This window comes from Nicotiana sylvestris, chromosome 1 (genome assembly GCF_000393655.2).
Source record: "Nicotiana sylvestris chromosome 1, ASM39365v2, whole genome shotgun sequence".
Lineage (NCBI taxonomy): Eukaryota > Viridiplantae > Streptophyta > Magnoliopsida > Solanales > Solanaceae > Nicotiana > Nicotiana sylvestris.
Window position 1 is genome coordinate 147479340 of NC_091057.1, and position 72089 is coordinate 147551428.

The window sequence follows — 72089 nt, forward strand, 5'->3', positions numbered from 1 at the left end:
TGAGGCTTATCCGTTTCTCCCTCTAACTTCTAGGTGGATTCTCCGGCGTGGGAACTACCGAGGGACCGATGCTCATCATAATCTCCCCCTTATCAGGGATGTCTAGATATGCTGGTGGACGGACAGATAGATATGTACCTACGCTTACTTGTTTAAATTGAGTTGTGTTGCGCATACTCACTTTTATGTTATTATTTGGCAGCTCATCTGGACGCCATACAACGACGAGTTGGTAGCTCAACTGCCCTTTTATTGCTCAGTCGATTGAATGCTTTGGAGCAACTTCGTCCCGATGATCTTCTTCGATATGGTTGAGTATCATGCCATAGAGCGTGTGCTTCGCCAGTTTCACCGTCCCCAGCCTATACCTAGGGATCCAGGATGGGTGGCTATACACTATCAGCGGGATGACCGTGCCAGGATGGACGATATATATATATGGGATGGTTGGAGCAGCAGGTCCTTGTCACCTCCTTTTTACATACCCGAGAGGGTACAAGGAGTTTTTTCCAATTAAAGGACAATCGAAAGGGGATTTATTTGTTTATTTCAGAGTCACCACTTGGGAGATAGGGTGTCCCAAGTCACCAATTTTAATCCAGAATCGAGGAAAAGAATGACTCCATATTACAGTCTGCGTACCAGAAATTCGGATAAGGAATTATGTTAACCCGGGAGAAGGTGTTAGGCATTCCCGAGTTCCGTGGTTCTAGCACGGTCTCTCAACTGTTATATTCGGCTTGATTATCTGATTTAATACAAATATGAACTTATGTGCAAATTTTAACTTTTTACCGCTTTCATAATTATTATTATTATTTTTTACAAGGAATTGCAACGTTGTGAAAATGTATCTCGAACCGCGTTACAATCAATGTACCCGTGGTCGTCGACACACTTTGACTCCGTTGAGATTTGGATTTGGGTCACATCAATGTGCACCCGAGTTTAAGAAAATTAAATTATTAAAGGCGCGCCTAAAGCGACTAGCGTATCATCTACTTTGGGTAGGGCCGTGGAATTTTGCTAAACGGTCCATCCCGAAGTCTAAGCAATTTAAAACAAGTATTTACTGAGCGCCCCACAATTTTGTATTTTTATTTGGCGAGGCTCATCTTATTCTTATTTTTAAGGATAAACCTATAGTGACTACATTTCTTCTATTAAGTTTGTCTCTAAAAATAAAAGAAAATTTCTCAATTAATTACGTGCTAAAAAAAAACATAACTTATTAGTTATTATTTTACGGCTAATGTGAATGGAAAATTGCGATCGAGTTTGTACAAAGAAAAATTGATATCATTCTATATTCTATAATTCAATAATACTGGAACATGAGATTGACACACCATAATATCAAAACAAATTAACTAGTATTTGATTAATTTAAACTAACATTATTAGATGAAGAAGTTATACATATGCAACCCCATTACTCATTAATTAGTCAACTACATTTTTATACAAAGAAAGAAAAAATTCTATTCAAACACGAATCTAAACAGGAGGAATTCAACAGGAACAAAGCCTGATTAATATTTCATTTCTCTTCAAGCCGAGAGTATACAAACGTGTACCTGGAAATGGCAGTACAAGAACAAAAGAAGGAGGAGTCAGCAGCAGTAATAACACAGCAACAGCAGATTCAGCAACAAAATCCCACAGCAAATAACATCAACAAAACCCAGCAATAACCAGTGTAACAATGGTCAGAACCAAACTGAAAAATCCCGGAAAGCCTGACTGAAAAATTCAATAGCACTAAACGCAATCCACAGAAAGCAGTAACAAAGTTCTGATTTCAGTAGTAAAGAAAAGGACCTCACTTTCAATTTTTAGCTCTCAAAGACTGACTTTTAATTCTGAAAAATTAGCTTATTTCTCACTTTAAAGTTCTGAAAATTTTTCTTCTCTCAAAATTCCAGTCCCAATCCCTTTTTTTTCCAGTCCCCTTCTCTATATCAACTCCCCTTATTTATAGGCTAGAACTAAACATTATTTATTCAAAGCTTTTCACTTTCAGCCTGTATATTCCCTCTCATGTGCATCTATACACTTTTATCATTAATCTCATGCTTATTTTCTGATTTTCCACCCTTAAAGATACCAGACATGGTGTATTCTGCACTACTAATTCCCTTTTCATTAAATAATTCATTAATTATACACTGAATATTAACTGGCAGGCTACTAACACTAATCATTTTAAATCTTTTAACACCCAAAAATACCCCTGAAAAATCCCCTATTATTATTGCCTTGCCCTCACTCTTAGAAATATGTATTTAAATCTCTCGGATTTACAACTACACCAAATCACTACACAGCTACAACCAATCCTTAAGTCAAATTCACACAAAATGATTCAAGCATCAAAACATAACAACGAAGTGATTCATGCTGTATTCGTCCAAACAAAGCAGTCATAAACTAACTATTCGACGAAGTTGTTCAAATCGAATGTAGCTTATAACGCACACTCAAACAAACAGAAGAAAAATCTTCACCAAATAAAAAGGTCTTGAAGAAGAAGGAGAACTAATGAACAAAACAAGATTACAAAATAACACTTTAAACAAAGAATCAATAATCCGAAAAATAGAATAATAATAAAAAAAAACAAGATTAGGAACAACATTTAAAACCAAAGCCATAACAGAAAATAAATAAAAATGAACTAAATAATCTTGAAAGAAAATCCTAAAACTTGAACGGAGTGTTTGTGGACATTGAAAAAGGACGAAGCAACAACTGGACGTTTGGACTATGGCGGATTAAATGGAGGGACGAGGGTGGTGATCGTGAGGGGGACAGCAGCGGCAGCAGCTGGACTCGATGTTGCCATGGTCGACGGGGCAGCAGCAGCGTCAGGTCGCGAGGAGCAGCGGCAACGTCAGGTCGTAAGGAGCAGCAGCAGCAGCACTGCTCGCTGCATGGTGGCGACGCGATGGGGAGCAGCTGCGATGACAGTGGTCGTGAGGAGCAGCTGGAGGTGGTCGACGTCGTTTCTTCTTCTTCAAAAATGAAGAAGAAGATGAATAGTTGCAAAACTGTTCTTTCTTTTCCTTTGGTCCGTGCATGTGTATCCCTCTTTTCTTTTCTTTTGTTTTCAAACGTAGGTCCCCTTCCCCTTTCTTAAAATATTGTTGGCTTTTAAAATTCTTTCAATCTCACGTTCTGTCCCCCCTTTCCCTTTTTAACAACCTTTTGCTTTGAAAATTCAATCCCCTTCACGTGTTGTCCCCCTTTTTCCTTTAAACAATTTTCAGCCTTTTCAATTTTTAATTCCCTCCCTCATGCCATGCTTTGTCCATATATCAAAGGACATGGACCCCACGTATGTAGGGGTCCAAGACTTGTGTCCCCCATGCGCGGTGGGATTCGGATTATTATGGGTCAGGTCCGAAAATTAGGCCTAAAAACGGGTAGTTTAAACCCAAATATTATTCTTTGCACGGACCCGAGAATAAAAACACGATGTTATTCATTTAGTCCTATGTAAGCAAAATACTACCAAATAAGACTATTTAAAACAAAACTATTTCTTTCTTTTTTTTATAATTTTCGAAATTATACAACGATAAAAATATAAAGTACTATTTCTATATTTTTTAAGTTTAAAATGGCTACAAAATATTAATAAAACTATATTTTTTATAAATTTCGAAATTATATAAAGTATAAAAATAAGGTACTTTTTTTGTATTTTTTTTCAAGTTTATGAGAAATACATAAGCTAAAATTTACATATATATTTTTTGTAATTTTTCTTTTGCGACAAAATAAGGTTAAATAGTCAAAATAACTATATTAGACTCAATTCAAATATTAACGTTTTGTAGCCCTCTTTTTTTTCTTTTTTTTTCTTTTTGATAAAACTAAAATTCTAAATTGAGCTACAAACTAAATTAACTCCAAAAATACTAATTAAACTCCTAACAAAAATTATCATACACAATTAAATACCAATTAAAACAAAATTGCATAATTTGACATTAAATGCTAACAATGCAAAATATTCCTATTTTTGTGACTTTCATTTTTTTTTTGTTAGACAAACTTAATTACTAACAATTGTAGAATTAAATCCTACATGCAAAATGCGACATATTTTTGTATTTTTTATTAATTTAACAAATAAACATGCACAAACAAATCCAAATAATTATCCAAAAATGTCACAAAAATTCTAAAAATTGCACACCAAGGAAAATCATTTTATTTTGAATTTTTGGGAGTAATTCTTTCAAAGGGCAAAAATCACGTGCTTACAGCTGCCCCTCTTTGCCCGAAGACACGAAGGGTTTTCGTGCAAAGATAAAGTGAGCGATTTTTGCCCATCCGAGTACTCCGTGTGAAGCATTTTTTTTTTGATGAAAAAGATTTAACTGAACCTTTGCTTCAAAGGTTTCCTACATATCCCTGGCCAAAGGGGAATCAGGTTAATGTAGTTCGGGAAGTTTTGGTAGCTGGGACTACCGGGGAACTGTGGTTCTGCTGTTACTGCTGTTGTATACTGTTACCACTGCCTTACTGATCTCCTTATTACACCGTATCCAAAAGAAAACAAGAAAATTAGAAGCTAGGCTAGCCTATGGATCACAAGATCTTATCTATTTTCAACTTGTCTTTGCTGTCTTGCTTTCTTGTCGGATTGTGTTTCTTCCGCCGCTTCTTTCTTCCGAAAACCTGGGGATGGCATTGACCTTTTGCTTTTCTGAATCCCAGTCCTCACTATCTTGTTCGGTCCGCTGGGATATGGCTCCCTCCACTAAACTTTCAGAGGTTTTTCTGGGGATACGGCTTTTCTTCATCAAATTTGTTATGCTGGGCATAATTTAATGTTCACAGGCCGCTTCTTTCAAGACTCGTCTTTTCTTTCTTTTGACTCATGCGCTTGAACTTGTGTTGGGACCTGTTGTTGCAACCTTCTGCTTTCCGGTGCTGGGGATTTTTATTGTTTCCTGCTGGGGATTCCTGTTGTAGTTACCTTCCGATGGGTTACTGATTTCAAGATCTACAGTATAAGACTCAAAAGTATTCCTCTCATTATACAGGTGGATGCCTGAATGCAAAAATATGAAATGTATGCCCGCATTATACTGGTGGGCGACCTAGAACAGAAATGAAAAGACAGAAAATGTATTCCCGCATTATACTGGTGGGCGACCTAGAACAAAAATGTATTCCCGCATTATACTGGTGGGCGACCAAGAACAAAAATGAAAAGACAGAAATGTATTCCCGCATTATACTGGTGGGCGACCTAGAACATGAAATGAAAAGACAGAAATGTATTCCCGCATTATACTGGTGGGCGACCTAGAACATGAAATGAAAAGACAGAAATGTATTCCCGCATTATACTGGTGGGCGACCTAGAACATGAAATGAAAAGACAGAAATGTATTCCCGCATTATACTGGTGGGCGACCTAGAACATGAAATGAAAAGACAGAAATGTATTCCCGCAATATACTGGTGGGCGACCTAGAACAGAAAGTATTCCCGCATTTTACTGGTGGGCGACCTAGAACATGAATGTATTCCCACATTTTACTGGTGGGCGACCTAGAACAGAAATGAAAGGACAGAAATGTATGCCTCTGTTATATGGGCGGGCTCCCAACTTCAATACTAACTTAGGAGGAAATGTCTCTCCTATGGGTAAAACTAAACTTAGGAGGAAATATCTCTCCTGTGGGTAAAATAAACTTTAGGAGGAAATGCATCTCCTATGGGTAATAAAAAAACAAACTTAGGAGGAAATGCATCTCCTATGGGTAAAAAAACAAACTTAGGAGGAAATGCATCTCCTATGAGTAAAAAAACAAACTTAGGACATATCCTGTTCGAGGGCGGATGAACCCGACATATCCTGTTCGAGGGCGGATGAACCCGACATATCCTGTTCGAGGGCGGATGAACCCGACATATCCTGTTCGAGGGCGGATGAACCCGACATATCCTGTTCGAGGGCGGATGAACCCGACATATCCTGTTCGAGGGCGGATGAACCCGACATATCCTGTTCGAGGGCGGATGAACCCGACATATCCTGTTCGAGGGCGGATGAACCCGACATATCCTGTTCGAGGGCGGATGAACCCGACATATCCTGTTCGAGGGCGGATGAACCCGACATATCCTGTTCGAGGGCGGATGAACCCGACATATCCTGTTCGAGGGCGGATGAACCCGACATATCCTGTTCGAGGGCGGATGAACCCGACATATCCTGTTCGAGGGCGGATGAACCCGACATATCCTGTTCGAGGGCGGATGAACCCGACATATCCTGTTCGAGGGCGGATGAACCCGAAATATCCTATTCGAGGGCGGATGAACCCGAAATATCCTATTCGAGGGCGGATGAACCCGAAATATCCTATTCGAGGGCGGATGAACCCGAAATATCCTATTCGAGGGCGGATGAACCCGAAATATCCTATTCGAGGGCGGATGAACCCAAAATATCCTATTCGAGGGCGGATGAACCCAAAATATCCTATTCGAGGGCGGATGAACCCAAAATATCCTATTCGAGGGCGGATGAACCCAAAATATCCTATTCGAGGGCGGATGAACCCAAAATATCCTATTCGAGGGCGGATGAACCCAAAATATCCTACTCGAGGGCGGATGAACCCAAAATATCCTACTCGAGGGCGGATGAACCCAAAATATCCTATTCGAGGGCGGATGAACCCAAAATATCCTATTCGAGGGCGGATGAACCCAAAATATCCTATTCGAGGGCGGATGAACCCATCTTCAAGAACTTGGAATTGTCTTACCTCCGACTGTTTTTCTTAGAATCATGTTGTCTTGCTATCTCTTAAGACTTGAATTGATTTCCTCATTCCTCCGAGAAAATTTTCGACAAATGGCAGAAAATTTTCTGCCCCAGTTTTGGTGTTTTTCCTTGTGGCATGTTTTTTCGCTATTAACAAGATTTCCTTTTCCTGCTTCAAATCAAAGAAAATTTGTTAGTTTTAACACATGGTGAGTGGTCGTGCCACTCCTGCTGGGGATGGTTTTTTTCCTTTCTCTCTTCCCCGCTTTGTGCTTCATTACGCTATCAAAACTTGCTGGGGATTATTTTGCTGGGAATGAATTTTCCTTTTTTTTTCCCACTCTGTGTTGTCCGACCCTCTTGGAACTTGGTCGAAAATCTGTCGGGGATGCTCCTACATCTTGATGATCTGTTGGGGACCCTCCTGGAATTAGATCCACAATTTTCTCAACTGTTGTTTTCCTGTTTTTCTCCAACTTCCCTTGGAAATTTAGTCCCCTTGGGATCTAGACCCATTCAACATTTGGTCTTGCGACCAACTTCTTTTCGCTTTATCGCCTTATCTTTGGCCTGTCCTATTCGCATTTTGCTTTGCATCATTTTGGCAACTGGTAGTAAGCTCTGAAAATCCTTTTCAAAAACAAACTGCCGGGGAGGTAAAGTCTTTAAACCAAAAAAAATAAAAAAGTGATGATTTCAAAAATAGAAAAACAAAAGAAATTTTCCTGAACAAATGCTTGGGAAAAGGAAAGAAGAGAACTTATCTGAATGATATAACCGATCCCAACGATCATGTCGCGCATTCCGAATTAATCAACCCAGTCTATTTGTATCAATCAACCTTTCGGACGGCCTCATGTTGCTGGGGATAAACAGGCACTCAACTCTTTGCCAAATGCGGATTCTTTCCGCCAATCTTGTCTTCTCACCTCATAGTGCCATTCGAGGGGTTTTCGTTAATAAGACTTCCTCGTTTTATCTTTCTCATCTTTCGTCGCCTTATGGTGCCTGTGAAGGTTTTCACCAATAAGACTCTCTCATTTTATTTCCCAGCTGGGGATTGGGGTGCTGCCGATATGACTCTCTCTGCTGAGGGATTCTTTCGGCTATCAATTCATTTCCAGCTTATGATCTTCTTCTTTGCTGGGGATCAAAGTGTTATTCCCGACTTCCATTTGCATTGATTTAGCACTTCTCGGATACTGATCGGGAGGTCTTTTTTGGACATCAATATGATTTTTTGTGTATGGTTAAAAGAAAAGGGGTAACAAGAGGTTCAAAATAATTTTGATGGGTAAAACATTACAACTCTCGGAATCAACTTCTGCCCCAGTTTTTCTTGCTTGGGGATTTTTGTTTTTTGTTACACTATGACCGAGCCGTGAGGCGCCTACATATCCTTCTTTGAGGAATCAGGTCCAACGTAGTTCCCATTTCCTTTGTTTTTTTTTATCATTTTTTTTTGTGACTTTTCTTTTGTTCTTATTATCATTACTTTTTTCTTCTCTTTTTCTTTCATTTTCATTACTGATTCCAAAAGAGGGGTATGAAAGAATAAATAAGGCTCAAAAGGGGAAGCAAAGGTTAAAGTGTTTGGATAGAAGAAAGAATTGCCTCCGTCATTTCATTCTCTGATAAATGCTAAATACAAACAAACAACAATTACAATCATACATAATATCTCTTAACTGCGTCAGAATTGATAGCCATGTCGACGCATTTCCCTTAGATATTTGTTGATCACAAAGCGTCATTGGGCTTGATCTGTTTAGATTGCGATAATCAACACACTGGCACCGCATTAGCCAACCAATCAGGATATCGAGCGACCCGAATAACCTTAGCATTCAGCTGTTTGGTTACTTCTTCCTTGATCTTCACACTCACGTCGGTTTTGAACTTCTTCAATTTTGCTTGACGGGGGGAAATGCCGGGTCAGTGGGCAATTTTTGAACCACTAGATTGGTGCTTCAACCTGGCATGTCGTCGTATGACCATGCAAAATGTTTTGAATTCAGTAAGTGCTTTGATTAGTTCTTCCCTGGTGTTTGGTTCCATATGGACGCTTATCTTAGCTTCCCTGATGTCATCCGCATCCCCTAGATTGACGGCTTCCGTGTCATTTGAGTTGGGCTCTTTTTTCAAATTGGCTCAACTCTCTGTTAATTTCTTCGAAGGCTTCATCCTTATCGTATTTCCACTTATCATCACAATCTTGTACTATAAGTTCGAAATCAGATTGATTTTTTAGACTAGGTTGAAGATCCGTCGTGCATGCCATGTCATTAGAGCCAGTATAAAGAGAACTGTTCAGAAGAGGAAAATAAGAAGAAAAAAAAAATTAAAACAAAATAAGGAATGAGAAAAAAAACTTTCACTTTATTAAAATACGGGATAACAAGGTTTCACACTTCGGCGAGCACAAGAAAAAAAATCTGGATTACAACCCTGGAATAATCCAGACAACAAGAAAGAAAATCAGAGTCCACTACCAAGACTCCCTTCGTATAAGAAGAGGAGTAGCCATTCAATTGTTGATTTTTGCTTTCAGCCCCACAAACTGCACATCTGCCTCATTGGACCCCTTTCCAACACCATAACTGGCTTGTCATCCACCTTTTCCAACTATACCACCGCTTTTCCACTGGTTAACTTTTCTTTTGAACCGACACGGATCATCATCATTGTTTGTGAGGGTTTCTTTAGCTCCCCTCCTTCGTGCACTAGCTCAATCATGTGGGTTTTGTGGTGTGCCGGCAACGGGTTCTGATTGATGTTGGGTGCCTCTGGTGTCTGAACCTCAATCTTGTTGGTGTCAATAAGATTCTGTACTGCATGTTTCAACTTCCAACACTTCTCGGTATCATGTCCGGGAGCCCCCGAACAATACTTACAGCTTACCGAGTGGTCCATATTTTTGGGAAGGGGATTTGGCAATCTGGGCTCAACAAACCTAACTGCCTTAATTTGTGGAACACGACAGTATAGGTTTCCCCCAACTCAGTGAATGTTCTTTGTATTCTTTCATTTCTGAAAGCCTGATTTCCCCGGAAACCTGCCCCTGGAGGGTTCTTGTAGGCTCTTGGCGGTGGATAGGTGTTTTTCGGTGGTGTATGTGTGTTCTGGGGAGCCGGCACGCGCCATTGCGGGCGAACCGGAGGTCGAGTGTATGTTTGGGCTTGGTGCACGGAGAAGTGTGGTTCTTGAGGTGGATATTGGTGCTGAGGTGGGCTGTATGGGTAGTTTGGTCTGTGGGGTCTGGGTTGGTTGTAGTATGGTTTACCAGACCTGGACCAACTGCTTGCCTCAATCGTGGAAATTTCTTCTTTCTTCCTCCTTCCCAGGGCACCTCCCGTGTCGCTCTGAATAGCCTGGGTCGTTGCCTTGAGCGCTGAGTAATTCAGGATTTTGTCATACCTCAGACCCTCCTCTATCATGACCCCTATATTTACTACTTCATTGAAGGATTTCCCAACCGTCGTCACCAAGTGACCAAAGTAAGTTGGATCCAGTGTCTGCAAGAAGTAGTCCACCATTTCTCCCTCTCTCATGGGAGGATCAACTCTGGCCTCTTGCTCTCTCCAGCGGAACCCGAACTCGCTAAAACTTTCCCCGGGCTTCTTCCCGGTCCTCAGCAATGTGAGACGGTCAGGGACTATCTCGAGATTGTATTGAAAGTGACATGCGAAAGCCTGTGCCAGATCATCCCAAGTGTACCATCTGCTGGAATCCTGCCTGGTATACCATTCTAGTGCCGATCCGCTCAGACTTTGGCCGAAATAAGCTATCAGCAGCTCATCTTTGCCGCCTGCCCCTCTTATTTTGCTACAGAAACCCCGCAAATGTGTCATGGGGTCACCGTGCCCTTCATATAAATCAAACTTAGGCATCTTGAACCCAGCCGGGAGTTGGACGTCCGGGAAAGGGCATAGATCCTTGTAGGCCACGCTGACCTGGTTGCCCAATCCGTGCAGGTTTCTGAAGGACTGCTCCAAGCTTTTGAACTTCTTCATTACCTCATCTTGTTCTGGGACTTTAACCGGCTTTTCAATCTCTGCTGGTACCTCCAAGTGTGGATTGTAAGTATGGGGTTCTGGTGCACGGAATGTGGGCTCAGGGGGATAGTATTGCGTTTCGTGAGCCTGAAACAACGGCTCGCTGGAGGATCTTTGCAGCGTGGCTGGCGGAGGTGCCCCGAAGATGGGGGCGATTGGCGGAGGAGGGTTTTGTTTGGGTGGTGTAGCTTGGGGATTATAGGAAGTTTCCCCTTGGTAGTATTGGGCAATGGGGAAGCTTGTTGAAGGGTCGGGTGAAGGGTATTCTGGTGTGTGTCCCGGTGGGGAAGTAGGAGTGACGAGTGGTTCGGGCCCCTTTTGCGCCTTGGCCATGGCTAGCTGCATTTCATGCATTTCCAATTTCATTTTTTCTATATTGGCCATCGCCTCCTTCAGCATCTGATGTGTCGTCCTTTCCGACTCAACACTATTTTCTGAGCCAGTCATGCTTTCTGGTATAATCCCTTTTGATCTTGTTTGATAATGGTATGGTGCCAGTACGCTTTAACAACTAACTGTTTGGAATTTGGACAAACAACAAACTTGTTAGCGTTAGAGTTTTAACAGATATTGCAATTGCATGTTGGGGAATGCAATATTCTTAGGCAGTTAACCATTTCTAACATTTTTTTTTACCGCGTGCATCCTCCCGGCTGTTTTTTATTCGTGCCTTTTGAAGTGTTTCGGAAACCCTCCATTCCACCCCCTTTTTATTTATTCTTTGTGCCTTTTTTATTTATTCACTTTCTTTTTCTTTTCTGTTTCTTTTTTGTTGTGGTCGAATCTTATGGAGATTGCCTACGTATCATGACCCCGCATGAATCAGACCTTGCGTAGTTCGGTTAATAAAAGATAAACAATAATAAACATTTTTTTCACAATTTTCATATTAAAACAAATTGGGTTTCAAAGGTTTGAAGATGACCTACAAACTCGAAAATCAAACAACCCACATATTCTAATAAAAAGATTTATAAACTCCAAAAACAAATGGCCAGTTTCCTTTTCTCCATTTGACAAATGCAACCGAACGGTTATTTTTTGCAAATGTGTCCCCTTCCAAATTTCACATGAGTTTGAGGCCGGGGAGGATTATTTTATGACACTTTTACAAACTTGTCCATTCTTTTACGAAAATAACCTTTCGACAACTGAAAGATACTCTAAGGCTATTTCGGCAAGAACGGTTTAAGACGCGACCGAAGCTGGCTCGGCTTATTATGACAAAAATTCAAACGGTATTCACCTGACCGCCGACTCTTTGTTTTTTTTCTTTTCAAATTATAATAAAAACCTGGTATTGCAAACACGGCCCTTCAGCGCCTCGGGGACGAAGATTTATAGGGCTGTGTGGGTCAACTAGACCAAAAATCCTAAACATGACCCAAAAGTGGCTGTTTATGCAAAGTCAGCCTTCCGGCGTTCCTTTCGGGAACATTCGGCTATTTATGACATAACAACATCACCTGACTTATTTATGACTCTTTTTATCGTTTTTCAAATTAGAAAACTCAATATTGCAAACACGGCCTTTCAACGTCTCGGGGACGAAGATTGGGGGGTTGGACCCGATGAGGGTTGCCTATGTATCTCACATCCGGCGAGAATCAAACCCGCGTAGTTCGGGCAGATCATGAATAAGTAAATGAACTAACATTTTTTTTTAATTGGAATTTGTGAAAGAACTGCTTCAAAAGAAGAAAGGAAGTATTTTTTGATTGATTTTCTTTTTGAAAGAAAGACTTGTAAGAATTCCTTTTCTTTTGATTTGAACTTTGAGAATTGCAAAAGTAAAAGGAAGATATTTTTTGTCTGAATTTTCATTTGTTTTCTCTTATTCTAAAGAAGAAAGAAAATATTTTTTTTGGAATTTTACCTTTAATAAAAGAAATACTTCTAAAAAAAATAGTTTTTTGAATTTTGAATTTTCTTTTCAATTTTGAAAGAAGAATCAAAATATTTTCGGATTTTTTTTAAAAGAAAATATTTTTATTTTTATTTTTATATATATATTTTTTATATTTTAAAAAAAACAATTAAAAAGACTTTCTAAAGAAATCAATAATGGAAAATAAAGATATATATATATCTATTTTTTGCAAGACATATCTTTTTGGAATTTTACTTTGATTTTTCTTGGTAAGACAAATACTCTTTGCAACAAATAAAGATATATATATATATATATATTTTGGAAGTAAAGAAAAATACTTTTTGGATTTTATATATATATATATATATATAATAATAATAATAAAATCACGTTCAACGCACGACTCGTTTTACTTTTTATTGGCATTTTCATTTAAAAAAAAACTATTTTAAAAATAAGACTCTTTTTCATGGCAAGACAAACTATTTTTTTTCTATTTTTTTTTTTTTTGAAAAACAAGACAGAACAACGACCTTTTTTTCCCTTCTATTTTTCCTTTGTTTTTAATAAAATAAACTAATAAGACATTTTTTTTCATTTTTCTCAAATTTCGGCAGAGTTTTGACAGTATTTGGGTATTGGTTTTTTTTCAAAAATAAACAATCAATTCCCTAACCGCTATTTCTTTTTTTTTCAATTTCAAAATATTATTCCTGATATTCACAAGTCAGTCAACACACAAGTCCGAATCAAATAAATGCGCAAGTAGTAGCAAGTAAGATGCATCATGATGGTCATTTTCATTTTTTGGTACACCTGTCCTAGACAGACTCAACCCCTGTGTTGAGCCTCCAAAGTCAAATGCACGTGATGCAAACAAACGTTCCTACTAGGGATCCGGCATGAAGCTGAGTTATTCTAGGTTCATAACTTGGGTATTTGTTCTAGACTGTGTACCCGAGCGGACAACTCGAGTCGAGGAGGGGGCTACGTACCGGGGACCCGCGGGGTCGTCCGGCTTTGTAACTTGTCCGACCTCTTTCTTATTTCAAGGTATGACACTAACAGAATAGGGAGTCTCGACCAGCGAGCTTCTCCCCGGAGGTAAGAGCAGAAGGGTTTTGGCACAGTTTATATACAGTTCAAATAATATCAAAGCGGTAAAAGCATCATTTAGCACATCAGGTATGTATCATGTAACAAAATCAGATAAAACCAAATATAACAATTCATCTAAGCTCGAATTTCTAACCCTGAACCAGTGGTTCTGGGTCAAATCCCCAGCGGAGTCGCCAGAGCTGTCACACCTCCTTTTTACATACCCGAGAGGGTACAAGGAGTTTTTTCCAATTAAAGGACAATCGAAAGGGGATTTATTTGTTTATTTCAGAGTCGCCACTTGGGAGATTTAGGGTGTCCCAAGTCACCAATTTTAATCCCGAATCGAGGAAAAGAATGACTCCATATTACAGTCTGCGTACCAGAAATTCGGATAAGGAATTCTGTTAACCCGGGAGAAGGTGTTAGGCATTCCCGAGTTCCGTGGTTCTAGCACGGTCGCTCAACTGTTATATTCGGCTTGATTATCTGATTTTATACAAGTGTGAACTTATGTGCAAAATTTAACTTTTAACCGCTTTTATCATTTACTGTTTTTATCAAGAATTGCAACGTTGTGAAAATGTATCTCGAACCGCGTTACAATCAATGTACCCGTGGTCGTCGACACACTTTGACTCCGTTGAGATTTGGATTTGGGTCACATCAATGTGCACCCGAGTTTAAGGAAATTAAATTATTAAAGGCGCGCCTAAAGCGACTAGCGTATTTATTTTGGGTAGGACCGTGGAATTTTACTAAACGGTCCATCCCGAAGTCTAAACAATTTTTAAAGCAAATATTTACTGAGGGCCCCGCAATTTGTATTTTATTTGGCGAGGCTCATCTTATTCTTATTTTTAAGGATAAACCTATAGTGACTACATTTCTTCTATTAAGTTTGTCTCTAAAAATAAAAGAAAATTTCTCAATTAATTACGTGCTAAAAAAAAACATAACTTATTAGTTATTATTTTACGGCTAATGTGAATGGAAAATTGCGATCGAGTTTGTACAAAGAAAAATTGATATCATTCTATATTCTATAATTCAATAATACTGGAACATGAGATTGACACACCATAATATCAAAACAAATTAACTAGTATTTGATTAATTTAAACTAACATTATTAGATGAAGAAGTTATACATATGCAACCCCATTACTCATTAATTAGTCAACTACATTTTTATACAAAGAAAGAAAAAATTCTATTCAAACACGAATCTAAACAGGAGGAATTCAACAGGAACAAAGCCTGATTAATATTTCATTTCTCTTCAAGCCGAGAGTATACAAACGTGTACCTGGAAATGGCAGTACAAGAACAAAAGAAGGAGGAGTCAGCAGCAGTAATAACACAGCAACAGCAGATTCAGCAACAAAATCCCACAGCAAATAACATCAACAAAACCCAGCAATAACCAGTGTAACAATGGTCAGAACCAAACTGAAAAATCCCGGAAAGCCTGACTGAAAAATTCAATAGCACTAAACGCAATCCACAGAAAGCAGTAACAAAGTTCTGATTTCAGTAGTAAAGAAAAGGACCTCACTTTCAATTTTTAGCTCTCAAAGACTGACTTTTAATTCTGAAAAATTAGCTTATTTCTCACTTTAAAGTTCTGAAAATTTTTCTTCTCTCAAAATTCCAGTCCCAATCCCTTTTTTTTTTTCAGTCCCCTTCTCTATATCAACTCCCCTTATTTATAGGCTAGAACTAAACATTATTTATTCAAAGCTTTTCACTTTCAGCCTGTATATTCCCTCTCATGTGCATCTATACACTTTTATCATTAATCTCATGCTTATTTTCTGATTTTCCACCCTTAAAGATACCAGACATGGTGTATTCTGCACTACTAATTCCCTTTTCATTAAATAATTCATTAATTATACACTGAATATTAACTGGCAGGCTACTAACACTAATCATTTTAAATCTTTTAACACCCAAAAATACCCCTGAAAAATCCCCTATTATTATTGCCTTGCCCTCACTCTTAGAAATATGTATTTAAATCTCTCGGATTTACAACTACACCAATTCACTACACAGCTACAACCAATCCTTAAGTCAAATTCACACAAAATGATTCAAGCATCAAAACATAACAACGAAGTGATTCATGCTGTATTCGTCCAAACAAAACAGTCATAAACTAACTATTCGACGAAGTTGTTCAAATCGAATGTAGCTTATAACGCACACTCAAACAAACAGAAGAAAAATCTTCACCAAATAAAAAGGTCTTGAAGAAGAAGGAGAACTAATGAACAAAACAAGATTACAAAATAACACTTTAAATAAAGAATCAATAATCCGAAAAATAGAATAATAAAAAAAACAAGATTAGGAACAACATTTAAAACCAAAGCCATAACAGAAAATAAATAAAAATGAACTAAATAATCTTGAAAGAAAATCCTAAAACTTGAACGGAGTGTTTGTGGACATTGAAAAAGGACGAAGCAACAGCTGGACGTTTGGACTATGGCGGATTAAATGGAGGGACGAGGGTGGTGATCGTGAGGGGGGCAGCAGCGGCAGCAGCTGGACTCGCTGTTGCCATGGTCGACGGGGCAGCAGCAGCGTCAGGTCGCGAGGAGCAGCGGCAACGTCAGGTCGTAAGGAGCAGCAGCAGCAGCACTGCTCGCTGCATGGTGGCGACGCGATGGGGAGCAGCTGCGATGACAGTGGTCGTGAGGAGCAGCTGGAGGTGGTCGACGTCGTTTCTTCTTCTTCAAAAATGAAGAAGAAGATGAATAGTTGCAAAACTGTTCTTTCTTTTCCTTTGGTCCGTGCATGTGTATCCCTCTTTTCTTTTCTTTTGTTTTCAAACGTAGGTCCCCTTCCCCTTTCTTAAAATATTGTTGGCTTTTAAAATTCTTTCAATCTCACGTTCTGTCCCCCCTTTCCCTTTTTAACAACCTTTTGCTTTGAAAATTCAATCCCCTTCACGTGTTGTCCCCCTTTTTCCTTTAAACAATTTTCAGCCTTTTCAATTTTTAATTCCCTTCCCCATGCCATGCTTTGTCCATATATCAAAGGACATGGACCCCACGTATGTAGGGGTCCAAGACTTGTGTCCCCCATGCGCGGTGGGATTCGGATTATTATGGGTCAGGTCCGAAAATTAGGCCTAAAAACGGGTAGTTTAAACCCAAATATTATTCTTTGCACGGACCCGAGAATAAAAACACGATGTTATTCATTTAGTCCTATGTAAGCAAAATACTACCAAATAACACTACTTAAAACAAAACTATTTCTTTTTTTTATATATAATTTTCGAAATTATACAACGATAAAAATATAAAGTACTATTTCTATATTTTTTAAGTTTAAAATGACTACAAAATATTAATAAAACTATATTTTTTATAAATTTCGAAATTATATAAAGTATAAAAATAAGGTACTTTTTTTTGTATTTTTTTTCAAGTTTATGAGAAATACATAAGCTAAAATTTACATATATATTTTTTGTAATTTTTCTTTTGCGACAAAATAAGGTTAAATAGTCAAAATAACTATATTAGACTCAATTCAAATATTAACGTTTTGTAGCCCTCTTTTTTTTCTTTTTTTTTCTTTTTGATAAAACTAAAATTCTAAATTGAGCTACAAACTAAATTAACTCCAAAAATACTAATTAAACTCCTAAAAAAATTATCATACACAATTAAACACCAATTAAAACAAAATTGGATAATTTGACATTAAATGCTAACAATGCAAAATATTCCTATTTTTGTGACTTTCATTTTTTTTTTGTAAGACAAACTTAATTACTAACAATTGTAGAATTAAATCCTACATGCAAAATGCGACATATTTTTGTATTTTTTATTAATTTAAAAAATAAACATGCACAGACAAATACAAATAATTATCCAAAAATGTCACAAAAATTCTCAAAATTGCACACCAAGGAAAATCATTTTATTTTGAATTTTTGGGAGTAATTCTTTCAAAGGGCAAAAATCACGTGCTTGCAGTCCTTATTTGGGAGGAGCACCGAGCTGACCGTATTCCACCAGCACCTACATTTACCCAGGAGGCCACTATTCATATGTATGCATCATGGTACCGCCGTCACACCCGACTGATTATCGGGAACCCCATTCATGTACTTGGCGAGCGCTACAGACCATACGCCGGGAGACACGAGGCACTGGTATGTTTTTGGGCTTATTAATATCGTATAATTGTTATATTGCGTTATTTAATTAATATTTTAAATATTTCACAGGCTATTGGGCATCATCACCTCTACCAGTTGGGACAAGAGATGCAGCAGCATACCGACATCCCTGCAGTCGTTGACTATGGCCGGCGGGTGGCACAGTTGGCTCGTCGGACCCTGTTTCAGGCGAGAGATGTCGTGAGGTTGGACCACGAGGCTCAGTATGCGGCGCTAGAAGACTATCATCGGGGTAGGGGTATCCCACGAGGAAGGGGTAGGGCACGAGGGAGGGGTGCCCCACGAGGTAGGGGTGCTCCACGGGGTCGCGGGGGTCGCCTGGGACGGCGAGGAGGTGGTCCCCAGCAAGGGGGCGTTGAGGCACATGTCGACCCACCTGTTGAGGGACATGATGAGGACTTTGGAGTTGTGGCGCTTGGAGATGATCAGCCGAGTTATATACCTCGGCAAGATGAGCCTTCCAGCAGCATGCCTTCGTACAGCCTTCAACTATCTCTGCCAGCATCGCAGGTCACCCCGTCAGGAGCATTGTCGATCACGGGTACATTCGACGGGGATATAGACCAGTACTTTGCATGCCCATCTACCGCAGCTGAGGATCGGCCCCCCCGGGACGTGGATGGCGGGCGCAGGTTGAGTTATGCCTCATCCCCGGCGGTTGATGCAGATCTATCACAGGCGTAGGTATGTTTGTATTCAGGCAAGTGACGTACAGAACTTAAAATACCACCATGCCGATCAGATATTAGACAAATACCTGAACGCTGTTTGACAACGTGCTGCTTCAAGTGGTTCAAAAAAAGCGTCCATGTCTCTTCACTTTCGTTGGCACATATGGCAAAAGCTAGTGGAAATATTTGCCCGTTGGCATCTACTGCAACTGCAATCAAAAGCTTAATATCATACTTTCCATAGACATGAGTACCGTCTATGGAAATAACAGGACGACAATGCACAAAACCATCAATTGCTGGTTTAAATGACCAGAACACATAGTTGAAAATATATTCGGGTCTGTCCGGACTCCGCTCACGCCTCCATTCAACAACAGTCCCGGGGTTAAAGTGTTGCAGTGCGGCCATGTACCTGGGCAGATTTGAAAAAGACTTATCCCAGTCGCCATAAATAAGTTCAAAGGCACGTTTGCGACCGAGATATGCCTTTCTTTTGGTTATAGTACAACCATACTCCTGGTGGACGGCTGTAATACACTCTTTAATCTTGAACCTAATGGACAACTTCCAAATATGGAATCAAGACAAGAGAAATCAAGTCCACATCCAAGTTGAAGTGATTCTCATTGTATGTGTCCATTTCACATATGTGCTCGCTAATAAATTTACCCACTTTCCACAAACCTGATTTCTTCTTGGTGGCACGCAACATCCAGTGACAACCCATAAAGTCTCTACGACATACAGCCTTGTATTTCTCCCTAGTTGATTCACTTACCGTCATCTCACGGCACTCTCTTATACTGTAGATTTTTACATCCCTAATTAGGCGAGCTTTATCGGGGAAATACATGCCCTTTGTCAGAACAGTTGGTCTAGACTCATCCCACATCGCTGACCAAAATTCATCATCATCCCTTGTGAGGGCATCCACGTTCGGCATGCTTGGCAAATTATCAAGGTAGAGAATATTCCGCTCATGAAATGGCACGTGGGACTCGTACACTCTTGGTCTAGCTGGAGGTGGAGGAACATGCTCCCTAGTCAACTCAGGTTCAACATTCACTTCCTCCTCCTCATCACCCTCATCATGGAAGGGTGTGTCATCCCCAGCCTCATCCGCATTGTTGTGATAATCACTATCATCTTCCTGACTCTGCGCATCTACCAAATCACGAGTAAATACGTCGTCTATGGGCAATTGTGTGAGGTCAGGAGCTTTCAAGAAGCTCGTTTTCACTGCACATAAAGAACAAAATGATAAGTTACCCAACTAGATAAATACTTTAGATATAGCTATATCACTTTACTTACAAGTCATACTGTCTTGACGTTTCATGATGGATATTTTCTTGTTGGTGATGACTCCCAGATGGACCACCATGGTCCAATACTCCAGAACTACACATATTCCAACTAGGGGCAAGGTCATAACTTGTAAAATTCATATCCGGACAGTACCCCCTATGAAAAATATGAGTGTTAATACAAATCCAATTAAAACATAAATTAAACATCGCTAAAACATAGTAAAATTGAAGTTTACCAGTCGTCTTGTTGATTATCTAAAGTCAAAAAATTATTTTGTGGCTGCTCATTCGCCGATGGTGACAAGTTTAAATCAAGGCAAGCTCTTTCATCACCAATCTGTCCGGCAAAAACTGCTCCAGAATAACCACCCGATGACTGGGGGTTATCCCTACTATGCACGCCCTCTTATTGGGAACGTTTTCCAACTTGACGTACATTTCCAATAATTTTATTACAATAAATTCCCTATATTCAGCTGGAATCAGCAAAAAATCTCTAAGAGTTTCATCATCCTCGATGTTAAACTCAAAATAATAAGCAAACCCCTGCGGAGTCACTGAATACGGAAATCTACCGGTTATTTTAAGGTTAACCGAACGCCTCCTCTCATTCATTTTTTTACGTAACAACGATACCAATTTATCGTACTCCATAGTAAGCGGCAATTTAACATGACATTGTGGAGGTGAGCTATACCTCACAGAGTTATTTTCCAACACAACCTCACACCCCCCACCCCCCCAATATAGTGAAACCCTTATTTTTGCCACTTCAGACATTGTAAAAAAAAATTGATAAGAAGAAGAGAGAAGTATGAACGTAAGTTTGAAATAAAGTATTGAATGAATTTTTATAAAATTGAAACGCCTTTAAATAAGGCAAGTCTGACGTTGGGGTGTAGAATTTTTCTATGTAAAACGCAGTACAATACTATGTTTTATGTATTGAATTATTGTTATGTCAGTTCATTATTGGTGGGGGCAAAAACTAGAGTACAACGCAATTATTTAATGTAAAACGCATTATTATAATGCGTTTTACAAATATATCTTAGTAAAACGCAGTATAGTATTGCGATTTACAAAAAAAAATTAAACAAAAACGCAGTACTATACTGCGAATTACTTTAATGGCAAAATTTCCGTTAAAGTAATTCGCAGTATAATACTGCGTTTTGCTCATTTATGTAACTTTTTTTTTAAAGTAGTACAAAAGTATTTTTTGTCCAAAAAATTATTAAAAAGGTTTCGGACTCATGACGAGAATCTAAAAATTCTCCTCCCATCAAAATTTTCAGCAAAGCCTGAAAAATTCTAACCATAGAGTAAGGGTGTCTAATGGGCCGGGTTTAACCGTGACCGAACCGGCCCAGACCGGTTAAAACTGGAACCGACCCTGACCGGTACAAGGGGGCCGGGTTGGGCTGGGTTAATGGGGTAAGGGGGTTGGTCCGTTTACGTTGGGGCTATCGGTTAATCGGCCCGGTCAAACCGGGTCAACAGTTTTTACTGTAGAACCGGTTAATCGACTCGTCCCGGACCGGCCCAGACCGGTATAACGGCTACTTTCAAATTTTTTTTAATTTTTTAAAATGTTTCTACTTTCTGACCGTTGGCCCAACGGTTGTTTTGCACATTTAGCCCTTTTTTGGGCCAATTTTTTTTAAATTTAACACTTTTTGTAATTACTAATTTAGCCCTTTGAAAAACTATAAATACCCCCCCCCCCCCTTCTTCATTTCTTCGCTCATCTCTCATTTCTCAAACTCAAATTCTCAATTCAAGTTAAATCATGCCTCGTACTTCTAGAGTGCGCTCATATGTTTGGGAATACTTTGAGGTGGTAGAAGAAAATGAAGAAGTTCAGAAAGTAAAGTGCAAGAAATGTGGTCGAGTCTCAAATCTTCGTCCAAAGTGTGGTACAGGCAGTTTAAGGAGACATATGAAGAGTTGTCTTGAGCGTCCTGCAGAAATTCGTATTTAAGTTGATTTGAGACAATTTGTGTTATTTTAAAATTATTAGACGTATTTATACTTAATGTTTTAGTTTGTTAGATTAATTTGAAGCATTATTATGCATGAAAATTTAGTTTTACTCTTTTTTCGTTAATTTACTTGTTAAACGCAAACTTTAATTTTGTAATTTTGAAATAAATGTAGCACTTGCAATTTATAAGTGCATTTTTTTCCCATCTTCATTGTATTCTTTATATTTTTACTTTATATTAATATAACTTACAATAGTTATACAAAATACAAAAAAAAAAATTAAAATTACACTAACCCGGCCCGGCCGCTTTTACCCGTAACCCTTACGGTTCAATTTTTACCCGGATGAACCCGAACCCATTAAACCCGATAAGCCCTAACCCGTAACCAGCCCGGTTCCAGATTTTGCCTACCCAGCCCAGCCCGGCCCACACGTTAGACACCCTTACCATAGATTAGAGTCATAGACTCACATGGAGAAACCTAGAAAAAAACTTCCTTCTTAATGTAAACCTTAAAAAGGTATGAATGACCCTTTAATACAATGGAAAAATTTACAATTCACACGCCTGGTAACACCATGCAAGAAGTAGCATAAGTTGAAGAAAAGTCTAACAAGATGCAGTAATCTTCACAAAGACAGAAGTAAAATTTAACAAAAACTTGAGCGTGTATACTCTTTCTATTGATGGAAATTGGTATTACATAGGGTATATAACCTGTATAGTACGTTTTAATGTACAATTAATCTGCATGAATAGGAAAGAATGGACCTGAATACTAACTATACTCTATCCTTCGGATAACAAACAAACAAAAAAATCCGGTAACAAGGAGGAAATCTCCAAAGTAACCAAAAGAAACACAAAACCTTTTTTTTTACAAACAGAAGTGATGGAGAAGAGCCAGAAGGGCACAGAAGAAAAGCTCAATCATCTTCGCGGAGGATCAACAATTGGATTCATTTCTATTTCTCCAGTCCAAGAGTCTCCTAAGTTTCTGAACTTCTCTCCTTCCCTTGCAATTTGAATATCACGAGGTCTAACATGCTGAATGAAAGCTTTGACGATAAAACGAGGAGCAAGTGCAGCTACTGTTATGCCAAGCAAGCACAACCAGAATTTAGCTTCACCGGCTGCATGGAAAATGGCCCTGCAAAAATGATTTTACATGTAAATCAGTCTCTACTTCTCTGACTTGATAAGTTGGTCAGCATAAATCAAGAGAATCCTAAAAGTTTCCTACTTGAACTGGAAAGATGTGAAGAATATTTGAGACCAGCAGAGTGATCTTACCAGTATCCAGGTAGAAATGTCAGAGTGTCGATGACCATGACACAAATGAAAGTGGCTATTATAGAACCCCAAATTGCAGCATGAGTAATCCAAGACCAACGGATCACATCCATTGCTAAATGTATATTGACCAAAATAACAACAGCAAGTGTCCATAGGTCACCAATGCTTGAGATATCAACATCACTTTCCCAGTATGCTAGAAGAGGTACAAAGAAGGCCACTACACTTTGCCATAAGGTGTCAATCATGGTTACCCAAAATAATTTCTTATTATAGCTCTCTTGCCTTTGTCCAGCACCGTAGAGTTGCGGATACTTCATAAGAGTTACTCTACTTAGATCCTTATCAAGAATCCCAACAACTATTGTAGGCAACGCAGTATAAATTATGGAGAATAACATGCTGCTCCAGTCAGTTATGGCAGTGGTCAAAGTGAAAGCTGTAAAAAGTGCATACCTGAGTACAATAATTAAAGAAAAGGTCAGCTGGTGCTCACAGGAAAATTCACAGAAATTATTTCACAAATGCATGCTTAGGTTTTCTCCATTATGGACCACTAACAATCTACATGCAACTTTAGTCAGACATTTCAAACAATCTGGCTAATGCCCCTGCATATATTACACATTTACAACTTAACTCTTCATCACTATTTTCCAACTCGATTGTCACCAGCCATTAAGTGAATATTTTAAGCTATGTTTCTTTTTTAAACTTGGAAAGGTTCAGTGCTAATGCCTAAGCATATATTCCTCAATTCCTAGAAATAGTGAGAAACATAAGAGAGATTGATTACTTTTATGGAATACAAAATCCAGAATTGTACCCTTGCTACAAGTACACTTACCAGAACAAGACAAAAACAAAGATAGCATTTCTGTAGAAGTTGTATAATATCATGTAGCCCATTCGTTGATAATTCCAATGTCCATGAACCAACAGAAGAGGGACCAAGAATCTGAATTGGCCCATTGCAAAATCTGATGCCATCACAGCTTGACGTCCCTCTTGGCCACTTATACCAATGCCCACATCAGCCATTTGGATCATTGACACATCATTTGCACCTGTAACCATAACCATGAATTTTAGATCAGTATTGCTTTAGACTGTACAGCTCTTAGTGCCCGTCAAAAAGAGTAATAACACTTACCATCCCCAATTGCGAGTGTCATGTCATCTGTGTGGTTCTTTATGAGAGCAACAATTCCAGCTTTCTGTAATGGGGCCACCCGACAACAGAGTACAACAGAACAATAACTGGCCAACTGGAATAGCTGCATTCAAACAATAAACAGTTTTAAACAAAGAGCGTATGCAAATGTACCGGTGTACTTATGTAATTTATATTAGAGAGAGAGAGAGAAGTTTAAGATGTACAAGCATTACCAGTTCTTCAAGTTCGCTGTCAAGGACATAAACAAGGCTTGTCCCATCAATGATTAAACCAATTGGACTTGCTCCAGCTTCAGTATTTTCCTCCTCATTATGTGACATCAGAGTTGCACACCTAGTCAGGGAAGCTTCCAAAGACCTTTTACATGACTCCCTAGATTTGTTATTTATCACAATCTGAGTCATATTGCTCGTTAAAAGTTTCGAGGAATAGCCAATTGATATTGCAGTTTCTTGCTTGTCCCCAGTCAAAACCCAAACTTTAATGCCTGCCACTCTTAAGGACTCAATTGCTTCTGGAACACCTTTCTGCAATTTATCTTCAATACCAGAGGCACCTAAGATGGTGAGGTTCTTTTCTACGTTGCCAGCTACTTTCCGAAGTAAAGCTGCCCTACCAATCACAGCAGTGTTTGCTGCCTCGTAAGAAGACTGCCATTCCTCGAATTCAGAAGCACTCATTTCTCTCATTCCAATTACAAGGGTTCTGAGACCCATTGAAGAATAAGAGTGTAGATGCAGTTCTGTTGCTCGTACTACATTCGAGTTAAATGATTTATCAATGACACCAAACATGGATGTATCAGCACCTTTTACAAACACTTTAACTGTGTTGTCGGGGCAGCCTAGTATTACTGACATCCTCTTCCGATCACTGTCAAATTCATGTAAGCCCAGTACATTGAACCTGCAACCATGAAAGGGGGATTAGACTGTGTTGTAGGTAACTAAAACAACATAGCATCAGGAACAGTAAGATATGAGAGTTATATCATAGATCTGCTCGTGCTAGAGACTTCTTTCCAATATCTAAAGGTTCAAATTTCCATCAGTAAAATGAAAAGAAGGCTGACCAATACACAGCTAAAATGGAAGAAGATAGAATTGCGACTGCAGGACTGTGTGCACTCACAAGTTTATACTGAGTATGATAATCATATATGCTATTGACTAGCTATTTTACGAACTTAAAGCTTCAAACATCCACAATATCGATTGAATTTCCTAGTAATCAGTAATGCTAGTTGCTGAGCATTTAAAGTAACACATGCCAAACTACCATAGCAAGATAGTACTTGTACCTCCAGTAGGAAGAGAGAAATACAAGAGTTGAGGAATGGAAAAAAACTCAGCTTAAAATTACCTTTGTCTTTCTCCTTGAACATCTATTACTATATGGCCTGATGTTCTCTCAATGAGCATAAACCCATAAGCAGCAGCAGCATAAACCAATGCCTGCTCATCCGGAGACTCCCCTTGGTAATCCACCAACTTCAAAGCCGGATCAGATGTCCCCACATTAAGAGGGACGATAGTGTTGCAAGCAGCTAATGCAAGGAAAAAATCATGAACATGTTTCCCTTCATCTGAATGCTTCCCACTTTTTGATATATTCGAAAGCACTGGATCAACCTTCACCTGCATTTTGGGCCTTAAAACCTGACCATCCACTAACCAAATAAAGAAAGAAAATATAAGTTTCACTGAGTTATAAAGCACTCTCAAAAAGTAAAGGTTTTTTTTCTTTGTCTAGAAGGGGAGGGAAGGGGGGGTGTAGAAGATGACGGAAAGTTGCAGCACCTTGAGCAGAGTACCCAGCTGGTTCTTCTTGAGAATCTAATTTACCACTGCCATAATCTACCCCCCAAATGCTTGCACATTGGAATTCCATCTTGTTCTCAGTTAAGGTACCGGTTTTGTCAGAGAAAACATATTTTATTTGGCCCAGATCCTCATTTATGTTAAGAGCCCTGCACTGGAATCTTGAGTTTGAGGCTTCATCAAACATTCGATTATCTTGGATCATAAAGTAAGCCTGACCAACACGAACAAGCTCCATAGATATGTACAGTGATATAGGGATCATAATCTGGTAGACGATAACTGACATCAGAAAAGTAAACACTATTTCCAGTCCCCAGCCATAATAATTGTAGTCTTCAACTTTGTCTTCTGAGAAGTCCAATTTCCTGTAAAACTGGATGCTATTCAACTCATCCTTGTGGCGCCTCAACCAAACACCGGCACAAATGGAGACAAGAGTACATAATGCAACAAGGAAGAAAGAGAGGATAATGATCTCCCTGTTCATGCGGGTCTCAAGACGGCTCCTTTTTGATGGAGCCCCAGAGTTGTTGAGCATAGCTTTAGTTTCCCTTCCAGCATAAACTGCAACTCCAATAGCCCAACTAGTGTTCTTGAGCTCACAGCCACGGAGGATTATATTTGAAGGTCCAAGAGAAACACGCTTCCCGTCTATTTCCATATTAGCATGAAAACCGTAAATGTTCCTATTTGGTTTCTCACATTTGATCACCCCACTAATTCTCTCTCTTTCCGGCATCTTCATTTGCGTCTCCTGCTTTGCATATCGCGTCTTCAGATTTGATTCACCGTCTAAATTAATAGTCTGGATATAGGCGACCCCAGTGGTGTCACTTGTCGAGAGCAATACCATATCACAAGGAATGGTACCACTTGATGAAATTTTGATGATTTCACCCACTCTTATGTCTTTCCATTTTTTCTCTTGAAACTGACCATCCATCAACACCAATGCCAACCGGTTATTTTCAATACGGTCGGAGCGGTGACGCCTATAATCCTCATAGGCATCCTTAACTGCTGTAACTAATAGCACAAAAGCCAATGGAAGAATCGAAGCTCCTCGGCCAAAGACAGCCAACATAGGAAGCTGATTAAGAATAGCAATCACCAGAAAGTAGATATATGCAACTCTATGGAACTGCTCAAACAGGTTTCGAGGCAAGAATGTCAGAATAGAGTATTTCGCAGTCCTAATAGAATTCCCTGAAAATTCAAACTTGTCATTGGTCTTTTCAGGATCATTTAAATAAATAACTCTAGAATCCTCATCACTAATCTCTTTTTGAGACGTTCCATACCCCTCGGAGTCAGCACCCCGTGACCCATATCTCACGGCTTTTGATCCTAAATCACCAAAATTTACCTCCCGGACAGAGCCCCCAACAGAGGCCTTTGACCTATTGGACGAAACACTCCTCAAAGAGGATGAGTTCATCATAATGGAATCAGCAACTGTAGAATTCTCCATATTATTAGTTGAATCCAGCACATAAGGCAATCTAAGGTTATGAAGGGCAGATGGTTTGAACAGATCAGCAGCAGCAACAACAACAACAACAGGTGTATAAGGAATCTCTTCAATTCTTGGGGAAGGAATTAACAGAGGCTGCTGTTGAGAGACTATGATCTCAAGATCACAGACCCCTCCAGCAAAAAATCACTCCAAAAATTTCAAAAACTCAAGCGACTGTGAATTGCCAAATCCAATTTAAACCAAAATCACCACAAAACTACCAAATTCAATCCAAGCCCAGATGCTGATCTTAGCAGCTCAACAACAAACTAAAAAAATAATCAAACCCCAGAACAACAACACCACAAAAATTTTATGTCTAGAATCTTACAGTATTCTACAACTAAAGTCAACTATCAAGAGACACTTCAAAAACCAACAAAAAAATACAATCTTTACAGCAAAAAGAATATATCTGAATAAAAATACAAAAGGGGTCTTCAGCTATAGATGTAAATCAGAACAACTTACTTGAATATTATGTGTAATAGAGGAATATAGAGAAGAAATGAAGCTGAGACTCTTTTGTTTATGTGAGGTGGAATGAGAATAATAATTTGTGAAATTGGTATATAAGTGAAGAAGAAATTCAAAGGTCAAAGGCATTGTAGAAGCTGTTCTTGTTTGAAAAATGGGGAGCGAAAAGAAGAGAGGGGGGTGTAGGGTGGTTGGGGGGGTGAGGGCCGGGGGGGGGGGGCGAAATTTACAAGAAACTGGGAGGAGTCGTTAATGGTAGGCGACAAATAGGAAAATCAAAGAAAAAGAAATAGAAAATTAAGAGGGAAATGGTTATAAAAGTATACAAAGATAGAAAATTAGGCTATTTTATTGAAGTTCTAGAAGGAAGGCTGCTGCTGAAAGAACATTTTCTACAGGTGTTTATACAGTGAACAAAAGTGTCTCTGATCCTATATTAACATGATTGATTAAACGAGATTATTTGCTTGAATTTTTTTTTTAAAAAAAAAAAAAAAAGAGGAAAAGAATTTTTCTGAAATGTTGTAAAAATATTTTCCAAATAAAGTTTCTGTTTAAGTTTTTCCCAAGAAGTTCTTTAAATAAGTGGTTTGGTAGTGTTATTCAAAAGAAAAGTTTTTTTTATCATTAATAAAATACGTCATTGATCCTCAAAAGAAATCCTATTATAACTATCCAAACAACTTCTTTTCCCAATTTTTTTATTTCAAATGTACTTTTTCTAAAAGTTGGCCAATAAAACACTGCAAAGCAAAATTATTATTAAAAAATGATGATATAATATTTTCTTATTTCCCGGCTTACGCTAGGAAAGAAGCAAGTGGATGGGACTAAATGGTGGATCAGCGCATCTCATGATTATTATAATTACTAGTATTAGTACCCGCGCGATGTGCGGACACAAATCATGTCGTGTTGTGATTTTGATTATTTAAATTATGTATAAATAACTTTAAAATATAAACCTTCCAGATAAAATTTATTAATAATCATTAGATATTAATTAAGAAGCAAGTCATGAAACCATTTCGCAAATCTCATAATGGATAACTTGTTTTCTTTTTCTATATTTATATAATCCAATAGGTTAATTTTAGTACTTGAATTTCGTTTCGTTATCAATATTAAAAATTACTAACTATGTCATGTGGTGATTTGTCTCGTTTGAACATATTAAATTATATTATTTTAATAAAATTTTCAGTATTAGTTTATTTTTTATCTCAAGCTTTAATAAGTCTTATTCTTTTAAATTTTACACAATTTTTTTTCGTTCTTTGCTTATAATTATTATATTATTTATTATTTAATATTATTATACTTTCATGTGATTTTTTCGGCTTACTAATTGACTTTATATTTTGCTTATTATCCTTTTAATAATTATAATATATTTTTTATTCTTGAATTAATATATTCTACGCTTTTATCCTCTTACTCAAATCTATTTTACTATTTAAATCTATCAATAATATTTTTGAAAATAATTCAATTATTTACTTTATTTTATTTTAAATTAATTTAAAGTATAAATATTCTCACATTGTATCTATTTTTTTCTTTATACAGTCTCTTCCCTATTAAGAAATTTTTAATTAGTATTTTATCCGTAATCAAAATAATATCATATTTGACTTTAAGTTGTAACTTTGATTAGTATAAAATATTAATATATAAGTTCTTTGATTATTATAAGAGTATTAATCATAAAAGTTAATTTTATTTCTACCACTCTTATTTTAGTATTAATATATTAATCTATTTCTACCACTCTTATTTTAGTATTAATCATAAAAGTTAATTTCTTATTTGTTTGAGCACATTATATCTGATGATAATGTTTTCATTGTCATTTTATTTCTCTATGTACTATTTCTAAAAATAATAAAATTATGAAATGAAAGAAAAGAAAACAGATCAAGTGGTTAGTGAATAATTATATTTGGAAAGCTATCAAAATTTATTTACTATAAGAATGTGAGTCAATTTTAATTGATTTCTACCATAAATTAAATTTGATCAAATCTAATTTGTTTTAATCGTTATTAAATTTGTCTAAAAATCTATTTAGATTATGTCTTAAAAATGTTAAGTGACATTTTTTGAATATGCCCCTTGGCTTAATGTCATGCCTCACTACCTTCCTTTTAATATAATATATATAGAAGATACAAATATTTAAGTTTTTTCTTATCTTATAAATAATTGTATACTTTATGTAAGATCTTATTTTACTGCTTGAATATTTTAATTTTTGAAGTCAATAAATCTTTAATAGCATAAGTAAATTTTAGTATAAGAATTTGTCATAGTATAAGAATTTGTTATAGCCTAAGTATAAATTGTTAAATTCATAACTACTATATCAATAACATTCAATAGTACCAAAAGATATAGTAAATCCAATGCGTAAGATCTTGTCTAAAGGCCAAAGTATAGTAAGAGCATTAACCAGAATCTAATAGTAATGGCTTATTAAGAAAGAATTTAACAGAGCTGCCTCATGAGAAATTGTTATTAGTAGATTTATTTATATCATATTATGTCCGTTTGATTTAAATCTAAGATTATATTTCTCTAAGGTTTCCTCGGGCTTGCTTCTTAAAACAAAACTAGTATTAGTACCCGCGCGATGCGCGGACACAAATCATGTTAAACTGTGATGTTGGTTATTTGAATCATGTGCAAATAACCTTAAAATATAAACCTCTCAGATAAAATTATATAACATTAGATATTAATTATGAAGTAAGATATGAAATTATTGTTCAAATCTCGTAGTGCACAACCTATTTTGTTTTTTATTTGTAGCAACCTAACTACTTGATTTTAGTACTTGCACTTCGTTTTGCTGTCAGTATCAAAGAATACTAAACATATCATGTTGCGATCTGTCTTGTTTGAGCACATTAGATCATATTATTTTAACAAACTTCTTACTATCACTTTGTTTTTATCTAAAAGTTAAATATGTCTTATTCATCACATTATTTTTATGCAAATTCTTTTTTTTTCTTATAGTTATTGTATTATTTATTATTTAAAATATTTTACTATCATATGATTTTTTATTATCTTAATTAATATCTTTCTTATTATTCTTTTAATAGTCTTTAATAACTATAAATAGTTTATTCTTGAAATTTGGTATATTTTTCAATTTTTTTAATCATTTAAACTTATTGTAATATTTTTAAATATAATTAAATTTTTTAATTTATTTATTTTTAAATTAATTTAATGTATAAGTATCCTCACACTATCTCTATTGTTTTACTACATTCTCTTCCCTACTATAAATTTTAATTATTTTTATATTAATTTTTTACCTTTAACCAGAATAATATCATATTTTATTTTAAATTGTAAAATTGAATTAGTCTAAAATATTAATACATATATTTGATGATTATGTTACAAATATATTGAGTTCTCTTATAACTATTTTTGTATTAGATGCAGTAATTTTTTTTAACTATAAGATACAAATTTAATTTTTAATTTTCATTAGTAAAATTACCTATATTAGAAAGTTATTTATATTATTAAAATTTTATTTTAATCATAGAAAAATAATTTCTTAATTGTTTGAACATATTATATATATGTAGTAATATGTTTATTGTCATTTTATTTCTTTACATAATATTTTAAAAAATAAAAACTTATGAAATAAAAAAAATCTCATCTCAAATTCAAATAATTCTTATCATTCTATTTTCTAAATTGGACCGCATTTTTAAAATATTATACTATATATTCAAACTTAAACTAACTGCACTCAATTCAGATATTAATCATAGAAAAATATTTTCTTTGTTGTTTGAACACATTATATGTTAATGTTGTAGTAATATTTTCATTATCATTTTATTTCTTACGTAAATTTTCTTTCTTTTTTAGATTTAATACAAATTTAATCTTTAATTTTTATTAGTAAAATTACCTATATTAGAAATTTATTTTCTATTTTAATATTTTTTCATAAATAAGACTTCAATTTCGTGATATTATCCAGGACATTCTAATCGTAGTTTTAACAAATTTCTAATTTCAAATTCAAATAGCCTTTCCCTTTAATTTCTAATAATATTTTTTTAATAATTTTGCTAATTTTTAATCTATTATATAGTCTTATTACGTTTTATGTGGCTTTTCATTAACTTATAACTTTTTTAATATCATTATAATCTACTATTCTTTAATATAATATAGATAAATATATAATTTCTAATCATAAAATAAATATTTATTTTGTTTTAAAAATATTGCTCGAAAATTTTAAATTATTTAAATTTTAATAAGATTTTAAGCATTGTATATTTAATTTATTTTATTTTTTAAACTTATGATTTATAAATATCTCATATTATCTCTAATTTATTTCTATTATTCAATATTTTTAGTTTTTGATTTTATCAATTAGACTTGAGTTACGTGGACTTATCCATATTATGAATTTTCTTATCATAATATAAAAAAAAATTCCCATCTCAAATTTAAATAAGTTTTACCCTTCTTCTCTATGATAAAAAATCTGAATTTTTATTTTTTCTCTATTTATTATTTATTTTTGATATTATATTATTAAATACCTAATATTATTACATTGTCATGTGGATTTTTATTAGCTTGTTTGAATTTAATATTTATTTCTACTACATTCATTCTAATATAATATAGATAAAAATTAAAAAACTTTCTCAAATTCAAATAAGTTTTATTATTCTATTTTCTATATTTGACTACATTTTTAAAGAATTATGTTATACTTTCAAACTTAAACTTACTGTACTCAATTCAAATATTAATAAAAAAATATTTTCTTAATTGTTTGAACACATTATATCTGAATGTTGTAGTAATATTTACGTATAAAATATTCGTTTGCCCGATTTATCAATATTAATATGACTTTATTATTCTTATTTTTAAAATATTTTTTTACTGATTATTTAAGTTTTTTCTTACCTTATAAATAATTTATATACTTTATTTAAGATCTTATTTTGCTGCTTGAATTTATTTAATTTTTAAACTCAATATATCTTTAATAACTTAAGTAAATTTTAATTTTATTTTATATTTTAACTTACTCTAATGTATAAATAGTCGTAGGTTATCTCAATTACGTCTTTCTATATTTTTTTATATTTTTTTCGATAAGAATTTTTAATTAATTTTTACCTCCAATATCTCTAGCTAATAAAAAAATAATCTATGGGTGAATCAATATAGATATAAATATACTTATAAATATAAATTTAAATGTAGATATATAGATTAAATTTGTCTAAGATCTATTTAGATTAAGTATAAGATTCATTAACTACTTCCATTAATTATGTTTCCATTTATGATTCAAATTTTTAATGTTGTCTTTAAATTGCCAAGTGGCTTCTTTTTAGCTTGCCACTTGGCTTAACCACATGCTTCACTACTCTCCTTTTAATATAATATAGATCTACTACATTCATTCTAATATAATATAGATAAAAATTAAAAAACTTTCTCAAATTCAAATAAGTTTTATTATTCTATTTTCTATATTTGACTACATTTTTAAAGAATTATGTTATACTTTCAAACTTAAATTTACTGTATTCAATTCAAATATTAATAAAAAAATATTTTCTTAATTGTTTGAACACATTATATCTGAATGTTGTAGTAATATTTACGTATAAAATATTCGTTAGCCCGATTTATCAATATTAATATGACTTTATTATTCTTAATTTTAAAATATTTTTTTACTGATTATTTAAGTTTTTTCTTACCTTATAAATAATTTATATACTTTATTTAAGACCTTATTTTGCTGCTTGAATTTATTTAATTTTTAAACTCAATATATCTTTAATAACTTAAGAAAATTTTAATTTTATTTTATATTTTAACTTACTCTAATGTATAAATAGTCGTAGGTTATCTCAATTACGTCTTTCTATATTTTTTTATTTTTTTCGATTAGAATTTTTAATTAATTTTTACCTCCAATATCTCTAGCTAATAAAAAAAATAATCTATGGGTGAATCAACATAGATATAAATATACTTATAAATATAAATTTAAATGTAGACATATAGATTAAATTTGTCTAAGATCTATTTAGATTAAGTATAAGATTCATTAACTACTTCCATTAATTATGTTTTCATTTATGATTCAAATTTTTAATGTTGTCTTTAAATTGCCAAGTGGCTTCTTTTTAGCTTGCCACTTGGCTTAACCACATGCTTCACTACTCTCCTTCTAATATAACTAGTAGTCGTACCCGCACGATGCGCGGTAAATATTAAAAAAATATTAATTAAATTAAATTATGATCGGGTCTGTTTGATCCTATTAGACCTTATTGCTTTATTAAATTTAAATTGTCATCTTATTGTCTATACGATATACCCAATAATAAAATCTCTATTAACTTAAAGATACTTATATAGTCAGCGAATAACTTTTTTGTTCTATATTTTTCTTTATTACGTTATCCATTGTTTAGTATTATTACATTGTTAATAGAAATTTTTATTAGTATATTACTTTGTTTACTCCAAACCCCAAAATGTGAGATATTACTGGGTATGTTGTTATTGTATATTACTTTGTTTACTATTTTTGTCTGCTCACTTTCTTTTTCTAATATAAGAGAAGATATATAATTAATTGTTGTTGAAATATTTTTTTTTTTGAATTTTATTCTGTTATTCTTAATAATATTATCTAAATTTTAATGAATAAAATCTCTATTAAACTAAGGGACTTATACAGGCAACGAATAACTTTTTAATTTTTCTTTATTTTATCATCCAATATTTAGTATTATTACATTGTTAATAAATTTTTTTATTATCATATTATTTTATTTAATATTTTTCTCCGCTACTTTATTTTTGTAATATAATATAAGATATATATTTTATTAATCTTGCAATAATTTTATTTTAAATTTTATTCTATTGTGCTCAATAATATTGTCTGAACTTTAATGAACAAATTTTCGATTAAATTAAAGGGACTTATGTAGTCATCGAATAACTTTTTTTTATGTATTTATCTTTATTATATCACTCATGTTTGAGTAGTTAATATTATTCTAATTATTTTATTTTAAAATAATTTTAAAACTCCAACTTAAAACTACTCCCGCCAATTTGAACGGGTAGTTATTTTTATTATATATTTATATTTTTCGTTTTTTATTATAACTAATTATAAGATCTATATTTATTAATTCAAATAAAGTAACCAATATATATATTGTAGTTTTTTCATTTTTTATTATTTTCGTTTTTTTATAAATATTTAAATTCAAAAATAATAACTAATAATTAACTAAATATTTAAATTTTATTATATTTTTCTCAATAATATTTAATTTTAGTGAATAATTACACTTTTTATTTTGAAAAAGAAAAACGAAAATGATTTAACAAAATAAAATAAAGAAATTAACTAACCCAAACCAACCATCACCCATGTTTGAGTAGTTAATTCAGGTAGTTAATTTCTTTGTTAATTTTTAATAAATAATTGTTATTAGCTAATTGTGCCATATGTTTTTTATTGCTTTATTTTCATTTTTAATTTAAAATAAACTTAAAATTTTCAATGTTTTTAACTTCCACATTCCCAGCAGCCAGTTCTTCAGAAACAGAATAACTACGTTGAGAAGTTGTTTGACTAAACCTCTCAAGGTTAACTTCACGCCCACTTCCTAATCTGCATTAATCCAAATTTGTATTAGTTCTAAATGCTAAAAAATTATGTAGTACATATATAAATTTTATATTATATATAAAAAAACCTGGATATAAATTCAGCAACTTGTGGAAGATCAGGATTAATCCAAAGCTTCGAGGAATGCCAAGTATTACGCACAGAATATTTGTCTACATATAAAATTAATTTTAATTTAATAACACACACACAAATAGAATTCAAATCTAATATTACGATCCAAGTACCTTGAAATTTGTGAGCTTTTATTAGCTGCATAACCACTATGACACGTTGATTGGGTGATCCATCCAAGTGGGGCAAGATTTCATCTACAAATTCTCCCCAAAATGTTGTTGAAATATTGTTCCTCCTATATGTAAAATATACAAATTAATAATGACAAAAATAATAGTGATTGATTCTATAACTAATTCAATTTATGGTTGCAAGCATACTCACGATCCTCGAGCTCCAAGTTCATAAAGGTACTTGTTTTACCACCTTGGTTATACAATTCTACGTTACCATGACCAATAACTTCTCCTATGACATCTGCCACATTTAAATTTAAATAATAGTTATGAATAAGGTGATAAAACATTCAACAAAAAATAGCGAAAGATAAAACAATTACCGAAACAATGTAGAGAAGCTAAACCTAAGTAAAAGTTGCTTAAATAAAGATTTGTAAGAAACGACTATAGTAGTAAATTAATTTATAAGGATTTTTGGCAAAAATTTGAACGTATGATCTTGGAAGATACAAAATTTATATTTAATTAATTCTTTCTTAAAAAAGAATATCTACCATAGCTAAATGATACCTATATTAATGTATATTGTTCGCAAATAAGGTCAGATACAAAGCTTGTACTAAATGTAGAATTATTATTTCAACTTAACATTAATGTGTAAGGTACTTATTATTATCCTACCATAATTGAATTAGACACAAATTTAATTAAAGATACTTACAAAATATTTTTGTGATTTGGACGTCCAACAGGTTCTTAAAAGTGAACATTTTTTTGTTTAAATTTTAAAATATTTGGTTTTGATTATTTTATGAGCTTTTTTAGTCTATTTTCTTTAATATAATATAGATGTAAGATACAAAATATTTATTTAATTAGGTCTTTCTTAAAAAGAATTCCTACCATAACTAAATTATACTTTCATTAAATATTTTTTCATTTATAATCCAAATTTTAATTAAAAATACTTACAAAATATTTTTGTGATTTGGACGTCCAACAGGTTCTCAAAAGAGAACATTTTTTGTTTAAATTTTAAAATATTTGGCTTTGATTATTTTATGAACTTTTTAGTCTATTTTCTTTAATATAAATTTTAAAATATTTGGCTTTAATTAAGTCTTTCTTAAAAAGAATTCCTACCATAACTAAATTATACTTCCATTAATTATGTTTCCATTTATGATTCAAATTTTTAATGTTGTCTTTAAATTGCCAAGTGACTTCTTTTTAGCTTGTCACTTGGCTTAACCACATGCTTCACTACTCTCCTTTTAATATAATATAGATATAGATTTGACACAAATAATACGCCTAGAAAGGGATTTGAAACTAATTCTACCGTTTCTAATTATATAAAATCTTTCTAGAGATGGATATGTTAAATTATGTCAAGAGAGATAGCTGTAGTTAACTGAAGAATTTGACACAAATAATTACGCCTATTAATTGCTATTTCTACTTATAATCTATGTCACTTTCATGCGTTAATGGCAATAATTTAATGCTTAAATCCTCTGAAATTTTCTTGTCCTTTCCGTTCCCTTTATCGTTCCTCCTTTTTTAGCTATTTAATTAAAATTACGGAAAAAGGTCAAATATACCCTTATACCTTCAGAAAAAGTTTAAATATACTCTTTGATACTTTGAGTCCATATATACCCCTATCGTTATACAATTGGTTCAAACATATCATTTTCAGTTAAGTTTGTACAAAGTGGACATCCAATCCTACGTGACACTAACATTTGATGAGGTGAATGTCATATGGCTTGCCACCTCAGTGCCCCTAATCCATTTTACCCCTCCCTTCTATTTTTTTTCCACTACTAAAAATTTCTTTCCCTCCACCACCATTGCCACCGTTACCGCTACCGTAAAAACTATTGTTTTTCAAATTTTAGTCTTTTATATATGGACTAGGGGCACTAAGGTGGTATGTCATGTGACATCCACCTCATCAAATATTAATGTCACGTATGATTGGATGTCCACTTTGGACAAACTTAGTAGAAGAAGGACATGTTTGAATCAATAGTATTAAGACAGAGATATATTTGGACCCAAACTATAACGAATAGTATATTTAAACTTTTTTCTCATAGTACATGAATATTTTACCGTTAAAATTATATTGAGAAGTAGGTTTTGGTAGCCAAACTATTTGGTCCCTTAAAATTAAAGAGCATTAACCTAACTTTTTCACTAGAAGAGAAATTAAATACGATTAGACTGCTTCCAGATTTTACACGTTATGAAAGTCGCTGTGGCAACTTTCATTTATTTCAGTAACGAAATATCAATGAATTCTAGATGTCTCATTTTGACTCTTCTTTTCCATCAATAGACCGTCAAAGAATTCAAAGTGTTTGTTTATTACTATTAACTACTTCGCGCGATTATAAAAAATAATAGTAGATTAAAATTAATTTTTTATAAATTTAATTGGGATGAAAGAGAAAAGAATACAAAGATTAAAATTTAATTTGGTCAAATAGGTCCAACTTGTTTAAATAGATGCAAAAGTTATTACATAGACATCCGTTGGTGCAATTTTCTAACTTCAAGTCTTGAAGCACCACCCATGTTACAAGATAGTGCAAGTGTGCCAACTTCCATAAATAGACTAACCTATATATGTAAAGCTGATTTGTGGTTCTTGTCAATTTAGCTCTTTTGTTTTTTTTTTAAAAATGAAAAGAAGTATTGAAGAAAATTTGTGTTACTATTACTTTAGAAATAAATCTCTTAATCTGATATATATTTTGTATATACTTATTTAAGCTTGATTTGTTTAGATTTTTTTCTCCTATTATGAAGAAAATGAAGGATATGTGAAATAAAACTCCATCAAGGGTGTGTGATGGGATGATTGAGATCCTTTCACCCTAATCAAAACCCCCGCTTGAGCTCTTGGAATGAAACTTTTTTGGTAGGAGCATTTACGTCCCTTAGTGGGGTTACTTGGTGTGAATCGGAATTAAGGGGCCATCGACTATGGATATGAATATGATTAAATAAAATAAAAACGAATAAATAAATTTGTACCTGTCAGTGACAATCACAACAATTGGCAAGATTTAAAGGCTGAATTGCCCTCTTTCTGTATCCTCTTTGCTATTCGTAGATTTGAAACTTTGTTACCAAATAGGATGCTAATGGAACCCGTGAATGAATTATACACGGCATCTTATACCAGAATTCTCTAAAAGGCAAACATACCGCTAAAATTTTTTCAAGAGTAGAAATCTTGTAAAATTACCATTTATATGGTCATTGTTGATCGATGCAAGTGGGAGGGTGTCACTGAAATTGAAAGTAGGTTAGAGAGTTACAATAATTCCAGGTATATTTGAAACAGATGAGCAAAACTATGACCAATAATTAATAAATTTACGCTCGAAAGTAATATGTCCTCGCGCATATCCAATGCCTCTATCAGAAGCAAATGTAAATGCAATAAACTTCCTGCCGTCGTTTGTCTTCAAAAAAGCAGAGGGGCGACAACTGAAAGACTTTGAGAAAACATAATCCTCAATGAATCCTCCTTCCACCATTCCTAACATAAATTAGCTACTTTAGATAACAAAACACAATCAGATTAAAATAGAATTAAACTATCATGTAACTCACGAGTCACAAACTCGACATTTTTACTTGGATGTTGTATGAAGCATTTCGAAATATGAGAAAAATGGATTCAATTTAAGGGAAGAGATAGATAACTGATAGGTTAGAAGAGGAAAAGATTAGTAACAGAAAACTCACATTCATTGTATCATTACGATATATTAAGTTTTGTTGAACAATGTAAATAATTGATACATTTAAGCGGAAGAAAAAGAAAAGAAAAGAAGATGCCAAAAAATGGGGAAAAAGGAGGTAAAAGATAAATAACAATGCTGGTTTAGGAGAGGTGCCACCTCTCTATTTTAGTGCCCAACTTTATATAGTTATATAGATTCTTTCAAACCACACCATTTTCAGGACATTTTAATACTACATTTTATCCCCTAGATGGTTGTTATTGTGTTGTATTTGTATTATTAATACTACATTTTATCCCCTAGATGGTTGTTATTGTGTTGTATTTGTATTATATTATTACTTAGTGTTTGTTTTGATTGTTACTAAGTTTTATTGTATCATATCGTTTCATTAAATCTAGGGTTATATAACGACGAAAAGTGTGATCACTTTATATAACGACTGATTTGGTGTGATCGCGTTATTACCTTATTTTTTCCTCTCATTTTGTCTTTCCTTATTATTAAATAATCTTATTTTATCATTTATCCAATCTTTTTATTAATAATTCTACCCCATATCCTATTTTTTCGTAATATTTTAAGTTTATTCTATATATTATTGGTGTGTGACATCATGAAATTACAGCAAACAATACAATTTATCCAAACATTATATTACAATATAATACAACATAATACGATATATTATAAAACGATACATAACAACTATAAAAACAAACTGTAAAGTTAAAAGAATTCTTACATATTTTTATTCTATGTGGCCCCTTATAACCTATGGACCTTGCATTTGACCACCCACACAGATTTTTTTCTGTTTCATTTAAGCTGGGACGGACGATAATAATCTAATGAAAGTTGATCTTGGTAAATTTAGCCTAGGAATTGATGAACTTACATCCTAATTATAACTAATTAACTAAACCTATTTGCGGGTGCCAGTCTAGTTTAACTTAAGTCACTCGTAGGGGTGTACATGGACCGGGTTGGTTCGATTTTTATCAAAACCAAACCAAACCAACTATATCGGTTTGGATTGGTTCGGTTTTGTCGGGTTTTTCGGATTTTTTTGTTACATGAATATTATTTCAATCTTACTTTATTAAAATTATAGATAAAGCTTTGATAAGTGAATATATGTTTAGTAAATATGGAAAAAATTGACAAACATATGATCTATTAAAATATTCTAATGGGAGAATTTTTTTAGTAACACATGATAGTTATTTTCTTAGTCGTCTAACAATAATTTTTCGTTAATTTACGCTTTCAAGGTTAATACATGAGGGGATCCCAAATATTTCTATATTTTCTAAAGAAAAATCACTATAAAGTCTTAAAAATATAAATAAAATTTATATATTTATATGTCGGTTTGGTTCGGATTTTTTTACACAATACCAAACCAAGTCAAACCAAACCTAGTCGGGTTTTTTAATCGGTTTGGTTTGATTTTTCGGTTTGGTGCGGTTTTCCGGTTCGGTTTGAACACCCCTAGTCACTCGGTGGATCAACACATTAAACGACGGTGACGATATTCAAGTGTTGAATCGTGACATAGTCACATAGACAATGATTAATTGATGGTAGTCCTAATTTGATAATTAAATATAATTTAGAAAACTTATTCGCAAATATAATACTTAATTATTATCCAAAGACATTAAATAATTTCAGTTCAACGTGAGAAAAATATATATCAAGTCGTCTTTAGACAGGAAGAATCTTCTTGTAGACTACCATATACATATTTTATGGTAGAATTAGTCCTCCAATCGGCCAATCACCTAATTCGATTTTCCTCCTTTTTTCGCCTCTTATTTCTTGGGGGAATTGGCGTGTTGAATTCGAAATGATAGAATATAATAATTCAATTTTGTAAAGCTGGAAGCCTGGAATGATTATTCAATAGCCTCGTGCCAATGTTTTCTAAATTGAAACTCTTTTTGGTTGCGTATTTTCTTAATAATAATAATAATTTTTAAAAAATAAAAAATAAAAAATTCTTCATCATGGACATTTGTATTTTCCCTTCACATTAACATACCATAATTAATTTTTAGTAATTTGGATTTTGGCCCCACTAAAAGGGAATCGAAGACACTAATTGCCTAAAATGGATGTGATTGGCATGATCCATGATAATCTGAATGTGCCGGCATGGAAAGAAAATGAGAAGGCGCTATAACGCGGCCAAATAAGAAAGAAACAAGACGAATTTATTTTCACGTGTAGTCCTCGAGGCTTCTACTAATAACAGGAAATGTCCCGCAAAATTACGGACAACTCCTTCTCCAATTTTATGTTGACCAAAGGCCGTTTATCGAATTAGCTTCCCTAGGGGTGTTCATGGTTCGGTTTGGATCGATTTTTTCCTAAAAAGAAACCAAATCAAGTAAGTCGGTTTTTCAAATATTTGAACCAAACCAATTAAGTCGGTTTTTTCTTGATTCGGTTTATGTCGGTTTTTCGTTTTTTTCGGTTATTTGTCGGTTTTTTCTTAAATTAAGACATACACTACCAAACACACATTTTGGCGACCACATTTTTAACGTAACACTATCAAATCAATTGCCCTGTGAGAAATTTATTATTTACCAAGATATATTGATGATAATTGAAACAAATAGTGATGAATAATTTAAGGACTCAATTAAAAATATATTATTTTTAACATGAAATAGATTCTTACACTTAACAAAAGAAAACTACCAATTAAACTAGAATGTAAAGGTAAAGAACTGTACTAAAAGTGCAAACGATTAATATTTACTATAAAAAATTTAAAACTTTGTACAAAAGTATACATATATAGGTGTAATAATAAATTTAAAATAGCTACTCCTATATTCGGTTTGGTTCGGGTTTTTTTAATTAAAACCAAAACCAAACCAAATTTGATCGGTTTTTAAATTTCAAAATCAAAACCAAACCAAACCAAACCATAAAGTATCGATTTTTTTGGTCGGTTTGATTTGGTTTTCGGTTTGATTCGAATTTTCGAATTTTTATGAACACCCCTAAGCTTCACAATTGCTGCATCGGTTCCCTGGACTTTCATTTTGTAAATTTGAAATTGCTAGGTATAACTAGAGTTGTCTGACGGAACAAAATCATCTAATTTTTCTTTCCTGATATTATCGAGTTAAGTATAATACTGAAGTGTCTGTGTATACACCCCTTACCTTCGGGATCGTTTGATAGGGTATATAAGAATAATATTGATTAGGGTGTATTAATATGATTGGAATTAGTAATGTTGAGATTATTTCTTACCGATTATTTGGTTTGGTGTACTAAAAATAACATGCATTGCATAATTATTTAAATAAAATTATTTGTTTACAAAAATACCCTCCAAAACATTGGAAAGGGTTTGAAATCTTTTTGAAAAGGAAATTCTACCTTTATACATGCTTATCCATATGTTAAAAACCATGGTATTACTAATGATATGATTTATTACGTATAAAAATACTACTGATAATAATACCAAAGCTAATACATCCTACCGATAATAATACCAAAGCTAATACATCCTACCAAACGACCGCTGAAGTATATTATCAGTGGCGGATTTTTAGGCAGTGTTCACAGATTTGAACTGTTAAATCTAACATGTTAGTAACCCTTGAAAATCAAAACTCCAGTCCGCTCCATGACATTTAGACAAGTTAGAATATACACATAAGATGAAGCTAGCAAAGGAATATACAATAAACAGTGATATGAAAGAGGTTGAGATACAGGCTGTTTTGTCTAATTAGTGATTTGTCCCTCCAGCTTGACACTTTCAGAGTTACTACTATTTTCTTGTAACTCACTAACTGCTTCAGCAAATTCAGGAATATTATTTTCCTCATCATTGTCACTGTCATTTGCTGATTTTTCGACGGTTGCATCGATAGCATCATATATTTCTTCAGCAGCTTCAATTTCTTGTCCTGTTTCCTTAAGTATCACTTGGGGAAATCTCAGGGGTTTCTCAGGCCAATCTTTAAAGAAAGAATTCATGGTCATGAACCTAAAGACCTGCAATAGATGGCGTTTATCTCTCCGAATATCTGAACTCAATAGTTTCTGTAGTAGTGTTGGTTCTCTTGCGGTTTCTGTAACCTGACCTGCAGTAGAAGCGTTTTGATCACGAGTAATTGATGAGTCAGAGTTTCCAAATCTTCGTTTCTTGGAGAAGCGGTCATTTCGATTGAATCTTTCTCTTTTATTGAACTTTTTTTGGAACCTCTCTTTTCTACTCAATGGCCTTTTTTGCTCCCTTCCATCCCCTTGTTTCTCAGAATCCGATAGATAGGATGATGGTATTTCTGCAACTTCACAGCCTAACTCAGCCTGCTTGGCCAGAATTTCCTTAAGTTGCTGCAAGAAGTTAAACTAATTAAGTAATATGAATAGTAAAAGATTACCCACATACACACAGATATATACATAATACATGTATACAGGTCTTTATCGTAAATACAAATTAAAAACTCATGTCTTCAGCAACTTCTGATGGCATTGAATACTACAGAAATGAGGATTATCAACATACCTGACGGCGCAACTTGGCAGCACTTGAACTATCATCAGTCTCTGCCCTTTTCTCTGTCGGCTTCTGCAGCAGCAAATTTATTCTTAAGATATGCCACGTTTCAATATAACCAAGTACAGACATTATTTGAAGTATGCGTAACCAACCTTCTCAAGGTTTGATTTTGAGGGGTAATTCTTACGGCGTTCTTCCCGCCACCGTCGGATTTCTTGGGCCGAATAAGTCACCAAGAGAGACCTTTGCATCCAAGAGTAATATCCAAAGAAAATAAATGAAAACAATAAAACAAAAGGTGAAAATAAAAATAAAGTACAGAAAACAGAGGAAACTTGAATGGATAAGACTTTGAGAGATAGAAGCTTAGAAAAACTAAAGACCAACTGCCAACAGAATGACAAAATCTAAAGATCACCCTTGAAAAACAACAAAAATTAATAGAAGTTGATTATGCTGTTACTTTTTTCAGAACAAAATCCCATCAAAAATAGAAATCATCAAGGAGCCATCCATGCTATGCGAGCCTTCAGCCTTTCTTTTAATAAAGGTGGTATCCGGGTAAACTTGCATGCACACCATTCCATAGTGTACCTGCTACCTTCCACCAACACAGGTACCAGGGTACAGGAGAGAGCATTCATTTTTACGATGACTTTCTCTTTTCCCATGTGACATGCAGAAAAACCAATTTGATTGTTGAAGGGCATTTGATATAATTGAACCATGATTTGGTAATAAAATAGATCACCTTTGACTTTATTGCTAGGCAATCTAAAGAAAATCCTATTTTCCACATCAAACATTTGAAGTTTTTGTCGATCAACTGCTTGAAAACAAACTAATGGCGTCCAATGTCTCAACAAAGAAAAAACATAATCACCACAAACAGACAAGAAACCAGAAAAAGAAAAAACTTTCACACAAAACTGTACTCAACAAAATTCTCAAAAACCGGCTAAACAAATGTTTTTTTTTGATTTGCACCAGGTGTCCGAGTCTCTAAGAACCCCGACTAATCCCGGGGGTACACAGGCCCTCGGCAAGGAGTTTCCCGCAAGTGCACCACGGTTAATTCAGGTTTTACCCAGTCCGATGGCCCTCAGAAATTGTTTGCACCCCGTGGGTTTCGAACTTGAGACCTTGAAAGGGAGCAAACCCCAAGGCTCAAGTCAATTGCCACCAGGCCAACCCTTGAGGGTTACTGGCTAAACAAATGTTAACAAGACTTTTCGTTCTGCTGCACATGATGCACTATAAGATTACACTAAAGCAGAGAAGTACCTCTTTTTCTCCATCTCGGGTTTCACTGAATTAGCAAGAAAACTTTTTTTCTCCCCTTTTCTGTGATGGCCTGAGAAAAAGGTGAGAATGGAAGTGTTTACTACAAATAACTCAAGAGCAATGTCACGCAAATATACAAATAGAACTGCTGTCCGTCAGAAGCAGATTAACTGGACATGTTGGAATTGACATCTGGAGCTTGTATTTACCATTTAAAACTAAAAAATAAGTTCATGCATGCAGCGCAATCAAATAACAGGACATGCTGGAATTGACAAATCATATAGATGGGTAAGAAGTACAACAACAACAACAACAAAGCCAGTGAAATCCCACACATGGGGTCTGGGGAGGTAGATCTTACCCCTACCTTATGAAGGTGGAGAGGTTGTTTCCGATAGACCCCGGGATCAAGAAGATGGGTAAGAAGTACATGAGCAAAAAAACAAAAAGAACAGACCTTTTTCTAGGCTTTTACTATGAGGTGAGAACTTCCCTTTGCCAAACTGGGACTTCATAGATCTGCAGAAAAATGGAGATCAGGAAAGGAATAAAATGGATAAAGGCTACATATAGAAAGAACAAACATAAATGAACCACAAGGGCCGAACATACTTAGCGCCATGTTTTTGATTCCTTGAGAAGTTACTATTGTAAGAATTTTGCTGGTTGCCTATTGATTTGTTAAGCCCACCAACACCTTCAGGGTTTGCCTGCAAAATAGTTCTAGAGCTCAGTGTCATCTGAAGAAATATCATATGCAAATAGTCAAATGGTTCTCGATTCTCCTCGGAGCAAAAACAACACTGTCCAAAACCAATCTCATGCTGTTAAACATTTTTTGGGGGGGATTATGATGGTATCCTAGCCAGCTTATGCACACCTCAACTATTCCACTGGGTACCTGTTACCTCCCACCACCAGCACATGTACTACGTAACTCTATCCTTCAAGGCTTAGGCAAATGAAAAGAAATCAACTAGGTTTTTATCTCTACTTGGGTATTTAACCGCTTCATTGACTGCTAGGCCATACCCTTGGATGCATTTCATGTTGTTAAACTTCTACGCATAGAACAAGAAGACTTGTTATTTATTTATTTATTTATTCATTTGTTTAATTTTATTTTTACGCAAAATTCTATCATTGTGATCCTAAATGCATTGAGCCTTGCCTATGACTTGTAACATAAGTTGCAGAAAGCTAATCTGATGTTGTAACTTTTGAGTAATAAATATAAAGCCTTCTGGTTTGCTTTAATATTTTCATAATAAGTATGCATTCAAGTATTCTTAAATCTAAATCATATCCCAAAACTGACGTGGAAACAATAAACAGAACCATTCTTTAGAATAAAACAAGGATCATGCTATTGGGACAATGGCACAAAAAAATGGAAGTATTCCTCTGCAATGCAACTTGACTACTCCAATCTACATTAATAAACAACAATTATATTTCTGCAGGTTGTGTCAAATGAGAGTTAGCAATGACCATGCTACAAGAAATACGCCGCCATAGAGCAATGCGATAAGCTAAAGATTTACTGAGTACAAAGTTACAAGATGCTTTTCTTAGTCCTTCATTCTACATCTTCCCCCAGTAAGCTACTAACTGAAAAGGCTCTTCACAATGCATCTATCCTTCATCATGTAAAGTGAAAGGCAGTGCTCAAACTGTTGGAATTTCTTTTTGATAAGGATTTTTTTTATTGTTCTCTTTTTGATAAGGATTTTCTATCAATCACAGCATGTATTACCTAGTTGGAATAAAGAAATGAAACTGCTTGTTCAAGAGCTTACTGGAAAGGCTCTTCACAATGCATCTATCCTTCATCATGTAAAGTGAAAGGCAGTGCTCAAACTGTTGGAATTTCTTTTTGATAAGGATTTTTTTATTGTTCTCTTTTTGATAAGGACTTTCCAGTAAGCTCTTGGACAAGCAGTTTCATTTCTTTATTCCAACTAGGTAATACATGTTGTGATTGATAGAATAAGAAGGTCTAACAGAAGATAAACAAAGAAACTATTTAGTAAAAATTGCTTGAGCCATTTCGAACAAACAACACAGCTAAAGTAGTTTACCTGTGTACAGCAAAACAGACATGTAGGAAACATGTGAATTCACCTGTGTATTAGCAGAAGCAGGAGCATTGAAGTTCTGAGTTTGTGGCTGCTGAACAAAGCCAAAAGGATTTATCGGAGGCAACTGGCCTAGCAATTGCTGAGTTGCATTAGGCATCTGCTCAAACAACCCATTCATAGACTGCTGGACAGCTCCATTGCCATTTAAAAGACCCAATTGTGCATTCATAGCAAAGTTGGAAATTTGAGGCCCCATACCCTGACACACCTAGTTTGAACAATACCAGGGACAGACTTTAGCAAACATAACTAGGAAGAGGACTACAAGCAGGAATAGTAGTCCTCTTCCTCTATAAAGCAGCTACGCTCCATTTACATTAACAAACAATAATTATGTTCTGTAGAACATGTTAGACGAGAGTTACCAATGATCGAGCTGCAATAAATAATGTCGCCATTCAGCAAGGCTATAACTTAAGGCAGCATCCTTCACTAGCATAGAGTAAGATGACGTTTTTCCTAATCCTCCATTTTACATCTTTCCCCGACATGCTACTAACTTATGAGGCTCATCATTATCTATCTACTCTTAATCATATTGATTCTTACGTGAAAGTCAGGGTAAAATATATGGGATTTTCCAGCAGTACATACTGCAGTCAATAGAATAAGACGGTCTAAGGGAAGGTGACCAGGAACTATTTTGTGAAAATTAAACCACCACAAACAGACTTTGCAGTTAAACTAAAGCAGAACAGAATGCAGGAACCAAGTGAATTCACCTGTGTATTAGCAGAAGCAGGAGTATTGAAGTTCTGAGCTTGTGGCTGCTGAACAAAGCCAAAAGGATTCATCAGAGGCAATTGGCCTTGCAATTGCTGAGTCACGTTAGACATTTGCTTAGGAAAACCATTCTTAGACTGCTGGACAACTCCATTGGCATTCACAGGACCCATATGCGCATTCATAACAAAGTTGGAACTTTGAGGCCTCATACCCTGAGAAACCTGGTTTGAACAATAAGCAGAAATATTAGCAAACTTTGCTGGCTAAAACAAGCATCATATATGAGCACATCTAAAACAGGAATAATGTTCCTCTATAATGCAGCTTACTCCAATTCCCTTTAACAATAATTATTCTGAAAGATGATGCAATCCTTTACTAGTACAGAATAAGATCACGCAATTCTTAGTCCTCCATTTAACAGCTTTCCCTAGCATGTTACTAGCTAAGGAGGCCCATCACAATCTATCTATGCTTCATCATCTTAAGCAAATAGCAGCATACCACATATGGGATTTACCAGTAATACATATTGCACTCAATATATTAAGACAGTCTAAGAGAAGACAACCAAAAACACAATCTAGTAAAAGATTAAACCACATCAAACACAATATGCAGTTGAAGTGCAGAAAAAAAAGAATTCAAGCACCAGGTGTATTCACCTGCAAATTAGCAGAAGCAGGAACACTGAAGTTCTGAGTTTGTGGCTGCTGAACAGTGCCAAAAGAGTTCATCAGTGGCGACTGCCCTTGCAATTGCCGAGTCGCATTAGCCATTTGCTTAGACAAATTTCCATTCATGGACTGCTGGACAGTTCCACTGGCAGTCATAAGACCCAAATGCCCATTCATAGCAAAGTTAGGATTTTGAAGTCCAATACCCTGAGACACCTGATTTGGATACAACGGAACATTCCCAGGAACAAGCTGAGCAAAACCTGGCATTTGCATAGCCATTTGTAATTGGAGAAGCTGGTTCAAATTTTGCATTGCAACATTCTGGTTCAAGAATTGAGGTGGGTTAACAACATTTTGGGCCAAGACTTGACCTTTTGGTTGTTGAGAGTTAACATTATTCATCTGGTTCATTTGGAACGCGAAAAGCTGCTGAGGGGAAAATTGGGTATTTGAGTTGATGTTTGGAATTGCCATCTGAGGCTGAAGTTGCATAGGGTTTTGCATAAAGCTTCCTGGGTTACCCATAATCTGATGAAATTAATCAAGGAACCCATAATCAAACAACAAAAAAGCTAAGATTAAATTAAAGATACAAGAAAATTAAATGGATGAGAACCTGCAGGGGAGCTGAAGGTGCAATTCCATTGGTATGGAACTGAGAAGGGCGCTGAGGCCTTGGATTTTGACCAGGAAACATGGTTCTTTTGAAGAGGAAAGGTTATTGCCTGTGCATGTATAACACAGTGAGGGAGTCGGGGTTTTAGGACAGCTGAAGGCTCCAACTTTCTAGGGTTTTAGAGTTAACGAAAGGAAGTGAACTTTGTGACGTGGTTGTCGTTACTGTGAACCGGAGCATCCACCAAAAGCGAACCGTAAACCAGACCGGTCCAATAATGGGTGCACGCTCCTTTTTTCTCACATTTTAAAACTAATTTAAAATTCATCTTCCTATACACTAATATTATAATAAAATAATTTTGACTGACTATAACATTTTATTTAATTTTTCCCCCTAAGTTATCAAATTAGATTTAATATAAATAATTTTTGTTGTTGTAAATCACATTAGCTTGGTAGATTAAAAAAATATGTCCATACACCCCAATCAATATAAAAAAGTAAACTCATCTATAGATAACTTTTCGCATAACAAAAAATCAATCTTTATTTTTATTCCCATTTCAATGCTCTACTATTTATTCATTTTCATAATCTCTTTTTGATAATTACAATTGTGTATTTAAATATCAACACCTAATTGTTTTATATATCATTAATTTGATGCTGGCATCTTATATGTCATTTATTATTATTATTATTATTGGATACATGCTACTTCCAATAAACACATGTACCAAATAATTTTGATTACCAAGGATTGATTTTTCATTCATTTTATTGACCATTAGACCCTATTCTTAAGTGCTTTGTCATTTTATTCACAATTATCAATTATTATATATATTTTGTTTAAATATTATTTTATTTGTTCATTTTAGTTAAAGGAAGTTTAATCTATATCTGTAGAACAAAATTATTGCCATTATTTTTAAGTAATGATGAGAAATTATTCTATTTATTCCAATTTGTTTGTCATTATTTGACTCTACATAAAATTTAAGATTTTTTTTGGACTTATGATTTTAATATTTGTATGGTTGTGAAACTTTTAAAAGGTATAATTTTAAGTATACCATAATATTATATGGCTACTATAAAAATATAACATTCTATTTTTTTAATAAGCTAATGAGGAAATTGTATAAACAAAGGGAGTACAATTTTTAACATGGCGTAAAGTTGACTTTGAACAAAAAAGGAAAACATTTTCTAAAAAACTTTTTTTATTACTGAACCAATTCCGAGTTCGGAAGCAAACGACCAAAGTGAATTTGATATCTGAGTTCAAGTTTATAGTTTATTCAGTTTGCCAGTATGGCGGGGAATTGGCTACCGGCGGCACAGCTAACCGGAAGTGGGCGGCCGGTGCTTGAACCAGGCGAGGTAGAGTGCAGCCTTCTCTCCTCCGTAGACCTCCTTTCTGAAGAAAACCCAAACTTCCCTCACCTTAAATCGGGCCTCCTCATTCTCACAACTCATCGTCTTATTTGGGTACAAGAATCATCCACCACCTCCCCTCCTACTGCCGTATTCATCCCTCTTTCAGCCGTCACTCACATCTTCTCCCTCAAAAAATCCATCAAGTCAATGTTTGCAAGCCCTAGATTCCGATTTCAGGCTTCACTTAAAGGGATGATGGTTGTAATTACTTTGATTCTTAGGGGTAAATCGGACATTGACTCGTTCTTGGAGAAGTTTTGGGAAGCATGGAGAAGGAAAGCTTGGGAAGATGGGGTAGTAAAATCTGGGCCGGAGGTTTCGGGTTCGGGTCATGGGTCAGGTGGTGATGGAGGATTCGCGGTGAGGATGCCGGTTGTTGGTGTAGCTGGGATATTGAGGAAAGAGCAGGAGATGTGGGAGAATACTGATAAGAGCTTGCAGGATGCTTTTCAGGATTTGAATGCTCTCATGGTATGCCAAAGTTCATGTCATTTTATGTTATTCAGTTATTTTATGTGTTGATTTCAGTGATTTTGTGGATATGTAATAAATGGGTGCGATAAATTTCATATTAGCTTTAACACGCTCTTGTCTTGGCACGAATAGAACTTCCCTTATTTAGTTTTCTGATATGTAAAGCACTAAAGGAGCTTCTAGTGTTTACAAGTTGGAACATATGCCATTTAGTTTCTGAAATGAAGTGTGAAAGAGTTCGTCTGTGTATAATTTGGTTTCAATTATAATAAGAGTGGTAGATAAGTTAAGTTTGTTACGTGCGCATCTCTCCACTATCAGTTGATATCCACTATCAGTTGATATAATTCTCATACACAGGGTAAGGCTAAAGAAATGGTGATGCTAGCTGAGAGAATGAGAACGAAGCTTCTCTCTGGCTCAACTAGTCAGGCCACTGGCACAAATGATGAGGAAATTGGCACCAAAGAAGAGATGCAAGAATTACTATTAAGTGTTGGTATTGTGTCTCCAGTTACTAAAGAATCTGCTGGTGCTTTGTATCATCAACAATTATCTCGGCAGGTATTTCTTCCTAGTAGCTATACTAGTAAGTGTATCCAGTTTTACGAGCTAGCCTTGATTGTAATCGCAACTAAAGGTGGACACCAATCTTCACAAGCACATATGAGGCATGGGTAGAAGAAAGCAGACTTATCAGTTTCATAATTTCTTTATTATTCTTGTCAAGGAAATGTAATATTTCTAATTGGCTTGTAATCTTGCAAATATTTGCTTTTCAGTAAATTTGCAAAATAATAATAATATGTTGGTACTTAGTTGGCAGATTTTGTCAAAATTCCACTGGAGAGATCGGGAGGAATGATTAATCTCATTGACATCTATTGCCTTTTCAATCGGGCTCGTGGAACAGGTAATCCTGTAAACTTTTTCCTTTTCCATTTTTTTTATAACCGTGGTGTCCGGTCCAGCTTGTGTGCACTCGACCTATTGGATAATAAGTCTTCAACTCAAAAGTCTGTCACTTTAGTTTCTTCTTCATTCTTTTGGTAGTATCATTACAGGCTGTTATAACTTTATTGTTGCGATTTTACAGAATTGATATCACCCGACGATTTGCTGCGTGCTTGTTCTCTCTGGGAGAAGTTTGACGTGTATGCCTCCCTTTTTTCCCTACACACACCCGTGCTGCAGGAACACACGCGCACACACATATTCCCTCTTTACATATATACATATATATATACATACATATATATATACATACATACATATATATATATGTATGTATGTATGTATGTATGTATGTAGATATATATATATATGTATATACATATACATACATATGTATATATGCACACACACACACACGCACATTCATCCTTGAACTAGTTCTTAACCATAGGGTAAATGTAACTTGGGGTTCATCTCGACTACTTGCTTGCATTAAAGAAAAAGGAAATAACATTTTACTTCTACAGACCAGTTATGCTTCGGAAGTTTGATAGTGATGTCATGGTCATCCAGAGCAAAAGCCACAGTGATGATGAGGTAAAACTTTCATATTGGCTTCACTTGAGCATCTCCTTTCTGCCAATACAGTTCTTGCTTTCTCTGGTCTTCTCTAATCTCTCTTACTACTACCTATTGCGTTTCTTGAACTTAATGTAAGAGTCCATAGTCTTCTAAGTAATTCACTGCCATTGTCCTCCCTCTGTTTTTTGGTCATACCGAGTTCTTGTGATTGTATCTGTCATCAATTATTCTCTCTCAAGTAGTAGATTTCTGGTTGTATTCATGATGCAACTTATAGATATTTAATCCATAGTCAAAGTAGAAATGATATACAAGTGATTGCTGAAGGAGACTATTATACTGAATAGGTAAACAGGTCTTGTTTAACCTATTAGACTGATAGGGTGTCGGGAGTGTTGAGTTATATAATAGTATAACATAACGGTAATAATGGCATTTAGAGAGGAATTTATAGGTCTTGGGACACTCTATGCATTGCTTTAAGGCTATCGGTTTGATACTTAGATTCTAGATTCTTTCTGATGGTATTGAAGACCTAACAATCTTGATAGAGATATAAGTGGCTACTTCCTACTGATGGACATCCTTGTGCTGCCTGTCAAAAGCCGTCTTCCAGGCCAATAGTCTTCATAAGTTTATAATTCTTGTCCTTTCTTTCTGGTGACCATTCCAGCAGCACCTCTCGTGTTTGTCAGTATCTGCTCAGCTGGCATGATGCCTCCTCCCCTGACCATTCTGCGGCACCAACCTTTTCTCAGTGGTCATTCGTACGGCACTGTTTCTTCTGGCCACTATGCTGGCTGTTCTGAAACCTAGTCCCCGGAACCTTTCTCTTCTTTCATTGTGGTATCATAGACAACCTTAAAAAAATCAAACTCACATTTGTAAGTCCATATCCTATTACATGTGTGAACCCCAAAGTTTGGAGGATCTTAAATTATATAATGTCCAATGGCATCTAATGGGGTACGAGAAGGTCTTAGACCATTCTACATTGGACAGACAGCCAGCAAGAGGACGATTTAAGGAAATAATTGCTCAACCAGGAAAAAATAAGTTACTTAGCAATCTCAAGAAGTAGTTAGTTATTCATAACGTAGGACACGGTTTTGACATCACTATATGATCACTTATGTCAGACTGAGATCCATAGTTTGATGACGACTTTTCATGCTTTAAAGGACTCCTAAATGAATTCCAAGAGTACCTCTCCTTAACATAACTAAGAGCACAACTACAAAATAGACTTTTTAACTGTCGTTTGAATTTTTGAAATCTGTCCTTTTTCAGTTTCCTGTTAAATAGACCTGGCGTACAATATTTGTTTCTATGCCCTTAATGCCCACAATTCTGCTATTAACTGCAGGTATTTACTAGAATAAGATCTTTGGTTACTACACCGGACACTTTACGAGCAGGTATCACTGCTAGTGATGCTGCAATGACTCTGGGAATTGCTCCAGCTATGGCCAAAGAGCACCTTCTTGCAGCCGAGGCCAAAGGTATGTTCTGCAGATTTTAATTCTTAACTCATAGAAAGCGGTGCTTAAGTTGTGATCATATTTTGCAGGACTTCTGTGTAGAGATGTTAGTCCAGATGGATTCCGCTTTTTCGTCAATTTGTTGCAAGAAATTGATGCTGATGATATATTCTTGTAAGTGACTTACAGATGCAAACTGTTCTAGTCGACACATATAATGTTGGTGTTACATCTGTTGGGGATGTAGTTAGGCCCTTTTTTTGTTTGGGCCTTGATTAGAGCTATCCTTAATTACATTATATATGAATGGGGCTGCCCACTAATCAAGATTTTGTTTTACTAGAGTGCTTTTTGTTCATTGTCTGGGCACCGAAAAGTTTCGGGACCGCTATGGGATTCCATCTTGGTTTCCTGATCCCGAAAGAACCTATTTCTAGAAAATTGTAGGAAGATATCTGTTGAAAGATATAATTAACTAAAAGTGTGTTCTCTCTTGCAACTTAAGCTTTTGATAAGATTGTCACACGATTCAACAATATCCGATAAGGTCTGATTGGTCCAATAACTAGTGTTTGTGATGGTTGGTTCTCTAAAGTGTGCTATTAAATTGGGTCACATGGGAAGCTGGAGTTGTTATGATGCTATCCAACTAAAACTTGATGCCTTAACTCCTACATGTGTTTGATTTCAACAAACTGTGATTTTGATGGATAACCAAAGGATGTTTGTATAGCCAACAAAAGTTGATCATTTTCTTATTAGAATTCTAGGTAATTTGTCGTTCTGTGGAAAATCTATGAATCATGATCATCTAGATGGTAGAACCCTTACATATGTTTGATTTTTGCGAACTATGATTTTGAGGGATAGCTAAAGAATGTTTGTGTAGCCAACAAAAGTTGATCATTTTCTTATTAGAATGTTAGGTAGTTTGTCATTCTGCCGAAAATCTATAAATCGTGATCATCTAGCTTTGGTTATATGTGTAAACTATGATACTTAAGTTGGTTTTAATTCACTATTCGGATAGTATTTAGTTAATTCCATTGTAACATTTTAGTCAACTATGTGAGGTCGTGTTTGTTTTAACTTGAAAACATAGACAAAATTCCATCTAGCTTGTGTTAACTTAAAATGTTTCATATTGGTTGAGGGAGTGTGTTGTCTCCGTATATGGTTTTTGGGCAATCCTCATCTCATGACTAGCTTTCGGGTTTGAGTCAGGTCCAACATCTATTTTCTTACATGTTATCTGAGCTTTGGTGAAAATCTTCGCCATGCAACTTACTAGGGTTTCCAATTTCTGCTTTTGTATGTTATTAGAAGTTCCTTGACATGGATACATATTGTTTTATTTTTTATGCTGTCAAGTTCTTTCTTCAGTGTTCTACTAATCTAGGAATAGTTGAGAAACTTAATCCTCGATTGAACTGTTGCAGAGTGAAAGAATATGGAATCTATCATACATGGATCAAAGCTATCTCTGCTGCCAGGTTTTCTTCTTGTAACTTTTGCGTTTAGTTTTTAAACTTGTAAAGAGAACAGCAACATAATGACGCTCTTCTCACATTTTCCTTTTTAAATTCTGATAATTTCCTAGGTGAAATAGAAGCAGCATGATAAAGAACTTCATGCATCAGGATGCTCTTTCAGGGCTAGTTTGCTGCTTTAGGTGCCTCTTGGAAATTTATTTACTGCAAAGCTTGAACGGGAGACTAAAAATAGGATGAATAGTCCCCGTCCCAACTTGAAGAGCCGGAAGGGGAGATCACAAGGCTGGAGGTTTGCCTAGATTTTGCTTGTTAGGATACTCGTGGCAGAGGAATTGAGTTGAAATTACGTACTTCAGCATGATAAGGACAGAGAAGTCCACATTAGGTGGTGGCATTACAAGGTAAAGGCAATATACGTTGGCACCTGATTCTAGTTCCCATCCGACAGAAATAAAGAGTCGATGTAGTCTGTATTATGGTTATTTAAGCACATTAGCATTCCTTTTGTTTTGAGTTATCGCTTTGCATGCAAGGCACGAAGATTCTTTTCTGTACATTTGGTAATCGAAAGCACAAAGAGTTCTTTGCAACCTACCAGATCTCTAGTTGTGTGTGGCTCATAGGCAGTTTAGCCAACGAAATATTCATTATCTCCAGTTATTTGGAAACAGAGATTGAGCTTTTAATTTTTGAGCGAGTCAAAACTATTTTTGTATGGATAACTAAGTGAGTAAAGGACTTAAGCAAGGTACCGTTTGTTTCGAAACAAGGTGATTTTTTTTCTTTTGCCATTGTCTTTTGTAAGCTTTGAAGTTGTGTTTGCTTGATAGTATAAGTGTGTATAATCATTGTATAATTTATGTATACTGGTTAGAAAAAGTAAATATTGAATTGGTCTAGCTATTTGTGTAAAGATCCCTTTTGAAAAAGAAGGAAATATTACATCCAATGATACCGAATAATTTGGAAAGGAAAACTCAATATCACTAAATTGGATATTTTCTTATCGATATAATTTGATAAGATAGCTAAAACAAGTACCAACAACAATTTCAGAATATTGTGATACTTGAGTAAAATAAATCAAGAATTTTAGAATTGATTTTGATACGTGGAATTCTACTATGTGAATTTCAACTGTTTATCAAATTCCATGTAAAATACATTCGCAATATATTCAACATCTGATATGAGAAATAATTGCTTACGTTCATGTTGCGGGAAAAAAAGTTCCGAAACCTCTTAATGAAAAGGGAAAATTATCTGAAAAGCATCATTTGATGTAATTGATAACTAAGAAAATATAATGCACAGTATACGTAAAGCTGTTCTTGTATTAAACATATTACAGACTCTTAATTACGATCGTTTCAGGTAACCATTTCACGATGCCTATATATATATTTAGCTCTCCCTAACTGCAGTATCCAGTCTCCTCTCATCTTTACTCCACTATTCAACTTTATGCTACGAACTAGTACTAACTATAAAACATGAAAATAAAGAAGGAATGAAAAACAAACCACATTAGAAGAAAAAAAAAGTAGAGTCGAACATGCGAACTCTTTAACTACCAAGAACTTGTAGCACCGGTGATCATCAAGAGTTCTCTTTCGGCTTGCATACTATCATCAAAATCAACTGTCCTTTTTATGCTTTCAATGGCAATCTGAGTCGCTTCTTTATCTCTTTGCCGTTGTGACTTGCCTTTCTCTTGCTACTGCTTCGATCTCCCACAGCTCACATCTCTTTTTCATCAAACCCTTTCCCGAGAACTTGTTGTTGGGATTTCAACATCACATTGCCGCGTAGCGTCTCTTTTACAGGGGCGGCTCAAGGAGATCGGAGGCCTAAAGTCAAAACTTAAGAAGACGGGTGGAAATAACATTAGTAATGTGACAACGATTTAACAAAGGGACACGATTAATTTAGATAACTAAGAAAAAATTGTATGTTCTTAATAAATTTTCTTTAGTATTCCATAATATAACATTGTCTAATATTTTAAAATCTTGTGTTAAATTATTTAAATATTTATATCTACTAATAAAATATTTGATAACTAAACCCAATGTATTGGAACAAAATGTTAATGTTTTGTGAACTTAAAATAATCTTACTAATATAAATAATTATAACTAATAGAAAAAGTTTTGGGGTAGAAGCTTTAATGGCCTTACCCTAGAGCCAGCCATCGCCCGCAATTCCTTGACAGCTTTTTCCAACTTCTTAACATCAATTACATTGTTGGCGGTATTCGAGATGTTACTCTTCTTGCAGCAAGCCAATTTATCTCTGGCTTGGCTGAGAACTACAAAGCAATGCCATGAACCCTAAAGAGAACGTATAACTATTGACGCCGAAGAAGTGAAAGCCCCAAGCTCTACGTTGGACGAAAGAAATTATAGGTATGATGGGTACGTAAAGACACTAACGAGGGGCATTTTTACATACATAGGCAAATTAACCATTTCCTATGTTATATGGGAAAATGTTTTTCATTATGGAAGTTTCTAAACCAACAAAATTAGTTTCTTTTTCGGCAAGTATGAAAACTTACAATGCAAAATTTGTTTCCTCACGCCTGAATATCATTTTTTACCATATTTTATTTTTTCACCTAGTGCCATTAATTTAAGTTCTAAGTAAATTTTAATTTAAGTAATTTTATTAAAATATAAAAATAAAGTACTATAGTTCTTTTATAATTTGTTATTAAATCGGCCATTATTTTTATGATTGTATTTTAATATTACATGCATTAAATTCTTAGTTAAATTTTAGGGGAAATTTTACATTAGAACAATTGGGCTCCTTATTTTTCAATTTTATAGTCCATATTTCAATTTACAATTAACTAGCCCAAAAATAATAGGCTAAGATTCAACATTCAACTCCAATAGGTTCTCAAAATTACTATTTAATTTTTAAAAAAGATTTCTCAAGCTTTTAAATTAATTTTCGAATCAGTAACTGTGACTCAAATATTAGTTCAACAAACCAAATTCATTTGGGTGGTGAAAATTAGATTTTTAACAAGCTTAATTATGTGGGTTTAAATTTCGAATTTGATTTTGTGAGAAATTTGGAGTGGGTGTTATTTAGACTTGTTAGAAATAGTATAAGGAGGTTGTATATAAAATTTGAAGTCATTTAATGGGGATTTGGACTGGTTTTGAACAAGAATTGCAACTGAAAATCGTGGAAGAAATTCGTCTACAGATGCTTGTATAAAGGTGTATAATAGTCTATAAGGTGTGTTTCTACACTCATATACAAGATTATACATAATTATACAAAAAACTGACTTCGTCTTCTTCCTTGCGTCTTTTCTGAAATTTAACTCAAATCTTGCTCAAATATACTAAATCACTTCAAATTTAAATTTTGAACTCCTTTTGATATTTTCAATTAACTGGAACAACACCCAATCCGAACAACTAACAAATTCAAAAAAAAATCATTTTCAAAAGCAAAGTTTTGAATGGTTTTCAATGGTGGACTTCTACTCTTCAATTTTCTTACATTGCAAACAAGTGACACAAGAGGAGAAGCAGAAAATACTCTTCAATTTAACTCTATAGCTTTTAGAAACAATGGTTGCAAGAACACATATTTTGAATTTGCTAGTGCTTTCAAAATATGTACAATGTGGGCTAGGTAGGGTAAAACTTAAAAAGATGGGTCATTTTTTGTTGAAAAAATTGCACGGGCGCCCAAATTGGTCGCTCCCATTTAACCTATACCCATTTTTTTAAAACTTTTAACTTATACCCACTTCTTAAATAACTTCAGCCCCCATTCTCCTCATTCTTCTCCTCCTTCGTTTTCTTCTTCTTCTGAAATAAATAGCTGAAATATGCAAACAAAGGACCTGTCTTCCTATAAATCTGTGTCTTCCTATAAATCTGTGTTGCAGAATCTGGAGATTTATAGCAATCACAAAGTATGAATATTGTAAAAAAAGTAACTGCAACACAGAAGGTAATAGCCAAAGGACCTGCTATCCATCCTAATTGTGCTATGTTCCATGCAAGTGATAGGAATCACCATGTCTGAAGCACTCATAGTGCTGGGTACTGCATTATTTCTCCTATATTATGCACTATAGAATTCTGATATAATGGATCCACCACCTTTGCTCATAAGCAAATCTTCAGTATTTGATTGGACAACTAAATCAGATGTAGTGATCTTTTCAGCCTAGTCTTAGCCTCATATGCAACAATGGCAGAAGCATTGTCAACATTAGATTATGAATTTCTAAAACTTCAGCTCTAGAGCTGAAGTTTTTCAGTTACAACACGAAAACTTCAGCTCTAGAGCTGAAGTTTCCCAGTTGCTACATGAAAAGTTGTTACACGAAAACTTCAGCTCTAGAGCTGAAGTTTCCCAGTTGCAACACAAAACTTCAGCTCTAGAGCTGAACTTCAGGCCCCGCTACTAGAATGCTGAAGTTTTGCGTGATTGTCTTTGTTACTTCAGCCCCGTATGCTGAAGTTATGCGAAAAAGCGGGTACGCTTGCAATTTTTTTTGCAAAGCGAGCACAAATTAAAATGTGACACAAAAAACGAGTATAGATACTAATGTCCTTTTTTGTTATGGTGTGAAGTCATGTGTATTTTCTTGCAATTTAAATTAAATTAAGAATGATTTTCAAACATATCTTATAAATTTTCGTAAAAGTATTTAAATTTATCCGACTTATCCCGCCTAAGAGCGGTGCTGCTGGAAATTTTTCATTTTGTTTTGGTCGCCATAAGTGTAAAGTGCTATAGCTGAATATATAATGAACGATTAACAAATTTGAACGATTGTAATTAGGGGGTTCATGGTTCGGTTTGGATCGGTTTTTCCCTAAAAAGAAACCAAACCAAGTAAGTCGGTTTTTCAAACAGTGGAACCAAACCAAACCAAGTAAACTGTCGATTCAGTTTATGTTGATTTTTAAGTTTTTTCGGTTATTTATTGGTATTTTATTAAATATGAAACATACACTACCAAACACATATTCCGACGACTATATTTTCAACGCAACGCTATCAAACCAATTGCTTTTTGAGAAATCAATCATTTACCAAAATTCATTGAAGATAGTTGAATCAAAAAACGATGAATAATTTAAGGACACAATTAAAAATATATTGTTTTTAACAAGAAATAGATTCTTGTACTTAGCAAATAAATCTATCAATCAAACTAGAATGTAAGGGCAAAAAGCTAGGTGCATAAAATACCTCGCTTTCACACAGGATCCAAGGAAGGCAAAGCACAATATTATAATAATAGCAAGAACTAGATAAAAAGTGCAAACAATTAACATGCACCATAAAATTTTAGAAACTTTATATAAAAAAGTAAGTAAGTATGTATGTATGTATGTATGTATGTATGTATGTATGTATGTATGTATGTATGTATGTATGTATGTATGTATGTAATAATAAATTTTAAATAGCTACTTTTATAGTAGGTTTGCTTTAATTTTTTCGGTTATTTTTTTATTAAAACCAAAACCAAACAAAATTTGATCGGTTTTTAAAATTCAAAACCAAAATCAAAACCAAAGCAAACAAAAAAAGTATCATTTTTTTGATCGATTTGGTTCGATTTTTCGAGTTTTTATGAACACCCCTACCTATAATAGTGTAACACATCGAGATTAAAGAGGTGATTATATAGTATGCCAAGACAAACTACATGAATACTTGCACAACCACATAAAAACTATTACGCTGATTCCAGACACTCTGTATTAAATTCACTTACACATCTAAGTGGAATTTGCATCGAAAGGAAGTCAATTAATTAGTCCAAACAACAAATTGCTATTATCTCTCGCTTAAAGTGGTCAAATTCACTAAAGCTTCACACCTCATGATCACCAACAAACAGGAAAATTGGAAAAATAAAATAGTAGGTATTGTATATTATTCAACAAATATCCATTAATCCAGTGAACTACTAATTTAGATGTAAACCACAAATCTCATAAATTTCTACACGTGATATTCTGTTTTATAAAAGCAAAGAAAGAAACTGAAGTGCCAACATACATCCTGAAAGAAAAATTACTCAAGAATTAGGAATTAATCAAGAAGCGCAACTCTATAGAAAACATGCAAACTCTTTTATCAGCAACTAATTGTAGAATCCACGATCGTCAAGAGTTCTCTTACGGCTTGCATATTATCATCAAAATCGACCGTCTTTCAATGGCGATCCACGCCGCTCTATCTCTCTATCGTTGTGATTTGACTTTAATTTCTCTTCTGTCAATTGCTTCTCCCACATCTCTTTCCCGTTAAACACTTTCTTGAGACCTGGCCTTGTTGTTGGGATTTCAAGATCACATCAGCGTATCTTTGCTTAAGCATCATAGTCTTAAGTTTTTTCTCGTCCTTTTCCAACTCATTAGAATCACTAATATTATTGGAGTACCAAGAACGCTTGTAGCACCGAGATGATCATCAAGATTTTTCTTTCGGCTTGCATACTATCATCAAAATCAATCGTTCATTTTATACTTTCAATGGCAATATCTAATTAAGCCGCTTCTTGTGATGACCTTTTGTATTGCAAGTGAATTCAGTATTCCGAGGCCTAAAAATTTCTTTTTTACCCCACCTTGATTTACGTGTGTGGTCCGGACCTATATCCGGAAAACCTTCTATGTGAAAATATGAGAAATAGAAATTTTAGAGTTAAAAAAATGATTATGGTTGACTTTGGTCAACATTTTAAGCAAACAAACCCGGATCCGTGTTCCGACGATCCCGAAAGGTCCGCAGTAAAATATGGGACTTGGGCGTATGCCCGGAATTGAATTACGAGCTCCCAAGCTTTAGAAATTAATTTTTGAAAGAAATTATTTTACTGAATTATCTAAGAAATAAAGAAAAGAATTAATGTTTGAAACCATTGTTATCGGGCCTGTATCTTGGTTCCGGAGCCCGGTACAAACTTGTTATAGTATTTGAAGATAACTGTGAAATTTGGTGAAAATGGAGTTTATTTGACGTGAGTTGGACTTCCGATTTAAGAGTTATGAACGTTGAGAGTTCTTGATGAAAATGTTGAGTTTTGAGGTTTAATTCATGATTTTACATGTTATTTTGATGATGTGATCGCACGAGTAGGCTCATATAATATTTTTGAGTTAGTATGCACATTTGGTTTGGAGTCCCGAGGGCTCGGGTGAGTTTCAGGTAGGTTCCGGAGTGTCTTAGGCTTAAATATGGCTATTGGAGGTTCAGAAAACTGTAACTCCCAGAACCTGCTAGTGCGGTCCGCACTGGTTTTGTGCTGTCCGTACTGGTGACTGTGCGGCCGCAGTGGATCTTGTGCGGTCTGCATAGGTTTACTGGTGACTGTGCGGCCGCAGTTGATTTTGTGTGGTCCGCACAGTGAGTCTGAGAGGCTGTGCGGCTGCAGTTGATTTTGTGTGGTCCGCACAGGGAGTCTGAGAGAAGTATATTTAGACAAGATTTTCAGTTATTTTTCATTTTTCAAAACCCAAAAACATAAGAGGCGATTTTTCAAACAACCTTTCTTCTCCAAAACGTTGGTAAGTGATTTCTAACTCATTTTCTTCACTCCTTAACATCTTTTAACATGATTTCAACTCAAAATCAATGATTTTCATGGGGGAAATTGGGTGTTTTGGGTAGAACCTTGGTTTTTTCAAAAATTGGGGATTTGGACCTCGATTTGAGGTTTGATTTCAAAATAAATTATACATTTGAGTTCGTGGGGGAATGGGTAAACGGGTTTTGGTTCGAACCTCGGGTTTTGACCATATGGGCCCGATGGCGATTTTTGACTTTTTGCATAAAACTTTGGAAAATTCATTTTCATGCATTCAACTTGATTCATTTAGCGTTTATTGATGTAATTAAGTAACTTATGACTAGATACGAGCGAATTGGTGGTGGAATCAAGGGGTAAAGCTATAATTGAACCGTGAATTGTGCTCGTGGCATCGAGGTAAGTGTTTGGTCTAACTTTAGCTTGAGGGATTAGGAGTTGAGTCTTACTTTCTATGTGGTAATTATTGAGTACGACGTATAAACATGGTGACGAGTATTTATACGTTGGTGTCTACCATGCCCGTGAGTCTTTATATTGTGATTATCATGACTTTGTTGTATCTTTCATGCCTTGGTGATGGTTTTTAATTGTTGTATAAAGTTTGTGGAAAGAGTTGTGACCTATGAATATTGAGGAGCGTTGGCTCAAGTTGTATAACGAATTGTGAAAGTATAAGTGACAATTGAACTTTTAGAGTTCTGGCTCGAGTTGTGAAATGAATTGTGAAGGTATAAGTGATAATTGAACCTCCAGAGCATTGGCTCGAGTTGTGAAGTGAATTGTGAAATAAAAGTGAGAAAGAGAAGAGATCATTATGTTGTCACCCTTGTCGGGCTATTGTTGATTTATTTGTTATCTCCCTTGCCGGGATGTGGATGTTATTGATGTTGTTCCTTTGCCGGGATTTAATTGTTGACTTGTTGCTCCCATGCCGGGATTCTTATTGCAAATTTCCCTTATTTCTTTGCCCTATTGTTTGTGATTGCTGTTTGGGTAAGGAAGAGAGTTAAAGTATGAAGGGTGATGTCATGCATTATTTGTTTTGTGAGGAAAGAATGTAAAGCACGAAAGGTGATGCCGTGTATTATTGTGAAGAAAGAGTGTAAAGCACGAAGGGTGATGTCGTGCCGCACGATATACCATTCCGTGCCGATTTTATTTATTATATGGCAAGGAAAAAGAGTAAAAGAAAGAAGGGTGATGTCGTGCATATTTTTATTATATGATTGTTTTGGTGAGGACGAGAGTAAAAGCACGAAGGGTGATGCCGTGCATTTATTGATTTCTGATTCTTTGTTGATATCCGAGTTATGTTGTTTCTTTCGTTTATTTGATGTCTTTCTACTCAGAACTGTTATCTCCCCCACGGCATGCTCCCCCTCCCATTTTGTCTAGTTATTTCTGTACTTCTTTTCCGCTGTATATATATTTGAACTGCACAAGTTATTTGGTAGTCTGGTCCTAGCCTCGTCACTACTTCGACGAGGTTAGGCTAGACACTTACCACCACATGGGGTCGGTTGTGCTGATACTACACTCTGCACTATGTGCAGATCCCGGAGCAGCTTTTGGACCGTAGTGTGGAGGCTACCTTCAGTCCACGCGGAGATCCAAAGTAAACCTGCAGGCGTCCGCAGGCCTTGGCGTCTCCTCTATTCCTATTTCCTGTTTTATTTTCCTTTTATTCAGAAACAGTGTATTGTCATTTTCTTCAGACTTTGTATATAGTAAATCTTAGACCATCTGTGATACTGTGACACCAGGTTTTGGGCGGTTGCGACTTAAGTAATTGTAATAGATGCAGATTTTAGATGTTTAATTGTTATCTTCCACTTAGTTATTTAAAGTTCCGCAGTTGTTTCCTGTTATCACCTTATATTTGTTAAAAAGAAGTAATTTGATAATGAAGTAAGTAGTTAAGGATTGGCTTGCCTAGCTCTCATTAGTAGGCACCATCGCGACTCCCGAGGGTGGAAAATCCGGGTCGTGACAAGTTGGTATCAGAGTTCTAGGTTACATGGGTCTCACAGTTCACAGACAAGCTTAGTAGAGTCTAAATGATCGGTACAGAGACGTTTGTATTTATCCCCCAGAGGCTACAAATTTAGGAACAACTTCACATTTATTCTCTCTTGTCGTGCGGTTTGGTTTCTCAATGCTAATTGAATTTCTACTCTGTTCTTTCGTAGATGGTGAGAACACAAGCTTCCTCATCTACTGACCAGCAGCCCGAACCCCCAGCAGCAGCTCCCACGAGGGGCAGAGGGCGAGGCCGTGCTAGAGGCCGAGGTAGGGGCAGAGCTCAGCCCCGAGTAGCAGCACCAGTGGCAGAGCCTCAGGTTGACTTTGATGATGAGGTTCCGGCCCCATCAGTTCCCGAGGGCCCAACTCAGGTCCCGGAGGAGTTTATTGCTACCCCAGTTCTTCAGGATGCTCTGGTCCGTCTAGTGAGCCTCATGGAGAGTGTCACCCGAGCAGGCTAGCTTCCTGTAGCACCAGCCGTTTCTCAGGCTGGAGGAGGAGCCCTGACTCCTGCTACTCGCACTCCGGAGTATGTAGCTCCCCAGTTTCAGACTCTAGCGGTTCAGCCAGTTGGAGCAGTTCAGCCGGGTGTGGTATCTCAGACCGGCGATGGAGCAGCTATGTCTGTCGATGCTTTGTGGAGGTTGGATAGGTTCACCAAGCTCTTCACTACTACTTTCAGCGGTACATCTACTAAGGATCCCCAGGATTATCTAGACAACTGTCACGAGGTTCTTAGGAACATGGGGATAGTTGAGACCAATGGGGTCAATTTTGCTACATTACGCTTATCTGGATCCCCCAAGTCTTGGTGGAGAGATTATTGCTTAGCTAGACCATCCGAATCACCAGCCTTGACTTGGGAGTAGTTTACGCAGCTATTTCTAGAGACGTTTCTCCCCATTACTCAGAGAGAGGCCTATCGGAGGCAGTTTGAGCGCCTCTAGCAGTGTTCTATGACTGTTACCCAGTATGAGACCAGCTTCATCGACTTGGCTCGTCATGTTCTTATCATACTTCCCACCGAGAGAGAGAGGGTGAGAAGGTTCATTGATGGACTTATTCAGCCGATTCGTCTTCAGATGGCTAGAGAGGCACGGAGTGAGATATCTTTCCAGGAGGCGGCCAATATGGGTAGGAGAGTGGAGATGGTTCTGTCATAGGGAGCTGGTCATGGGTCGGACAAGAGGCCCCGTCATTCAGGCCGATTCAGTGGTACCTCATCTGGAGGTAGGGATACATATGGTAGAGGTCATCCTCCTAGGCCTTTTCAGTCAGCACTTCAAGTTTCTCACGGTGCTTCAGGTAGATATGGTCCTCAGATGCAGTATTCTGATCAACGGTCCTACAGTGCACCACCAGCTCCTATCAATGCACCGCTGCTTCAGAGTTTTTGGGGTGGTCATTCATGTCGTCAGGGCCATCAGTCTCATTAGCCGAGGGCTTGCTACACTTGTGGTGATATGGGTCACATTGCTAGGTTTTGCCCTCGAGCACCGAGTAGCTCTCAGCATCCGGGTTCTCATGCCATGGTTCACGCACTAGGTGTCCCAAAGCCCGCCCAGCCAGCTAGAGGTGGGGGTAGAGGTGCTAGAGGTGGGGGTAGAGGTATTAGAGGTGGAGCTCAGGCTGCTAGAGGTGGAGGCCAGCCAGCAGCAGGTCGTCCCAGAGATGTAGCTCAGGGTAGTGGGGCCCAGCCTCAATGTTATGCGCTTCCAGCCAAGCCCGAGGCTGAGGCTTCAGATGCGGTTATTAGAGGTACGGTTCTGGTTTGTGATAGAGATGCTTCAGTGTTATTTGATCCAGGGTCTACATACTCGTATGTGTCATCTTATTTTGCACTGTATCTGGTCATGCCTAGTAATTCTTTGAGTGCTCCTGTTTATGTGTCTACAGCGGTGGGTAATTATATTGTGGTAGATCGAGTCCATCGTTCATGTATAGTCATGATTGGGGGTCTTAAGACTCGTGTAGATTTGTTGCTTCTGGACATGGTTGATTTCGATGCCAAGACTGTGACTTTAGCCTTGCTGGGTTTACCTCGTTTAGAGTGGAGAGGGACTCATAGTCATTCTACCCATAGTGTTATCTCTTATGTGAAGGCTCGTCGTATGGTTGAGAAGGGGTGTTTGGCCTATTTGGCATATGTTCGTGATTCTAGTGCTGAGGTTCCTTTTATTGATTCGGTGCCCGTTGTTCGTGAGTTTCCTGAGGTTTTTCCTTCAGACCTGCTGGGTATGCCACCCGATAGGGATACTTACTTTTGCATTAATTTGGCTCTGGGCACATAGCCCATTTATATCCCGTCATATCGTATGGCCCCACCTGAGTTGAAGGAGTTGAAGGAGTAGTTGCAAGACTTGCTTGAGAAGGGTTTCATTCGGCCGAGTGTTTCGCCTTGGTGTGCGCCAGTGTTGTTTGTTAAGAAGAAGGACAGATCGATGAGTATGTATTGATTACCGGTAGTTAAACAAGGTTACAATCAAGAATAAGTATCAATTGCCGAGGATTGATGATTTGTTTGATCAGCTTCAGGGCGACACAGTATTTTTGATGATTGATTTGAGATCTGGCTACCATCAGTTGAGGATTAGGGCATCTAATGTCCCTAAGACAGCTTTCCGCACTCGGTATGGGCATTATAAGTTCTTGTGATGTCATTCGGGTTGATGAATGCCCCAAAGCTTTTATGGATTTGATTAACCAAGTGTTCAAGCCTTACTTGGATTCGTTTGTGATAGTCTTCATTGATGATATTTTGATATATTCCCGTAGCGGGGAGGAGCACGAACATCATCTTAGAGTGGTTCTTCAGACCTTGAGGGATAGTCAGTTATATGCTAAGTTCTCAAAGTGTGAGTTCGACTTGAGTTCAGTTGAATTATTAGGTCATGTTATATCAGCAGAGGGTATTCAGGTTGATCCGAAGAAGATTGAGGCAATCAAGAATTGTCCTAAACCAGCATCAGCTACAGAGATTCAGAGTTTCTTGGGAATGGCAGGCTACTATCGTCAGTTCGTGGAGGGGTTCTCATCTATCGCTGCCCTGATGACCAGGTTGACTAGAAGGGTTCCCAGTTCAGATGGTCGGACGAGTGTGAGACGAACTTTCAGAAGCTCAAGACAACTATGACTACGACACTGGTGTTGGTTTTGCCCACAGGTTCAGGGCCTTATATAGTCTATTGTGATGCATCTCGTATTGGACTTGGTGCAGTGTTGATGCAGGATGGCAAGGTCATCGCCTATGCTTCGCGGAAGTTGAAGATTCATGAGAAGAACTATCCGGTTCATGACTTGGAGTTGGCAGCCATTGTTCATGCGTTGAAGATTTGGAGGCATTATCTGTATGGCGTGGCATATGAGATGTTCATGGATCACAAGAGTCTTCAGTATTTGTCCAAGCAAAAGGAGTTGAATTTGAGGCAGAGGAGGTGGTTGGAGTTGTTGAAAGATTATGATATCACTATCTTATATCACCGGGGAAAGGCCAATGTGGTGGCCGATGCTTTGAGTAGGAAGTCAGCCAGTATGGACAGTCTTGCTTATATTCCGGTCGGTGAGAGACCGCTTGCGTTAGATGTTCAGGCTTTGGCTAATCAGTTTGTAAGGTTGGATGTTTCTGATCCCAGCCGTGTGCTAGCTTGCACCGTCGCTCGTTCTTCATTGTTGGAGCATATCCGAGATTGGCAGTATAATGATCCCCATTTGTGTGTCCTCAGATACACGGTGCAGCACAGAGGTGCCAAGCAGGTTACCTTAGGTGATGATAGAGTTTTGAGATTGCAGGGTCGAGTTTGTGTGTCTAATGTGGATGGGCTTCGAGAGTTGATTTTAGAGGAGGCTCATAGTTCCCGATACTTTATTCATCCGGGTGCTACGAAGATGTATCAGGTTTTGCGGCAACATTATTGGTGGCGGAGAATGAAGAAGGATATCGTTGCATATGTGGCTCGATGTTTGAATTGTCAACAGGTTAAGTACGAGCATCAGAGGCCCGACGGTTCATTTCAAAAGATTAAGATTCTTGAGTGGAAATGGGAGTGTATCACTATGGACTTTGTTGTTGGTCTCCCACGGACTCAGAGGAAGTTCGATGCAGTGTGGGTTATTATTGATAGGCTGACCAAGTCAGCGCATTTCATTCCTGTGGCAGTCTCTTATTCTTCTGAGAGGTTAGGTGAGATCTATATCTGGGAGATTGTTCGCCTTCAAGGTGTGCCCGAGTCGATCATTTTGGATCGAGGTACGCAGTTTACCTCCCATTTCTGGAGAGCAGTTCAGCGAGAGTTGGGCACACGGGTTGAGTTGAGCACAACGTTTCAGACAGACGGGTAGTCCGAGTGGACCATTCAGATTTTGGAGGATATGCTTCGAGCCTGTGTCATTAACTTTGGAGGCTCGTGGCATCAGTTTTTTCCCTTAGCAGAGTTTGCCTACAACAACAGCTACTAGTCGAGTATTCAGATGGCTCCGTATGAGGCTTTATATGGTAGGCGATGTCGGTCTTCGGTTGGATGGTTTGAGCCGGGAGAGGCTCGGTTGTTGGGTACGGATCTCGTTCAGGATGCCTTGGACAAGGTCAGGATTAATTCAGGATAGGCTTCGTACAACTCAGTCCAGGCAAAAGAGTTATGCCGACCGCAAGGTTCGTGATTTGGCATTCATGGTCGGTGAGCGGGTATTGCTTCGAGTGTCGCCTATGAAGGGTGTGATGAGATTTGGGAAGAAGGGCAAGATTATCCCTAGGTTCATTGGCTCGTTTGAGATCCTTGATCGAGTGGGAGAGGTGGCTTATAGACTTGTATTACCGCCAAGCTTGTCTGTCGTGCATCCAGTGTTTCATGTGTCCATGCTTCAGAAGTATCACGGCGATCCATCCCACGTGTTAGATTTCAGCACTATCCAGTTGGACAAGGACTTGTCTTATGAGGAGGAGCTGGTAGATATTTTAGATCGGCGGGTTCGTCAGTTGAGATCGAAGAGTTTTCCTTCTATTCGTGTTCTGTGGAGAGGTCAGCCCGCCGAGGCATCAACCTAGGAGTCCGAGTCCGATATGTGGAGCCGTTATCCCCATCTTTTTTCCGACTCAGGTACTTCCTTCTTATGTCCGTTCGAGGACGAACAATTGTTTTAGAGGTGGAGAATATGATGACCCAAAAGGTCATCACTTGTGTTGCAAGTGAATTTAGTGTTTCGAGGCCTAAACCTCTTTTTACCCTACCTTGATTTACGTGCGTGGTCCGGACCTATATTCGGAAAGCCTTCTATGTGAAAATATGAGAAATAGAAATTTTAGAGTTAAAAAAATTGATTATGGTTGACTTTGGTCAACATTTTGAGCAAACGGACCTGGATCCGTGTTTCGATGATTCCGGAAGGTCCGCAGTAAAATATGGGACTTGGGCGTATGATCGGAATTGAATTCTGAGGTCCCAAGCTTTAGAAATTAATTTTTGAAAGAAATTATTTTACTGAATTATCTAAGAAATAAAGAAAAGAATTAATGTTTGAAACCATTGTTATCGGGCCCGTATTTTGGTTCCGGATCCCGGTACAAACTTGTTATAGTATTTGAAATATAACTGTGAAATTTGGTGGAAAATGGAGTTTATTTGATGTGAGTTGGACTTCCGATTTAAGAGTTATGAACGTTGAGAGTTCTTGATGAAAATGTTGAGTTTTGAGGTTTAATTCTTGATTTTACATGTTATTTTGATGATGTGATCGCACGAGTAGGTCCATATAATATTTTTGAGTTAATATGCACATTTGGTTTGGAGTCTCGAGGGCTCGGGTGAGTTTCGGGTAGGTTCCGGGGTGTCTTAGGCTTAAACATGGCTATTGGAGGTTCAGAAAACTGCAGCTCCCTGAACCTGCTAGTGCGGTCCGCGCTGGTTTTGTGTTGTCCGCACTGGTGGTTGTGCGGCCGCAGTGGATCTTGTGCGGTTCGCACAAGGTTCACTGGTGGTTGTGTGATCGCAGTGGATCTTGTGCGGCCCGCACAGGTTCAC

The 72089-nt window shown here is 35.9% G+C and overlaps 3 protein-coding genes across 3 annotated transcripts; 1 reads left to right on the forward strand and 2 right to left on the reverse strand.

Annotated features, from left to right (window-relative positions):
* Positions 1-22656: 22656 nt before the first annotated feature.
* Positions 22657-28473, reverse strand: LOC104236077 (phospholipid-transporting ATPase 1). The gene is made up of 7 exons (XM_009789940.2): positions 26280-28473; positions 25843-26149; positions 24693-25386; positions 24457-24580; positions 24151-24370; positions 23301-23759; positions 22657-23157 (listed from the first exon to the last, which is right to left on the reverse strand). The coding sequence occupies exons 1-7, from the start codon at positions 27772-27774 to the stop codon at positions 22938-22940; spliced, it is 3519 nt and encodes a 1172-aa protein (XP_009788242.2). The 5' UTR covers positions 27775-28473; the 3' UTR covers positions 22657-22937.
* A 15198-nt stretch (positions 28474-43671) lies between these two features.
* LOC104236072 (uncharacterized) lies at positions 43672-50209 on the reverse strand. The gene is made up of 10 exons (XM_009789927.2): positions 50034-50209; positions 49403-49945; positions 48734-48958; positions 47995-48219; positions 46483-46580; positions 46328-46389; positions 45868-45937; positions 44736-44826; positions 44590-44652; positions 43672-44414 (listed from the first exon to the last, which is right to left on the reverse strand). Exons 1-10 carry the CDS (start codon positions 50112-50114, stop codon positions 43800-43802), a joined length of 2073 nt encoding a protein of 690 aa, XP_009788229.1. The 5' UTR covers positions 50115-50209; the 3' UTR covers positions 43672-43799.
* A 1069-nt stretch (positions 50210-51278) lies between these two features.
* Positions 51279-57246, forward strand: LOC104236073 (vacuolar protein sorting-associated protein 36). The gene is made up of 9 exons (XM_009789930.2): positions 51279-51949; positions 52313-52516; positions 52772-52865; positions 53049-53106; positions 53434-53503; positions 54855-54990; positions 55059-55143; positions 56409-56462; positions 56570-57246. Exons 1-9 carry the CDS (start codon positions 51353-51355, stop codon positions 56571-56573), a joined length of 1302 nt encoding a protein of 433 aa, XP_009788232.1. The 5' UTR covers positions 51279-51352; the 3' UTR covers positions 56574-57246.
* Positions 57247-72089: the final 14843 nt, after the last annotated feature.

Coding starts and splice junctions, on each gene's coding strand:
- LOC104236077 (XM_009789940.2), bottom strand. CDS start 27,774: ATGGAGAATTCTACAGTTGCTGATTCCATTATGATGAACTCATCCTCT. Junction 25,387..25,842: donor GTTCAAGGAGAAAGACAAAG/GTAATTTTAAGC, acceptor TCATGGTTGCAG/GTTCAATGTACTGGGCTTAC. Junction 23,158..23,300: donor ACATTTCTACCTGGATACTG/GTAAGATCACTC, acceptor TCATTTTTGCAG/GGCCATTTTCCATGCAGCCG.
- LOC104236072 (XM_009789927.2), bottom strand. CDS start 50,114: ATGTTTCCTGGTCAAAATCCAAGGCCTCAGCGCCCTTCTCAGTTCCAT. Junction 48,959..49,402: donor CTGCTTCTGCTAATTTGCAG/GTGAATACACCT, acceptor TGTTCAAACCAG/GTTTCTCAGGGTATGAGGCC. Junction 46,390..46,482: donor AATCAAAAACATGGCGCTAA/GTATGTTCGGCC, acceptor ATTTTTCTGCAG/ATCTATGAAGTCCCAGTTTG.
- LOC104236073 (XM_009789930.2), top strand. CDS start 51,353: ATGGCGGGGAATTGGCTACCGGCGGCACAGCTAACCGGAAGTGGGCGG. Junction 53,504..54,854: donor AAAGCCACAGTGATGATGAG/GTAAAACTTTCA, acceptor TATTAACTGCAG/GTATTTACTAGAATAAGATC. Junction 55,144..56,408: donor GATGCTGATGATATATTCTT/GTAAGTGACTTA, acceptor GAACTGTTGCAG/AGTGAAAGAATATGGAATCT.